The 72,089-nt window shown below is 40.9% G+C and overlaps 3 protein-coding genes and 1 pseudogene across 3 annotated transcripts; all 4 read right to left on the reverse strand.

Annotated features, from left to right (window-relative positions):
• Positions 1-1,730, reverse strand: part of LOC118940069 — a 22,698-nt pseudogene extending 20,968 nt beyond the window's left edge.
• Positions 1,731-13,415: 11,685 nt separating this feature from the next.
• On the reverse strand, positions 13,416-55,706 carry LOC118940070 (zinc finger protein 658B-like). Its single transcript, XM_036948294.1, has 8 exons — positions 55,218-55,706; positions 54,666-54,763; positions 54,363-54,510; positions 30,163-31,154; positions 22,051-22,282; positions 21,499-21,596; positions 21,196-21,343; positions 13,416-16,095 (listed from the first exon to the last, which is right to left on the reverse strand). The coding sequence occupies exons 1-8, from the start codon at positions 55,432-55,434 to the stop codon at positions 14,321-14,323; spliced, it is 3,708 nt and encodes a 1,235-aa protein (XP_036804189.1). The 5' UTR covers positions 55,435-55,706; the 3' UTR covers positions 13,416-14,320.
• Positions 43,944-50,367, reverse strand: LOC110519350 (zinc finger protein OZF-like). Its single transcript, XM_036948261.1, has 3 exons — positions 50,335-50,367; positions 47,387-47,453; positions 43,944-46,260 (listed from the first exon to the last, which is right to left on the reverse strand). Exons 1-3 carry the CDS (start codon positions 50,365-50,367, stop codon positions 44,990-44,992), a joined length of 1,371 nt encoding a protein of 456 aa, XP_036804156.1. The 3' UTR covers positions 43,944-44,989.
• A 13,173-nt stretch (positions 55,707-68,879) lies between the features above and the next one.
• On the reverse strand, positions 68,880-70,203 carry LOC118940239 (vicilin-like seed storage protein At2g18540). Its single transcript, XM_036948725.1, has 2 exons — positions 69,466-70,203; positions 68,880-69,103 (listed from the first exon to the last, which is right to left on the reverse strand). Exons 1-2 carry the CDS (start codon positions 69,929-69,931, stop codon positions 68,946-68,948), a joined length of 624 nt encoding a protein of 207 aa, XP_036804620.1. The 5' UTR covers positions 69,932-70,203; the 3' UTR covers positions 68,880-68,945.
• Between the last annotated feature and the right edge of the window lie 1,886 nt (positions 70,204-72,089).

The raw sequence follows: 72,089 nt of genomic DNA on the forward strand, positions 1-72,089 counted from the left end.
GGCTTCTCTCCTGTGTGTATTCTCTCATGTTGTTTCAGATTCCCCGACCGGTTGAAACACTTTCCACATTGGGAGCAGCGGTAGGGCTTCTCTCCTGTGTGTATTCTCTCATGTTTTTTCAGATTCCCCGACCGGTTGAAACACTTTCCACATTGGGAGCAGCGGTAGGGCTTCTCTCCTGTGTGTATTATCTCATGTTGTTTCAGCTTCCCCAACCGGTCGAAACGCGTTCCACATTGGGAGCAGTGGTAAGGCTTCTCTCCTGTGTGTACTCTCATGCCGTTTCAGCGTCCCCGACTGGTTGAAACTCTTTCCACATTGGGAGCAGTGGTAAGGCTTCTCTCCTGTGTGTATTCTCTCGTGTTGTTTCAGCGTCCCCGACTGGTTGAAACACCTCCCACATTGGGAGCAGTGGTAAGGCTTCTCTCCTGTGTGTATTCTCTCATGCTGATTCAGCTTCCCTGAATGGTTGAAACGCTTTCCACAATGGGAGCAGTGGTAAGGCTTCTCTCCGGTGTGTATTCTCTCGTGTTGTTTCAGCTTCCCTGAATGGTTGAAACGCTTTCCACACTGGGAGCAGTGGTAAGGCTTCTCTCCTGTGTGTATTCTCTCGTGTCGTTTCAGCTCCCAAGACTGGTTGAAACACTTTCCACATTGGGGGCAGTGGTAAGGCTTCTCTCCTGTGTGTATTCTCTCATGTAGTTTCAGCTCCCCCGAACGGACAAAGCACTTTCCACATTGGGAGCAGTGGTAAGGCTTCTCTCCTGTGTGTATTTTCTCGTGTTGTTTCAGCTCCCAAGACTGGTTGAAACACTTTCCACACTGGGGGCAGTGGTAAGGCTTCTCCCCTGTGTGTATTCTCTCGTGTTGGTTCAGGGATGCTTTCCGGTTGAAACACTTTCCACACTGGGAGCAGTGGTAAGGCTTCTCTCCTGTGTGTATTCTCTCGTGCCGTTTCAGCACCCCTGACTGGTTGAAACCCTTTCCACACTGGGAGCAGTGGTAAGGCTTCTCCCCTGTGTGTATCCTCTCGTGTTGTTTCAGGTGTGCTATCTGGTTACAACTCTTTCCACAGTGGGAGCACTGGTGTCGTCTTGCTGGTTTGGACGTCCCTGGCTCTGGTTCCTCTGAGTCTGTTCTTTCTCCTGCCAAAGATAGTGTTATTTTTAAATAGAGACATGAATGAAACCACATGATAAAACAACCTTGCTACGAGGGTAAATCCTAAATCAGATCTCTCAATAACCTGAGGCCAGTTTTAACAATCTTAGTGTGATTTTAAAACAAATGCAGAGCTTCCCGGTAATTACTGCTATGTTTACATTACTTATTTTATTCATCCTGTTTTACAAGTCAGAACACAAAAACCTAGACAGTTCTAGGACACTGAAGACACAGACGTCGCTGGATTCCAATTGAACAGTTGGTTCTAAATATATAACATTCATAGCTGTATGATACATAATGTGACCTACACACTTCCTTAAACATAAAATAACTAAAGAAGTCATTTTGTGTGGAAATCAAACTTGTTTTTACGTCGCAGATACAAAGCACATCAGTAACATCTCCCCGTTGTTGAAAGGGTTCGACACATTGCTGTTTAATTGGACCAATTTCTTATTTAGACATTCACAGATTTTCAACATTTTGAACTTGTAGGTTGCTTTTCCTTTACTCTGCGATCCAACTCATCCCAAACTATCTCGATTTGGTTGAGGACGGGGGATTGTGTAGGCCAGGTCATCTGATGCAGCACTCCATCACTCTCCTTCTTGGTCAAATAGCTCTTACACAACCTGGAGGTGTGTTGGGTCATTGTCCTGTTGAAAAACAAATGACAGTGGGACTAAGCCCAAACCAGATGGGATGGCATATCGCTGCAGAATGCTGTGGTAGTCATGCTGGTTAAGTGTGACTTGAATAAATAAATCACTGACATTGTCAATAGCAAAGCACCCACACACCATCACATCTCCTCCTCCATGCTTCACGGTGGGAACCACACATGCGGAGATAATCTGTTCATCTACTCCTCGTCTCACAAAGACATGACGCTCGGAACCAAAAATCTCACATTAAGACTCATCAGACCCAAGGACAGATATCCACCGGTCTAATGTCCCTTGCTCATGTTTCTTGGCCCAAGCAAGTCTCTTCTTCTTATTGGTGTCCTTTAGTAGTGGTTTCCTTGCAGCAATTCGACCATGAAGGCCTGATTCACGCAGTCTCCTCTGAACCGATGATGTTGAGATGTGTCTCTTGCTTGAACTTTGTGAAGCATTTATTTGGGCTGCAATTTCTAAGTCTGGTAACTCTAATGAACTTATGCATCAGAAGTAACTCTGGGTCTTCCATTCGTGTGGTGGTCCTTAAAGTAATGATGGACTGTTGCTTCTCTTTGCTTATTTGAGCTGTTCTTGACATAATATGGACTTCACCTTTTACCCAATAGGGCTATCTTCTGTATACCCCCATACCTTGTCACAACACAACTGATTGGCTCAAACACATTAAAACCTGTTATGGCACATTAACTCTTGAAACTAGGGGGCACTATTTTAATTTATGGAAAAATAACGTTCCCAAAGTAAACAGGCTATTTCTCAGGACCAGGTGCTAGAATATGCATATAATTGACAGCTTAGGATAGAAAACACTCTAAAGTTACCAAAACTGTAAAAATATTGTCTGTGAATATAACAGAACTGATATTGCAGGCGAAAGCCTGAGAAAAATCCAATCAGGAAGTGACTCTTATTTTGAAGCCTCTGCATTCCTATGCATCCCTATTTACCATTGAAAGGGATATCAACCAGATTCCTTTTTATATGGTTTCCCTAATGTGTCTTCAGTCACTAGACATAGTTTCAGGCTTTTATTTTGAAAAATGAGCGTGAACGACAACATTGCGTCAGTGGTCAGGTGGTGGCTCTCAGAGTGATTTGTGCGTAATAGACAAAGGCGGCCATTCATATATTATCGAATAGATATTTGAAAAACACCTTGAGGATTGATTATAAAAAACATTTGCCATGTTTCTGTCGATATTATGGATCTAATTTGGAGGTTTTTTTTCGGCGTTGTCGTGATCACAACTTCCGGTGGATTTCTCAACAAAACGTGAAGAATAAACGGACTCCATAATGTTTCAAAATTAGATGCTACAGTCCTCCTTAAGACTCCATAATGTTTCATCATTAGATGCTACAGGCCTCCTTTAAGAATCCATAATGTTTCATCATTAGATGCTACAGTCCTCCTTTAAGACTCCATAATGTTTCATCATTAGATGCTACAGGCCTCCTTTAAGAATCCATAATGTTTCATCATTAGATGCTACAGTCCTCCTTTAAGACTCCATAATGTTTCATCATTAGATGCTACAGGCCTCCTTTAAGAATCCATAATGTTTCATCATTAGATGCTACAGTCCTCCTTTAAGACTCCATAATGTTTCATCATTAGATGCTACAGGCCTCCTTTAAGACTCCATAATGTTTCATCATTAGATGCTACAGTCCTCCTTTAAGACTCCATAATGTTTCATCATTAGATGCTACAGTCCTCCTTTAAGACCCCATAATGTTTCATCATTAGATGGTACAGTCCTCCTTTAAGACTCCATAATGTTTCATCATTAGATGCTACAGTCCTCTAAGACTCCATAATGTTTCATCATTAGATGCTACAAGGCTCCTTTAAGACTCCATAATGTTTCATCATTAGATGCTACAAGGCTCCTTTAAGACCCCATAATGTTTCATCATTAGATGCTACAGTCCTCCTTTAAGACTCCATAATGTTTCATCATTAGATGCTACAGTCCTCCTTTAAGAATCCATAATGTTTCATCATTAGATGCTACAGTCCTCCTTTAAGACTCCATAATGTTTCATCATTAGATGCTACAGTCCTCCTTTAAGACCCCATAATGTTTCATCATTAGATGCTACAGTCCTCCTTTAAGACTCCATAATGTTTCATCATTAGATGCTACAGGCCTCCTTTAAGAATCCATAATGTTTCATCATTAGATGCTACAGTCCTCCTTTAAGACTCCATAATGTTTCATCATTAGCTGTTACAGTCCTCCTTTACGTCTCCATCATGTTTAGAATGTGTCTGGAAGCGCTACTCTATCTATTCTACTCTCATCCTTTCAGTTTTAATAATATTTAATAATAATAATAATGTTATAATAGGTAATAACTAACTTCAATAACTAGGGTTAATACCTGCCTGGCGCCCCAACAAAATCTTCATATTTACCCCCCTCTAACAATACCGCTACAGAATTAGCGTAGTAGGCCATGTAACTTAAGGTAATCAGAAATATGTATTCCTTGCCACCCATTCTGAAACTAACTGCAGCTCTATGTTAAGTGTTGCAGTCATTTCAGTCGCTGTAGTAGCTGACGTGTACAATGTTGAGTCATCCGCATACATAGACACACTGGCTTTACTTAAATGTCACTGGCATGTTGTTGGTAAAGATTGAAAAAAAGTGAGTGCCAAACAGCTGCCCTGGGGAATTCCTGATTCTACCTTGATTTTGTTGTACAGGCTTCCATTAAAGAACACTCTTTGTGTTCCGTTAGACAGGTAGCTCTGGGGCGGCAGGTAGCCTAGTGGTTAGAGCGGTAGGCCAGTAACCGAAAGATTGCTGGATCGAATCCCCGAGTTGACAAGGTAAAACTCTGTCGTTCTGCCCCTGAACAAGGCAGTCCTAGGCCATCATTGAAAAAAATAATTTGTTCTTAACTGACTTGCCTAGTTAAACAAAGGTTACATTTTCAAAGAAAAACTCTTTATCCACAATATAGCAGGGGGTGTAAAGCCATTTTTATCATCAATTTCGCTCAGCCAAACAGTCATTTGTAAGTGCTGTGCTTGTTGAATGAACTTCCCTATAAGCTAAAAGTCTATATTTGTTTAATGTAAAATAGCATTGTATCTGGTCAAACACCATTTTTTAGGGTCGGTAACAGGCTGATTGGTCGGCTATTTAAGCCAGTAAAGGGAGCTTTACTATTCTTGGGTAGTGGAATGACTTTAGCTTCCCTCCAGGCCTGAGGGTACACACTTTCTAGTAGACTTAAATTAAAGACAAGGCAAATAGGAATGGCAATATCGGCCGCTATTATCCTCAATTTTCCATCCACATTGTCAGACACCAGTGACTTGTCATTGTTGATTTTATTTGCGCAAAATTTCATTGAAGATGCTCCAAAGATTTTTACTATCATTCTTCATGTATTTTATCTTTGTTTCATTGTGTACTTTCTTCTTTTTATTCAGTTTAGTCAAATGATGTCTCAATTTGCAATAGGTTTGCCAATCAGTTATTCAGCCAGACCTATATGCCATCTCTTTTGCCTCCCTCTTCATCATACCATTTTTTAATTCCTCATCAATTCATGTGGATTCAACCGTTTTTGCAGTCATTTTCTTAATGGGCGCTGCTTATTAGTAACTGGGATAAGCAGTTTCAAATGTGTCAAGGGCAGTGTCTGGTTGCTCATCATTACACACCACGGACCAACAAATATTATTTACATCAACAACATAGGAATCACTACAAAAAAATGTATGACCTCTTATACACAATATTAGTCCCAGCCTTTGGAACGGTGGTTTTCCTAGACATGGCTCCTATATTGTTATCACTACATCTGGTGGATCTGGATACTGCTTTAAAACCCATTTCTGCAGCATTAGTAAAGATATGATCAAACCATGTTGATGATTTCATTCCTCTACTGTTTGTCACTACCCTGGTAGGTTGATTGATAACCTGAACCAGGTTGCCGGCACTGGTTACAGTTTGAAGCTTTCGTTTGAGTGGGCAGCCTGATCACAGCTTTTCTTCAGTACTAGTTAATTAATGACCAAAGTCTTGAGTTTAGTTTGCCTGTTCTACAGTCTTATAAAGATAGCCGCGTTGACTGGGACAGGCAATGTAACATCCATAATGTTTTAAGGAAAAGTTTTTGTAAAACAAGCACCTTACATTGGATCATCTTGAAACGTTCTCTCTAAAGCTAACTTTCATCAATATGGTCTATTGGTTCCTCTCTAAAGCTAACTTTCATCAAGGTTTTATATGGTCAATTGGTTTCTCTCTAAAGCTAACTTTCATCAAGGTTTTATATGGTCTATTGGTTTCTCTCTTTTCATTGGCAGAATCCTTTTTCAGTGTTATGATATTCATAACATCCATATCCACCAGTCTATCTTCCTGTCAACTAACAGAACTCTGCTGGTTATCCTGGTAACAGATACCGGTGGGCAGATCTATTGTATTTGTTCAAACTAAACTACAGCACTTACTTTGATGAGTCAAATCTGATCCTTTCTTCTCTTTTCCTCCTCTCACAGTTCCACTCAGCCCCATTTTTTTCCTGCAGTCCACCAGCAGCACAGACAACCTCTTCATACCCAGCAGTAAGGTGCTACCGGGAGAGGCACGACGCGGGGACTCCGGGAGGGAGGAAGGGCTAGCATTGTCCTAGTAACCATAAAGAGGGGACACAGACACATGTCATTATGTGCTTTACAGAAACCCAGCCCAGACCCAGATAGAGCAAGCTGTATGCTAGACCAGACCAAGCTGTATGCTAGACCAGATCAAGCTGTATGCTAGACCAAACCAAGCTGTATGCTAGACCAGACCAAGCTGTACCATCTGGTGTTCTGATCTGGAGAGACTCTTCTCTGCCTCGTCAGCATCAGGATGTTGTTGAGGCTCCCCAGAGGATCCACCATAGTCATGTCTCTCTCCTGTGTGAACGAGAACATCAAAATGAGTAGTAAACTCCCTTTGATATTTTAAGTAGAACATATGCTTCAATATTGAATTTTAACAGCCTGTTATATTAGATGAGGGGAACTTTAATATAGACAACATGGAGAATTCAATACATCTAATTGAAAAGTCCCTAAAATATATGAACCAATGGCAGATTGACACTAACAATTCCTACAGTACTGAACAACATATTCAAGTGTAGAACTTCAGTAGAATGCCACTTTAAAACCCCACATTAGTTCAACAACTGCATAGTTTGTGCCCCTGTTTTTAAGACAGTACTCACTGATGGTAATCGGATATTCTGTCTCCTCCTCTTTCACTCCCAAAACGTCTTCCTCCTTCACCTTTATTGAGACAGCATCCTCTTCCTCTCTAAAAGGTTCATTCTCTTCTATCACTATAACAGCCTCCTCTTCCTCCTTTTTCATTCTGAAATGTTCTTTCACTATAACAGCATCTTCTTCCTTCACTATAACAGTCTCCTCTTCCTCCTTTTTCATTCTAAAAGGTTCTTTCTCTTCTTTCACTGTAACCTCATCCTCTTCTTCAATGTTCATTGCCAGAGCTTCTTTCTGCAAACAGCAGACCTCCTCTTCTATAGCAGGGGATGAGTACTTTAATGAACTCATGGTCAGCGATGTTAGCTAGCTAGTTAGCATTAGCGACTAGCCTCGTGCTCGGCTCAGCATCAATCTTTAACAAGTTTGCAAATTAGGTTACAGTTAACCAGTTAATACGTCAACAGAACTGTGTTTAAAACACTGAGATTAGATAATGTACATTAAGATGGCCTAAATCGTCAATCTTTCACTTTTATGTTGGCTAGCAAGCTACCGAGGTGGTTGAAAGAGTAGCCGCGTCGTTGTTCCTGAAGAAGCGTCCGTCCAGTCCATTATACGTCACGGAAGAATCATCACCTGAAAGACGCTTATCGCCATCTGCTGTCTGGAGTGGGTAACGCAGTTTGGAAACAATACACTACACTACACTTTTGTATTGGAAAGAACGTACCGTAATTTCTAATATCTAAAAAGGATTAAACTTTTTTACATGTTTTATCATTTTTTTTATTTTTATGAAAATCACTGAGGAGGGTCCTCCCCTTCCTCCTCTCAGGAGCCTCCACTTCCTCCTCTGAGGAGCCTCCCCTTCCTCCTCTCAGGAGCGTCCCCTTCCTCCTCTGAGGAGCATCCCCTTCCTCCTCTGAGGAGCCTCCCCTGCACGCAAAGGACATCCAGCCAACTTGTGTGGGAAGCATTGGAGTCAACATGGGCCAGCATCCCTGTGGAAAGCTTTCGACACCTTGTAGAGTCCATGCCCCGACGAATTGAGGCTAATCTGAGGGAGAAAGAGGAGGGTCCAACTTCATATTAGGAAGGTGTTCGAAATGTTTGGTATAATCAGTGGATATATCTGCCATTTAGCAGACACTTTTATCTAAAGGGATTTGCAGTCATGTTTGCAAACAATTAACATATGGATGGTCCCAGGAATACTCCACCAACTGAGCAACAGGACCACAAGGAATGATCAAGGAATGACGCAGATAAACACACACAGCCTGAGTTTCAAAAATATAATTAAATCATTAGACCGTAACATTGAAACTGACATACTTCATATTAGACGTAGACCGATTAATTTGGGCGCATTTCAAGTTTGTATAAACATTTTTTTTACACCTTTATTTAATCTTTATTTAACTCGGCAAGTCAGTTAAGAACACATTCTTATTTTCAATGACGGCCTTGGAACGGTGGGTTAACTGCCTTGTCCAGGGGTAGAACGCTAGATTTGAACCTTGTCAGCTTGGGGGAATCAAACTTGCAACCTTACAGTTAACTCGTCCAACACTCTAACCACCTGCCTCTCATTACACTCCACGAGGATCCTGCCTGTTACACGAATGTAGTAGAAGTTGCTAGCTAGCATTAGACTTCTTATAAAAACAATCAATCAATCATAATCACTAGTTATAACTACACATGGGTGATGATATTACTAGTTTATCTAGCATGTCCTGTCGATGCGGTGCGTATCGTTGCTCCAATGTGTACCTAACCATAAACACCAATGCCTTTCTTAAAATCAATACACAGAACTATATATTTTTAAACCTGCATATTTAGCTAAAAGCAATCCAGGTTAGCAGGCAATATTAACCAGGTGAAATTGTGTCACTTCTCTTGTGTTCATTGCACGGAGAGTCAGTGTAGATGCAACAGTTTGGGCAGCCTGGCTCATTGCAAACTAATTTGCCAGGACATTAAGTAATTATGACATAACATTGAAGGTTGTGCAATGTAACAAGTATATTTAGATTTAGGGATGCCACCCTTTAGATAAAATACCGAACGGTTCCGTATTTCTGCCTCTGATTGAGAACCACTCCAGACAGCCATAGACTATACTAGATAACCCCACTAAGCCACAATCCCAATAACTACAAAAACCCCAAGACAAAACACACCACATAATAAACCCATGTCACACCCTGGCCTGACCAGAATAATAAAGAAAACACTAAATACTAAGACCAGGGTGTGACAGGAGGCTGTATACAGGAGGTACCAGTACAGAGTCAATGTGGAGGCTATATACAGGGGGTACCAGTACAGAGTCAATGTGGAGGCTATATACAGGGGGTACCAGTACAGAGTCAATGTGGAGGCTATATACAGGGGGTACCAGTACAGAGTCAATGTGGAGACTATATACAGGGGGTACCAGTACAGAGTCAATGTGGAGGCTATATACAGGGGTACCAGTACAGAGTCAATGTGGAGGCTATATACAGGGGGTACCAGTACAGAGTCAATGTGGAGGCTATATACAGGGGGTACCAGTACAGAGTGAATGTGGAGGCTATATACAGGGGGTACCAGTACAGAGTCAATGTGGAGGCTATATACAGGGGGTACCAGTACAGAGTCAATGTGGAGGCTATATACAGGGGGTACCAGTACAGAGTCAATGTGGAGGCTATATACAGGAGGTACCAGTACCGAGTCAATGTGGAGGCTATATACAGGGGGTACCAGTACAGAGTCAATGTGGAGGCTATATACAGGGGGTACCAGTACAGAGTCAATGTGGAGGCTGTATACAGGAGGTACCAGTACAGAGTCAATGTGGAGGCTGTATACAGGGGGTACCAGTACAGAGTCAATGTGGAGGCTATATACAGGGGGTACCAGTACAGAGTCAATGTGGAGGCTATATACAGGGGGTACCAGTACAGAGACAATGTGGAGGCTATATACAGGAGGTACCAGTACAGAGTCAATGTGGAGGCTATATACAGGGGGTACCAGTACAGAGTCAATGTGGAGGCTGTATACAGGGGGTACCAGTACAGAGTCAATGTGGAGGCTATATACAGGGGGTACCAGTACAGAGTCAATGTGGAGGCTATATACAGGGGGTACCAGTACCGAGTCAATGTGGAGGCTATATACAGGGGGTACCAGTACTGAGTCAATGTGGAGGCTATATACAGGGGGTACCAGTACAGAGTTAATGTGGAGGCTATATACAGGGGGTACCAGTACAGAGTCAATGTGGAGGCTATATACAGGGGGTACCAGTACAGAGTTAATGTGGAGGCTATATACAGGGGGTACCAGTAAAGAGTCAATGTGGAGGCTATATACAGGAGGTACCAGTACAGAGTCAATGTGGAGGCTATATACAGGGGGTACCAGTACAGAGTCAATGTGGAGGCTGTATACAGGGGGTACCAGTACAGAGTCAATGTGGAGGCTATATACAGGGGGTACCAGTACAGAGTCAATGTGGAGGCTATATACAGGGGGTACCAGTACAGAGACAATGTGGAGGCTATATACAGGAGGTACCAGTACAGAGTCAATGTGGAGGCTATATACAGGGGGTACCAGTACAGAGTCAATGTGGAGGCTGTATACAGGGGGTACCAGTACAGAGTCAATGTGGAGGCTATATACAGGGGGTACCAGTACAGAGTCAATGTGGAGGCTATATACAGGGGGTACCAGTACTGAGTCAATGTGGAGGCTATATACAGGGGGTACCAGTACAGAGTCAATGTGGAGGCTATATACAGGAGGTACCAGTACAGAGTTAATGTGGAGGCTATATACAGGAGGTACCAGTACAGAGTCAACATTATATTGGTTGCAAGAATTTTGTATAATAATTGAAGCTTTGAATCCGGCGTCATTTTGCGTGTCAATTCATAAACCATGTGCCATGGAATCAGTACAATGAAAATCTCAAAAAATAAACATATTCAGGTGTTAGAATGGCCAAGTCAAAGTCCAGACCTGAATCCAATCGAGAATCTGTGGAAAGAACTGAAAACTGCTGTTCACAAATGCTCTCCTTCCAACCTCACTGAGCTCGAGCTGTTTTGCATCTCTCGATGTGCAAAACTGATAGAGACATACCCCAAGCGACTTACAGCTGTAATCGCATCAAAAGGTGGCGCTACAAAGTATTAACTTAAGGGGGCTGAATAATTTTGCACGCCCAATTTTTCAGTTTTTGATTTGTTAAAAAAGTTTGAAATATCCAATAAATGTCGTTCCACTTCATGATTGTGTCCCACTTGTTGTTGATTCTTCACAAAAAAATACAGTTTTATATCTTTATGTTTGAAGCCTGAAATGTGGCAAAAGGTCGCAAAGTTCAAGGGGGCCGAATACTTTCGCAAGGCACTGTATGTATTTTTAAACAAAAATAACTGATTTACATAAGTATTCAGACCCTTTGCTATTTACATTTAGATTTAGAATTGAAATTGAGCTCAGGTGCATCTTGTTTCCATTGATCATCCTTGAGATGTTTCTACAACTTGATTGGAGTCCACCTGTGGTAAATTAAATTGATTGGACATGATTTGGAAAGGCACACACCTGTCTATATAAGGTCCCACAGTTTGCAGCGCAAGTCAGAACAAAAATGTAATGACTTCTTATGACATTGTTTGCCAGACTGAACATTGTAAATCATTTTTTTCCAAACTGCGTTACCCCCTCCAGTCAGCAGATGGCGATATGAGTTTTTCAGGTGATGCTTCTTGCGTGACGTATAATCTAGTGGACGTGACAGGAGGACTTCTTCAACAGCGACAAAAGGCTTCTGATTGAAACACGCTGTGCTTTGCGAGCAAACCTAAAACCAAAACATTGAAGCTCTTTAGACCAATCTTGTGTATTTACTCTTAGGTAAACATAATTATATTCAAAACGCTATCTACTGGTTCATTTAAACGTCATTTGCTTGTTAAATTAGCAAATGTGTTACATTGATACTGTGTAACAGTATGTATAACTTTAAACTGTCCCCTCGCCCATACCCGGGCGCGAACCAGGGACCCTCTGCACGCATCAACATCAGTCACCCACGAAGCATCGTTACCCATCGCTCCACAAAAGCGGGAACCACTACTTCAAGGTGTCAGAGCAAGTGGCGTCACCAATCGAAACGCCACTTAGCGCGCACTATCTACGGAAAGATATTCTCACTAATACCCAAGAACAAGGAGGTCTTTTAGATTTCAATACTCTAAATAATACTTTTAAAATAAATTGGAATCTGAAGTATATTATGAACCAGAACAGTATTTGGAATGTCATGCCCTTAGTATTTATTTGACTCTGGTAGTGGTTTAGAATTTTTTGCTTTGATGTCATTTCGATGTTGATAAAATCCTAGTAAAATTGGTCAAATTCTATAAGTCGATTTTAGCTTGGATGTTAGCGTATAAACACAATTTTCCCCCTCACAGATACTTTCTATGAAACAACTAAGATATACAATTTAAAAAGAAGTCAATTTTTTTTGTAACTGGTTTGAGAATAACTGGCTACTGATCAACCTAACCACAAATATTAGTCTCTTAGCTCTTATGGCAGGACTTTGACTGTGGTACATCACCTCCCCAGTCAACCTATTGTGTGTATTGAACATTCATATTCATATTCATATAGGGGTGTATTATGACATCAGATAGAACTACTCAGACATTCCAAATATCACTTGATTATCAGAGGGGTGAATTATGACATCATATAGAACTACTCAGACATTCCAAATCAGGCTTCATCCACATCATGAAGGTGGATATTGATCCAACCATTTCAAAAGTAATGACCGGGCTGATGGAAACAGGATATGCCTGAATATTTTTATAAATGGTGACATTTTGTTACTTCATTTGACAATTTGTTTGTATATTTGTGTCAGTAAAAATGTCTAAGCGAGAAATGGCTGTGGAAACTCCTTTATGCGCAAATATTTATATAACAACCATCACATCTTAGTTAACTTGGAGTCACGTGATGATATGTTGTGTGGTCCTCCCACTACGATTCGGAAACCCATGTAGTTTATTAGGCTACAGATGAAATAAGTTATGAACTTCACAGGGTGGTGAAACTACATGTGATGAGCTTGATGCTCCATTCCAATACACTTTGAGGGTCTTATTCTGGTGACATGATGACCGATGCTTGGTTGCCATTTGACAAAGAAAATAATTGCTCTCACCCATAATAATCTCATCATTCAGGTAACAACGTTTATTGAACCAGTGGGAGGTTTCTAAATGCCCCAAGGAAAGTCGAAAGAGGAACTCTTCATTGAGACAATGATAAACAGCAATCCTTGGGAGAGTTGTGGTGGATATTATAAACTAAGGATCTGCTGGAGTCCAAGTCAAACCAAGTCTCTTTATTTCTGAGCTCAGAGAGAATAACAGAGTTACACAGCGCAGTGTAGACCGTCTGAATTCCTGAAGCATTGGGTGATGAGCACATATCTTTATAGTTTCCTGTTCCTGGGAGGGACTTTATTCATACAAGGATGCAGGTGCAGCTGGTTTGCAACACAGAATGATCCTCCCAAGAACAGGAGATTATAATAGGACAGTTTCACAAGGTTAGTCACATACTCAGTTATGTGGACAGACAAACAACTAACGTTTTCCATTACAGAGTCTGAACATTTTCATTTCATTAAATCCTCAGTGGGCCAACAATGCAAACGTCAACAATGGAACAAATGCATCGCATCCAAATATCACTTGATTATCTGTAGTGCTGGAGGAATGACACACCCAGATAAACACAAAGAGTTTAAAAAAAGGACAGTTTAAAAGAAGGAACCTGATCTACTTTATATTCAAACTGACAGACTCCATATTCACTTCATGTTTTCTAATAAAAACAAACAAATATATGTTTGAGTATACCCTGTACCATTTAATTTCATCTGGTAAAGACAGGTAAACACATTGTCAGTCAACAATATAAGACAACGGGAGCACTGTGTATGTTCTCTGATGAATTTTAAGTCAATGTGATGTGAAATATCAACATACACGCTAAGAGAAGTAATTTCTCTCTCCTGTGTGGATTCTCTAATGACATTTAAATGACTGTTATGAGTAATATGTTTTCCCACAGTTTGAGCCTTTATAAGCCTTCTCCTCTGTGTGCAGTCTAATGTGTTCTTTCAGGCTTCCTAAATGGGCAAAAGCTTTGCACCCTGGGAGGAGTGGTAAGGCTTCTGCCCTGTGTGTATTCTCTCATGTCGTTTCAGCTCCCCTGACCGGTTGAAACACTTTCCACATTGGGAGCAGTGGTAAGGCTTCTCTCCTGTGTGTATTCTCTCATGTTGTTTCAGGTCCCCCGACTGGTTGAAGCACTTTCCACACTGGGAGCAGTGGTAAGGCTTCTCTCCTGTGTGTATTCTTTCATGTTGTTTCAGGTTTCCTCTCTGGTTGAAACACTTTCCACATTGGGAGCAGTGGTAAGGCTTCTCTCCTGTGTGTATTCTCTCATGAGCTTTCAGCATCCCCGACCGGGTGAAACACTTTCCACATTGGGAGCAGTGGTAAGGCTTCTCTCCTGTGTGTATTCTCTCGTGGGCTTTCAGGTTTGATTTCCAGTTGAAACGCTTTCCACACTGGGAGCAGTGGTAAGGCTTCTCTCCTGTGTGTATCCTTTCATGAGCTTTCAGCATCTCCGACCGGGTGAAACACTTTCCACATTGGGAGCAGTGGTAAGGCTTCTCTCCAGTGTGTATTCTCTCGTGGGCTTTCAGGTTTGATTTCCAGTTGAAACAATTTCCACACTGGGAGCAGTGGTAAGGCTTCTCTCCTGTGTGTATTCTTTCATGAGCTTTCAGCTTCCCTGGATGGTTGAAACTCTTTCCAAACTGGGAGCAGTGGTAAAGCTTCTCTCCTGTGTGCATTCTTTCATGTTGTTTCAGGTTTACTCTCTGGTTGAAACACTTTCCACATTGGGAGCAGTGGTAAGGCTTCTCTCCTGTGTGTATCCTTTCATGAGCTTTCAGCATCTCCGACCGGGTGAAACACTTTCCACATTGGGAGCAATGGTAAGGCTTCTCTCCAGTGTGTATTCTCTCGTGGGCTTTCAGGTTTGATTTCCAGTTGAAACAATTTCCACACTGGGAGCAGTGGTAAGGCTTCTCTCCTGTGTGTATTCTTTCATGAGCTTTCAGCTTCCCTGGATGGTTGAAACTCTTTCCAAACTGGGAGCAGTGGTAAAGCTTCTCTCCTGTGTGCATTCTTTCATGTTGTTTCAGGTTTACTCTCTGGTTGAAACACTTTCCACATTGGGAGCAGTGGTAAGGCTTCTCTCCTGTGTGTATTCTCTCATGGGCTTTCAGGTTTGATTTCCAGTTGAAACGCTCTCCACACTGGGAGCAGTGGTAAGGCTTCTCCCCTGTGTGTATTCTTTCATGTTGTTTCAGGTGTGCTTTCCGGCGAAAACTCTTTCCACACTGGGAGCAGTGGTAAGGCTTCTCTCCTGTGTGTATTCTTTCATGTTGTTTCAGGTGTGCTTTCCGGCGAAAACTCTTTCCACACTGGGAGCAGTGGTAAGGCTTCTCTCCTGTGTGTATTCTCTCATGTTGTTTCAGGTCCCCCGACTGGTTGAAGCACTTTCCACATTGGGAGCAGTGGTAAGGCTTCTCTCCTGTGTGTATTCTCTCATGGGCTTTCAGGTTTGATTTCCAGTTGAAACGCTCTCCACACTGGGAGCAGTGGTAAGGCTTCTCCCCTGTGTGTATTCTCTCATGTTGTTTCAGGTATACTCTCTGGTTGAAACACTTTCCACATTGGGAGCAGTGGTAAGGCTTCTCTCCTGTGTGTATTCTCTCATGTTGTTTCAGGTCCCATAACCGGTTACAACTCTTTCCATAGTGGTAGCAGTGGTGTCGTCTTGCTAGTTTGGACGTCCCTGGCTCTGGTTCCTCCGAGTCTGGCCTTTCTCCTGCCAAAGACAGTGTTATTTTTAAATAGAGACCCGAATGAAACCACGTGATAAAACAACCTTGCTACGAGGGTAAATCCTAAATCAGATCTCTCAATAACCCGAGGCCAGTTTTAACAATCTTAGTGTGATTTTAAAACAAATGTAGAGCTTCCTGGTAATTACTGCTATGTTTACATTACTTATTTTATTCATCCTGTTTTACAAGTCAGAACACAAAAACCTAGACAGTTCTAGGACACTGAAGACACAGACGTCGCTGGATTCCAATTGAACAGGTGGTTCTAAATATATAACATTCATAGCTGTATGATACAGAATGTGACCTACACACTTCCTTAAACATAAAATAACTAAAGAAGTAATTTTGTGTGGAAGTCCAAAACTTGTTTTTACGTCGAAGATACAAAGCACATCAGTAACATCTCCCCGTTGTTGAAAGGGTTCGACACATTGCTGTTTAATTGGACCAATTTCTTATTTAGACATTCACAGATTTTCAACATTTTGATTATCGCTGATGTCATATTTTGTGAAAAAGTCAAAAATAAGGTGAAATATTTGGGTAAAATGTTCCTAAAACTGATAGTAACTACAATAAACAAAAATATAAACGCAACATGTAAAGTGTTGGATGTTTCATGAGCTGAAAAAAAAAGATTGCAGAATTTTTTACATCCCTGTTAGTCAACATTTATTCTTTGCCAAAATAATCCATCCACCTGACAGGTGTGGCATATCAAGAAGCTGATTGAACAGCTTGGTTATTACACAGATGTACCTTGTCCTGGGGGTAATAAAAGGCTACTCGAAAATGTGCAGTTTGGTCACACAACAATGCCACAGATCTCTGAGGGAGCGGGCAATTGGCATGCTGACTGCAGGAATGTCCACTGGAGCTGTTGTCAGGGAATTTAATGTACAGTACCAGTCAAAAGGTTGGACTCACCTACTCATTCAAGGGTTTTTCTTTATTTTTACTATTTTCTACATAGCAAAATAATGGAGAAGACATCAAAATGATTAAAAAACACATGGAATCATGTAGTAACCACAAGTGTTAAAATAAAATATATATTTTATTCTTCAAAAGTTGCCACCCTTGCTTTCTCTCAACCAGCTTCACCTGGAATCCTTTTCCAACAGTCCTGTAGGAGTTCCCATATATGCTGAGAACTTGTAGGCTGCTTTTCCTTTTGGGTGAGGTCGAGGCCAGGTCATCTGATGCAGCACTCCATCTTGGTCAAATAGCTCTTACACAGCCTGGAGGTGTGTTGGGTCATTGTCCTGTTGAAAAACAAATGACAGTGGGACTAAGCCCAAACCAGATGGGATGGCATATCGCTGCAGAATGCTGTGGTAGTCATGCTGGTTAAGTGTGACTTCTGTTCATCTACTCCTCGTCTCACAAAGACATGACGCTCGGATCCAAAAATCTCAAATTTGGACTCATCAGACCCAAGGACAGATATCCACCGGTCTAATGTCCATTGTTCGTGTTTCTTGGCCCAAGCAAGTCTCTTCTTCTTCTTCTCATTTAGTAGTGGTTTCCTTGCAGCAATTCGAACATGAAGGCCTGATTCACGCAGTCTCCTTGTTAATCTCCTTGTTAATCTAGCCACCGTGTCAGATTTCAAAAAGGCTTTACGGCAAAAGCGAACTATGCGATTATCTGAGGACAGCACCCCATCAAACAAACACATGACAATCATATTTCAACCCATGACAATCATATTTCAACCCACCAGGCGCGACACAAACCTCAGAAATAATGATATAATTCGTGCCTTACCTTTGAAGAGCTTCTTCTTTTGGCACTCCAATATGTCCCATAAACATCACAAATGGTCCTTTTGTTCGATTAATTTCGTTGTTATATCTCCAAAATGTCCATTTATTTGGCGCGTTTGATTTAAAAAAAACACTGGTTCCAACTCTCCCAGCATGACTACAAAATATCTAATACGATACCTGTAAATGCTGTCCAAACATTTCAAACAACTTTCCTAATCCAACTTTAGGTATTTTAAAACGTAAATAATCGAGAAAATTTAAGATGGGATAAACTGTGTTCAATACCGGATAAAAACAACGTGAAGCGCGTGACCTGGAGTGCGCATCAAAACATTAGAGAGCACTAGGCTGGACCCTCGTTCTGAATAGCCGAACTTCTTCATTTCTCTAAAGAAAAACATCAACCAATTTCTAAAGACTGTTGACATCTAGTGGAAGCAATAGGAACTGCAACCAAGTGCCACACAAAACCATTTGAAAACAGAGTCACCTCAACAACAAAAAATTCCTCCTGGATGGTTTGTCCTCGGGGTTTCACCTGCCAAATAAGTTATGTTATACTCACAGACATTATTTTAACAGTTTTAGAAACTTTAGAGTGTTTTCTATCCAAACCTACCAATTATATGCATATCCTAGCTTCTGGGCAGGTAGCAGGTAGTTTACTTTGGGAACGCTTTTCATCCAGACGTGAAAATACTGCCCCCTATCCCAAACAGGTTAAGACTCCATAATGGTTCATCATTAGATGCTACAGTCCTCCTTTAAGACTCCATAATGCTTCATCATTAGATGCTACAGTCCTCTAAGTCTCCACCATGTTTAGAATGTGTCTGGAAGCATCACTCTATCTATTCTACTCTCATCCTTTCGGATGTAATAATATTTAATAATAATAATAACAATGTTATAATATGTAATAACTAACTTTAATAACTAGGGTTAATACCTGCCTGGCGCACCAACAAAATCTTCATATTTACCCCCCACCGCTACAGAATTAGCGTAGTAGGCCATGTAACTTAAGGTGATCAGAAATATTTAGGACTAACTTATTCCTTGCCACCCATTCTCAAACTAACTGCAGCTCTATGTTAAATGTTGCAGTCATTTCAGTCGCTGTAGTAGCTGACGTGTACAGTGTTGAGTCATCCGCATACATAGACACACTGGCTTTACTTAAATGTCACTGGCATGTTGTTGGTAAAGATTGAAAAAAGAAGGTGCCAAACAGCTGCCCTGGGGAATTCCTGATTCTACCTTGATTTTGTTGTACAGGCTTCCATTAAAGAACACTGTGTTCTGTTAGACAGGTGTTGGGGAATAATCAGAATTGGTTGGTAACATAGGTAAGATGTTTTATATTCATCATATGTTTGTAAGTTACTTCTCATCAGAATGTTATTTTTGTATAATACTGTGGCGGGGTTGCAGTATCTGTTCTATGTCAAGACTAAGTTGTTTGGGCCGGAGAGAGGGGAGAGGTCAAGAGTGTATCTCTTGGCTCCACAATGTCTGTGTGCCAGTCAGTGTGTCTCTGTGATCTTGTCAAGATAGGATGGATTTGATATATGCCTGGTGGATTGGTTTATGGTTCTGAGTTTGAGAAAATAACATGTTTTAGGAGACAAAGCTGAACGATGAATTATGCCGATAATGCTGTGTTATCCTATGCTGTCTCACTAGGGAACACACTTTCTAGTGGGCTTAAATTGAAGATAATGCGAATAGAACTGGCAATATCGGCCGCTATTATCCTCAATCATTTTCCATCCACGTTATCAGACACCATGCCATTGTTGATTTTTTGACCCAAAATTCAATTGAAGGTGTTCCAAAGCTTTTTACAATCATTCTTCATGTCATTTATCTTTGTTTCATAGTGTAGTTTCTTCTTTTTATTCAGTTTAGTCACATGATTTCTCAATTTGCAATAGGTTTGCCAATCAGTTATTCAGCCAGACCTATATGCCATCTCTTTTGCCTCCCTCTTCATCATAACATTTTTAAATTCCTCATCAATCCACGTGGATTTAACAGTTTTTAGTAATTTTGTTAATGGGTGCTTGCTTATTAGTAACTGGGATAAGCAATTTCATAAACGTGTCAAGGGCAGCGTCTGGTTGCTCGTCATTACACACCACGGACCAACAAATATTGTTTTCATTGTTGGAATCGGCCAAACTTTGAACATGGAGTCATTAAAGAAGTGATAGGAAGTGAAAGAGACTGGCTGTTATGTCAGAAGTTAATGGTTCTCTGAAGAAAGACAGGTGGCTTTGGAATGTGTTGGGTGGACAAGAGGAGAGCAAAGTGTGAAACAGGGGAGGCAGACAAACATCTGTGGATTAGATGAAGGAGAGGTTGAGGTCAGGACAGATTCTCATCAGGGAGATAAAGGTCTGGTATCCTGTTACCCTCTAGACTCTCTTCCTGTGGAACCATAAGATGTAAGGATTGGAGAGAAGGAGGAGTGTCTTAAGTGGGATATATATCTGGATGGAACAAATGTTGGGTTGTCTGAATTACAGATGTACAGAACCTTTGGGAATAATTTAACTTGGTTAAAGCTTCTCTAGTGTCCGTGAGTTAATTACTGTGAAAATAAACAACCTAATAACATCAACAACACAGGAATCACCACAAACAATTGTATGACCTCTTATATAGAACATTAGGCCCAGCCTTTTGGAACTTTGGTTGTCCTAGATATGACTACTATATTGTGATCACAACAGCCGATGAATTTGGATACTGCTTTCAAACACATTTCTGCAGTAATAGTAAAGATATGATCAAAATATGTTGATTCAATTTCTGTACTGTTTGTAACTACCCTGGTAGGTTGATTGATAACCTGAACCAGGTTGCAGGCACTGGTTACAGTTCGAAGCTTTCTCTTGAGTAGGCAGCCTGATCACAGCTTTCCTCCAGTATTAGTTTATTAATTAACAGTGTCTTGAGTTTAGTTTGCCTGTTCTACAGTCTAGTAAAGATAGGGGGGGTTGACTGGGACAGGCAATGTAACATCCATAATGTTTTGAGAAAAAGTTTTTGTAAAACAAGCACCTTACATTGGATCATCTTGAAACTTTCTCTCCAAAGCTGACTTTAATCAAGGTTTTATATGGTCTACTGATTTCTCTCTTTTCATTGGCAGAATCCTTTTTCAGTGTTATGATATTCATAACATCCATATCCATCAGTCTATCTTCCTGTCAACTAACAGAACTCTGCTGGTTGTCGTGGTAACAGATACCAATGAATATATCTATTTATTTGTTCAAACTAAACTACAGCACTTACTTTGAGTCAAATCTGATCCTTTCCTCTCTTCTCCTCCTCCCACAGTTCCACTCAGCCCCATTGTTTTCCTGCAGTCCACCAGCAGCAAGGTGCTAACAGGAGAGGCATGACACGGGGACTCCGAGAGGGTGGAAGGGCTAGCGTTGTCCTGGTAACCATAAAGAGGGGACACAGACGCACATCATTATGGATGCTGATGTCACTTGTCATGAAGTGCTCTACAGAAACCCAGCCCAGACCCCAATAGAGAAAGCTGTATGCTAGACCAGACCAAGCTGTATGCTAGACCAGACCAAGCTGTACCATCTGGTGTTCTGATCTGGAGAGACTCTTCTCTTCCTCGTCAGCATCAGGATGTTGTTGAGGCTTCCCAGAGGATCCACGATAGTCATGTGTCTCTCCTGTGTGAATGAGAACATCAAACAGATGGTAAACTTATGACCATCTATTGCAATCATAGAGCAATCATAGAGTCTTACAAGAGGCATGCATATGTCTAAAATGGCCACTTTCATCATGATTTCCTAAAATATTGTTTGTGATGCAAATGTAAAAGGGTCGTTCCACAAAATGGGTGGCCTTTGTTATTTTAAGTAGAAAATATGCACCAATATAGAATTTTAAAAGCCTGTTATATTAGATGAGGGGAACTTTAATATAGGCCACATGGAGAATTCAATACATCTAATTGAAAAGTCCCTAAAATATATGAACCAATGGCAGATTGACCCTTTAACAAATCCTACAGTACTGAACAACATATTCAAGTGTAGAACTTCAGTAGAATGCCACTTTAAAACCACACATTAGTTCAACAACGGCATAGTTTGTGACCCTGTTGAAGACAGTACTCACTGGTGTTAATCTGATATTCTGTCTCTTCCTCTTTCACTCCCAAAAAGTCTTCCTCCTTCACCTTTATTGAGATAGCATCATCTTCCTCTCTAAACGGTTCTTTCTCTTCTTTCACTATAACAGCCTCCTCTTCCTCCTTTTTCATTCTGAAAGATTCTTTCTCCATACAGCAGACCCCCTCTTCATTAGTAAGGGAGGAGTAGTTTAGTGAGCTCATGGTCAGGGATGTTAGCTAGCTAGCTAGCTAGCATTAGCGTCTAGCCTAGTGCTAGGCTCAGTATCAATCTTTAACACGTTTGCAAATTGAACCAGTTGATACGTTAACCGAAAATCGTTTAAAACACTGAGATTAGATAATGTACATTAGCATGGTCTAAAACGTCAATCTTTCAGTTTTATGTTGGCTAGCAAGCTACCGACGTGGTTGAAAGAGTTGGCGCCTTGTTGTTCCTGAAGAAGCGTCCGTCCAGTCCATTATACGTCACGAAAGAAGCATCACCTGAAAGACGCTCGTCGCCATCTGCTGGCTGGAGTTTTTCAGCTCAACAGTTTCCCATGTGTACCAAGAATGGTCCACCACACAAACAGTGGTGGTCAGTGCCGTTTAAGATGAGGCAGGACGATTTGTGTTTTCATGAGCATGGCCTTAATTCTATTACAGCATATTGGACGACTGTCATTCATATTTCACTCACCCTGTTCAATGTAACAGCAATAGGTTTAGGCTACTACATGATACTCTAATTGTCCCTATACCCATCATGAGGTAGCAACCTAGCCTATGAATGAAAGTTTAGAATGTAGGTTCACACAGGTCGAGAGAACATTTTGCGATGACAGACAGTGACACATAGACAGACAGTGACACATTCAATACTGCCTTGCACACTCTCGCCTGCATCTAGCTGAAATAGAGATATCACTGGACAAATTCAGGTATGTTTATCCCCGTTTTGTTCCATTTAAACGTTTGTCAACAGAATCGGCGGAATGAATACACCCCTGATCATGCATAAACACAGTTCACTTTCATTACAGACACGTTGTATTCCTTCTTGCATCTATGTGCTCTCCTCTTATCACCTTCTCCCTTCGTTTCTGTACTTCAATGCACAACACATCAGCTGTATGTCACCAGGAGAAAAAACCTTTCCAAGCCAAACCATTTCATAACTGCTACACACAGCTTACATTGTTGTCAACATATTAGCTAAAATAACATCATAGTCAACAGAGCTAATAGAACTAACTCGTGAGTAAACCTGCTACAATCATGCAGTAACGTTACAGTGTACAGTCAGTAAGCAGTTTAGCACTTACCTTGGCGGGTCCCAGTGGCAATAAATTAGTAAAACCAAAAGCTTGCCTTGACTTGGAAGAGTTCCAGTGTTGTGTTGGATAGTCATAGCCAGCTAGCTAACATAGCATCCCTCTGTTTGAGACAAGTGTTTGAGTAGACTAAACTAGATAGCTGCATTTGCTAGCTAAGTAAGTGAAACTGAAAGTGGAAAATAAATGACGAAATATCTCTCTCTCGCTTCTCCTTCATTTTGGAATAAAATAATTTGTTCAAAACTGTTCAACTATTGTATTTTTATCTCTTTTAGTCAACTACTCACCACATGTTATGCACTGCAGTGCTAGCTAGCTGTAGCTTATGCTTTCAGTACTAGATACATTCTCTGATCCTTTCATTGGTTGGACATCATGTCAGTTCATGCTGCAAGAGCTCTGATGTGTTGGAGGACGTCCTCCGGAAGTTGTCATAATAACAGTGTAAGTCTATGGAAGCCTTGAGAACCATAATCCTCCAAGGTTTTGTATTGAAGTCAATGTACCTAGAGGAGGATGCAAAATAGTATGTTTTAATAAATTATTTGGTGACGTGATTATATTTAGTATAGTTTTATCTAAAAAGGACCACTTTTAAATATTTTAATATATGGTCCTCCCCTTCCTCCTCTGAGGAGACCCCACTGCACCCAAAGGACACCCAGCCAACTTGACACAATTGTGGGAAGCATTGGAGTCAACATGGGCCAGCATCCCTGTGGAATGCTTTCGACACTTTGTAGAGTCCATGCCCCGACGAATTGAGGCGGTTTAGAGGGGAAAAGGGGAGGGTCCAACTCCATATTAGGAAGGTGTTCCAGATGTTTGGTAGAATCAGTGGATACATCTGCAATGTAGCAGACACTTTTATCTAAAGGGATTTGCAGTCATGTGTGCAAACACTTTACATATGGATGGTCCCAGGAATCAAACCCACTACCCTGGTTTAACAAGCACTATACTCCACCAACTGAGCTACAGGACCACAAGGAATGATCAAGGAATGACGCAGATAAACACACAGCCTGAGTTTCAGAAATATAATTGTATCAAAGACCGTAACATTGAAACTGCATATTTAGTTACAATCAAATATTATTTGTCACATGCGCTGAATACAACAGGTGTAGATCTTAACGTGAAATGCTTACTGACAAGCCCTTAACCAACAACGTAGATAAGAAAAATAAGGGTTGAGAATAAAAAACAATAACGAGGCAAAATACAGGAGGTACCAGTACAGAGTCAATGTGGAGGCTGTATACAGGGGGTACCACTACAGAGTCAATGGGGAGGCTATATACAGGGGGTACCAGTACAGAGTCAATGTGGAGGCTATATACAGGGGGTACCAGTACAGAGTCAATGTGGAGGCTATATACAGGGGGTACCAGTACAGAGTCAATGTGGAGGCTATATACAGGGGGTACCAGTACAGAGTCAATGTGGAGGCTATATACAGGGGGTACCAGTACAGAGTCAATGTGGAGGCTATATACAGGGGGTACCAGTACAGAGTCAATGTAGAGGCTATATACAGGGGGTACCAGTACAGAGTCAATGTGGAGGCTATATACAGGGGGTACCAGTACAGAGTCAATGTGGAGGCTATATACAGGGGGTACCAGTACAGAGTCAATGTGGAGGCTATATACAGGAGGTACCAGTACAGAGACAATGTGGAGGCTATATACAGGGGGTACCAGTACAGAGTCAATGTGGAGGCTATATACAGGAGGTACCAGTACAGAGTCAATGTGGAGGCTATATACAGGAGGTACCAGTACAGAGTCAATGTGGAGGCTATATACAGGAGGTACCAGTACAGAGTCAATGTGGAGGCTATGTACAGGGGGTACCAGTACAGAGTCAATGTGGAGGCTATATACAGGGGGTACCAGTACAGAGTCAATGTGGAGGCTATATACAGGGGGTACCAGTACAGAGACAATGTGGAGGCTGTATACAGGAGGTACCAGTACAGAGTCAATGTGGAGGCTATATACAGGAGGTACCAGTACAGAGGTACATATCAGGAGCAGGTGTTGAAATAAAATACATACAGCTTCATACAGTTTGATTTAATGAGGCTTAATGACCAAAAGCACAATTCTATTTTGTAAACATGAGACAAGTCTACGAGGAGATGCGTGTCTCATGAACTTTAAGTAGCCTTTATTTGTTGTGATATAATCCTTTTGAGACAGGATTGTGTCACGGATCTGGGGAAGTGGACCAACGCATTTCTGCAGCATTGAAGGTCCTAAAGAACACAGTGGCCGCCATCATTCTTAAATGGAAAGTTTGGAAGTTTGGAACCACCAAGACTTCCTAGTGCTGGCCGCCCAGCCAAACTGAACAATTAGGGGAGAAGGGCCTTGGTCAGGGACGTTACTGAGAACCCGATGGTCACTCTGACAGAGCTCAAGAGTTCCTCTGTGGAGATGGGAGAACCTTCCAGAAGGACAACCATCTCTGCAGCACTCCACCAATTTGGCCTTTTTGGTAGAGTGGCCAGACAGAAAGTCTGTTTGGAGTTTGCCAAAAGGCACCTAAAGGACTCTCAGACCATGAGAAACAAGATTCTCTGATCTGATGAAACCAAATGGTGAATCGTGGTGGTGGCAATATCATGGTGTTATTGGGGATATTTTTCAGTGGCAGGGACTGGGAGACTAGTCAGGATCGAGGGAAAGATGTACGGAGCAAAGTACAGAGAGATAATTGATGAAAACCTGCTCAAGAGCACTCAGGACCTCAGACTGGGGCAAAGGTTCACCTTTCCACAGGACAACGACCCTGAGCACACAGCAAAGACAACATAGAAGTGGCTTTGGGACAAGTCTCTGAATGTCCTTGAGAGGCCCAGCCAGAGCCCGGATTTGAATCTGATCAAACAACTCTGAAGAAATCCTGAAAATAGCTGCGCATTGACGCTCTCCATCCAACCTGACAGATCTTGAGAGGATCTGCAGAGAAGAATGGGAGAAAACACCACAAATACAGGGGTGCCAAGATTGTAGTGTTATACCCAAGGCGGCTTGAGGCTATAATCACTGCCAATAGTGCTTCAACAAAGCACTCTCTGCTCAACAACACTGACTGTGAATCAATCTGGTTGATTCTCTGGTTGATTCTCTGCTCAACAACACTGACTGTGAATCAATCTGGTTGATTCTCTGCTCAACAACACTGATGGCGTCAAACTTTGCTGTGTGTCCAGGCTGTCACTTCTGTCATCAGCTACTAACACCAGTGCTGCACCTTTGTCCTTGTCCCTGGATGACGGCTTCCTGCTCCCTCTTCCATAGTGAGAACACTGATGGCTCAACATGGTTTTCTGAGAGACTGGATGACGGCTGCCTGCTCCCTCTTCCATAGTGAGAACACTGATGGCTCAACATGGTTTTCTGAGAGACTGGATGACGGCTGCCTGCTCCCTCTTCCATAGTGGTAACACTGCTGGCTCAACATGGGCTTCCTGGTTATGAAAGAAAGTGTGATGGTCAATGGTAGCCTCTCCCATTGTTTGAAGCAGTTGTAGTCTTTGTTGGCATGTATCCAGACCCCAGAATGGTAGTAGAAAGGAGCCTGTTCCCCGCATGCTTCCTCACAATCATTGTCTGGATCGACCACTCCCCCACCTGACCACAGGACCAGTATTGCTGACTGATCTTCATTCCTACAGCCTTCATCACCGCCCCTGGAGTCTCTTCACTGTCTGATCTTCATTCCTACAGCCTTCATCACCATCCCTGGAGTCTCTTCACTGTCTGATCTTCATTCCTACAGCCTTCATCACCATCCCTGGAGTCTCTTCACTGTCTGATCTTCATTCCTACAGCCTTCATCACCATCCCTGGAGTCCCTTCACTGTCTGATCTTCATTCCTACAGCCTTCATCACCGCCCCTGGAGTCTCTTCACTGTCTGATCTTCATTCCTACAGCCTTCATCACCATCCCTGGAGTCTCTTCACTGAGTAAGTAAAGATAGTATAAGAAACCTCTCCCATTCTACTTGTCTATTATCTTTGTTTAGAAATAGTCATTTGTGTGACCTACTGATTTTCCCTACAATTCATTTTAAGGATTTAGAAATATAGAAATGGTAGAACGAGGAATGTCAGAGTCTGGAATATAAATATATACAATTTGTTTAAAATGTATATGATGGTGTGTCTAGACATTATGGACCGTATATGAATATAAAAGGTGTGTACAGCAGTAGTTATATAGGATGAGCCTTGACTAGAATACAGGGTGGAGTACTGGGTGGTAGACGGCTAGTAACAGTGACTAAGTTCAGGGCAGGATACTGGGCGGAGGCCGGCTAGAAGTGACTATTTGAACATTCATATTGGACGGCCTTACCTATAGAGTAGCACCACCACCCATCAGACCATTCTCATGTTGATGTCAAAGCTGCAGTGTATTGTTGCTATAGGAGTTTATGATTAATAATCCTATTTATTTCAAGCCCCACTAAGATGTCACCATACTATTCATTTAAAGCCCCTCTGTCAGATATAAACCATCAGAGTGGGAAACCAACTGACATGGAAACAATGGAGCAAATGTATCACTATCAGAGGGGTGTATTATGACATCATATAGAACTACTCAGACATTCCAAATCAGGCTTCATCCACATCATGAAGGTGGATATTGATCCAACCATTTCAAAAGTAATGACTGGGCTGATGGAAACAGGATATGCCTGTACACTTTTATAAATGGTGACATTTTGTTACTTCGTTTGACAATTTGTTTGTCTTTTTGTGTCAGTAAAAATGTTTAAGCGAGAAATGGCTGTGGAAACTCTTTGATGCGCAAATATTTATATAACAACCATCACATCTTAGTTAACTTGGAGTCACTTGATGATATCTTGTGTGGTTCCCCCACTACGATTCGGAAACCCATGTAGTTTATTAGGCTACAGATGAAATAAGTTATGAACTTCACAGGGTGGTGAAACTACATGTGATGAGCTTGATGCTCCATTCCAATACACTTTGAGGGTCTTATTCTGGTGACATGATGACCGATGCTTGGTTGCCATTTGACAAATAAAATAATTGCTCTCACCCATAATAATCTCATCAATCGGGTAACAATGTTTATTCAACCAGTGGGAGCGTTGTAAATGCCCCCAGGAAAGTCGAAAGAGGAACTCTTCATTGAGACAATGATAAACAGCAATCTGTGGGAGAGTTGTGGTGGATATTATAAAATAAGGATCTGCTGGAGTCCAAGTCAAACCAAGATTCTTTATTTCTGAGCTCAGAGAGAATAACAGAGTTACACAGCGCAGTGTAGACAGTCTGAATTCCTGAAGCATTGGGTGATGAGCACATATCTTTATAGTTTCCTATTCCTGGGCGGGACTTTATTCATACAAGGACACAGGTGCAAATTGGTTTGCAACACAGAATGATAGTCCCAAGAACAGGAGATTATAATAGGACAGTTTCACAAGGTTAGTCACATACTCAGTTATGTGGACACACAAACAACTAACATTTTCCATTACAGAGTCTGAACATTTTCATTTCATTAAATCATCAGTGGGCCAACAATGCAAATGTCAACAATGGAACAAATGCATCACATCCAAATATCACTTGATTATCTGTAGTGCTGGAGGAATGACACACCCAGATAAACACAGTCAGAGTTTAAAAAAGGACCATTTAAACACATGGAATCTGATCTACTCTGTATTCAAACTGACAGACTCCATATTCACTTCATGTTTTCTAATAGAAACAAACAACTATATGTTTAAGTATACTTTGTACAATTCACTTTCATCTGGTAAAAACAAGTAAACACATTCTTAGTCAACAATATAAGACAACAGGAGCACTGTGTATGTTCTCTGATTCATTTTAAGTCAATGTGATGTGAAATATCAATATTACAAGTAATTCTTCTCTTTTGTGTGGATTCTCTTATGACGTTGAAGTGACTGTGATGAGTAATATGTTTTCCCACAGTCTGAGTATTTTGTAAGCCTTCTCATGTATTCTTTCAGGCTTCCTAAATGGGCAAACGCTTTGCACACTGGGAGCAGTGGTAAAGCTTCTCCCCTGTGTGCAGTCTCATGTGTTTTAATTTTTAAAATGTTTAATTTTACCTCCCTTTTTCTCCCCAATATCGTGGTATCTAATTGTTAGTAGCTACAATCTTGTCTCATCGCTACAACTCCCGTACGGGCTCGGGAAAGACGAAAGTCAAAGTCATGCGTTCTCCGATACACAACCCAACCAAATCGCAGTGTTAAGCAGTGTTAAGGCTTCTCCCCTGTGTGTATTTTCCCCTGTTGGTTCAGGTGTCCTTTCTGGTTAAAACTCTTTCCAGGACCTCAACTCTTTTCTATTTTTACCAATGACCATACAGTTTTTAAATTCCTCATCAATCCATGGAGCCTTAACAGTTCTAACAGTCAGTTTCTTAACAGGTACATGTTTATCAATAATTGGAAGAAACAATTTAATATGGTAAAAACAGGTAAACACATTGTCAGTGTACAATATAAGACAACGGGAGCACTGTGTGTGTTCTCTGATGCATTTTAAGTCAATGTGATGTGAAATATCAATATACACGCTAAGAGAAGTCATTTCTCTCTCCTGTGTGGATTCTCTAAAGACGTTTAAGTGACTGTTATGAGTAACATGTTTTCCCACAGTCTGAGCTTTTTTAAGCCTTCTCCGCTGTGTGTAGTCTCATGTGTTCTTTCAGGCTTCCTAAATGGGCAAAAGCTTTGCACCCTGGGAGGAGTGGAAAGGCTTCTCCCCTGTGTGTATTCTCTCGTGTCGTTTCAGCCCCCCTGACCGGTTGAAACACTTTCCACACTGGGAGCAGTGGTAAGGCTTCTCACCTGTGTGTATTCGCTCATGATGTTTCAGGTACCCTAAATTGTTAAAACTCTTTCCACACTGGGAGCAGTGATAAGGCTTCTCTCCTATGTGTATTCTCTCATGTCGTTTCAGGTTCCCTAAATTGTTAAAACTCTTTCCACACTGGGAGCAGTGGTAAGGCTTCTCTCCTGTGTGTATTCTCTCATGTTTTTTTAGCTCCCCTGAACAGACAAAACACTTTCCACAGTGGGAGCAGTGGTAAGGCTTCTCTCCTGTGTGTATTCTCTCGTGTTGGTTCAGGCATGCTTTCCGGTTGAAACTCTTTCCACACTGGGAGCAGTGGTAAGGCTTCTCTCCTGTGTGTATTCTCTCATGTTGTTTCAGATCCCCTGGACAGACGAAACAACTTCCACATTGGGAGCAGTGGTAAGGCTTCTCTCCTGTGTGTATTCTCTCGTGTTGGTTCAGGTATGTTTTCCGGTTGAAACTCTTCCCGCAATGGGAGCAGTGGTAAGGCTTCTCTCCTGTGTGTATTCTCTCATGAGCTTTCAGGGTCTCTTTCCGGTTGAAACTCTTTCCACACTGGGAGCAGTGGTAAGGCTTCTTTCCTGTGTGTATTCTCTCATGCTGTTTCAGCGTCCCTGAATGGTTGAAACTATTTCCACACTGGGAGCAGCGGTAAGGCTTCTCTCTTGTGTGTATTCTCTCATGTTGTTTCAGCTCCCCCAAACGGACGAAACTCTTCCCGCACTGGGAGCAGTGGTAAGGTTTCTCCCCTGTGTGTATTATCTCGTGTTGTTTCAGGTGTGCTTTATGGTTAAAACTCTTTCCACAGTGGGAGCACTGGTGTCGTCTTGCTGGTTTGGACGTCCCTGGCTCTGGTTCCTCTGAGTCTGGTCTTTCTCCTGCCAAATACAGTGTTATTTTTACATTACTTATTTTATTCATCCTGTTTTACAAGTCAGAACACAAAAACCTAGACAGTTCTAGGACACTGAAGACACAGACGTCGCTGGATTCAAATTGAACAGGTGGTTCTAAATATATAACATTCATAGCTGTATGATACATAATGTGACCTACACACTTCCTTAAACATAAAATAACTAAAGAAGTAATTTTGTGTGGAAGTCCAAAATTTGTTTTTACATCGAAGATACAAAGCACATCAGTAACATCTCCCTGTTGTTGAAAGGGTTTGACACATTGCTGTTTAAATGGACCAATTTCTTATTTAGACGTTCACAGATTTTCAACATTTTGATTATCGCTGATGTCATATTTTGGGTAAAGTAAAAAATAAGGTGAAGTATTTGGGTAAATGTTCCTAAAACTGATAGTAACTACAATAAACAAAAATATAAACGCAACATGTAAAGTGTTGGATGTTTCATGAGATGAAAAAAAAGATATCAGAATTTTTTACATCCCTGTTAGTCAACATTTATTCTTTGCCAAGATAATCCATCCACCTGACAGGTGTGGCATATCAAGAAGCTGATTGAACAGAGTGATTGTTACACAGGTGCACCCTGTGCTGGGGGTAATAAAAGGCTACTCGAAAATGTGCAGTTTGGTCACACAACAATGCCACAGATCTCTGAGGGAGCGGGCAATTGGCATGCTGACTGCAGGAATGTCCACTGGAGCTGTTACGGAATTGAATGTACAGTACCAGTCAAAAGGTTGGACTCACCTACTCATTCAAGGGTTTTTCTTTATTTTTACTATTTTCTACATTGTAGAATAATAAAGACATCAAAATGATTAAAAAACACATGGAATCATGTAGTAACCACAAGTGCTAAATCAAAATATATATTTTATTCTTAAAAAGTTGCCACCCTTGCTTTCTCTCAACCAGCTTCACCTGGAATCCTTTTCCAACAGTCTTGTAGGAGTTCCATATATGCTGAGAACTTGTAGGCTGCTTTTCCTTCACTCTGCGATCCAACTAATCCCAAACCATCTCGATTTGGGTGAGGTCGAGGCCAGGTCATCTGATGCAGCACTCCATCTTGGTCAAATAGCTCTTACACAGCCTGGAGGTGTGTTGGGTCATTGTCCTGTTGAAAAACAATTGACAGTGGGACTAAGCCCAAACCAGATGGGATGGCATATCGCTGCAGAATGCTGTGGTAGTCATGCTGGTTAAGTGTGACTTGAATAAATAAATCACTGACATTGTCAATAGCAAAGCACCCGCACACCATCACGTCTCCTCCTCCATGCTTCACGGTGGGAACCACACATGCGGAGATAATCTGTTCATCTACTCCTCGTCTCACAAAGACATGACGCTCGGAACCAAAAATCTCACATTTGGACTCATCAGACCCAAGGACAGATATCCACCGGTCTAATGTCCATTGCTCATGTTTCTTGGCCCAAGCAAGTCTCTTCTTCTTATTGGTGTCCTTTAGTAGTGGTTTCCTTGCAGAAATTCGACCATGAAGGCCTGATTCACGCAGTCTCCTCTGAACCGATGATGTTGAGATGTGTCTCTTGCTTGAACTTTGTGAAGCATTTATTTGGGCTGCAATTTCTAAGTCTGGTAACTCTAATGAACTTATGCACCAGAAGTAACTCTGGGTCTTCCATTATTGTGGTGGTCCTTAACCTCTTGAACCTATAGGGGCGCTGTGTCATTATTGGATAAAAAGACGTGCCCGTTTTAAGCGCAATATTTTGTCACGAAAAGATGCTCGACTATGCATGGAATTGACAGCCTTGGAAAGACACAACTCTGACGTCTCCAAAACTGCAAAGATATTATCTGTGCGTGCCCCAGAACTAATGCAACAGGCGAAACCAAGATGATGTTTCATACAGGAAATGCCCCGGATTCTGAAGGCGCTGTGTTCCAATGTCTCCTTATATGGCTGTGAATGCGCCAGGAATGAGCCTGCGCTTTCTGTATATTCCCCGAGGTGTCTGCAGCATTGTGACGTGTTTGTAGGCATATCATTGGAAGATTGACCATAAGAAACTACATTTACCTGGTGTCCCGCCCGGTGTCCTGTGTGCGTAATCAGTAAGTCCCTGCGCGTTCCATTTCTTCAGAATTGAAAGTAAACTGCCACGATGGATTTTATTGTCGATAGATATGTGAAAAACACCTTGAGGATTGATTCTAAACATCGTTTGCCATGTTTCTGTCGATATTATGGAGTTAATTTGGAAAAAAAAGCGTTTAAATGACTTTTTTCTTTTTTCTTACCCAAACGTGATGAACAAAACGGAGTGAGTGATTAGTCGACACAAATAATATTTTTTGTAAAAACGGAACATTTGCTATCTAACAGAGTCTCCTCATTGGAAACATCTGAAGTTCTTCAAAGGTAAATTATTTTATTTGAATGCTTTTATGTTTTTTTGTGGAAAATGTTGCCTGCTGAATGCTAGGCTTAATGCAATGCTAGGCTATCAATACTCTTACACAAATGCTTGTTTAGCTATGGTTCAAAAGCATATTTTGAAAATCTGAGATGACAGTGTTGTTAACAAAAGGCTAAGCTTGAGAGCAAATAGATTCATTTCATTTCATTAGCCATTTTCATGAATAGTTAACGTTGTGTTATGCTAATGAGCTTGCTGATAGATTTACACAATCCTGGATACAGGGGTTTTTTCGTAGCTAAACGTGACGCAGAAAACGGAGCGATTTGTCCTAAACAAATAATCTTTCAGGAAAAACTGAACATTTGCTATCTGAGAGTCTCCTCATTGAAAACATCTGAAGTTCTTCAAAGGTAAATGATTTTATTTGAATGCTTTTCTGTTTTTTTGTGTAAATGTTGCCAGCTGAATGCTAATGCTAAATGCTACGCTAAATGCTACGTTAGCCATCAATACTGTTACACAAATGCTTGTTTTGCAATGGTTGAGAAGCATATTTTGAAAATCTGAGATGACAGTGTTGTTAACAAAAGGCTAAGCTTGAGAGCTAGCATATTTATTTCATTTCATTTGCGATTTTCATGAATAGTTAACGTTGCGTTATGGTAATGAGCTTGAGTCTGTATTCACGATCCCGGATCCGGGATGGGGAGATCAGAAAGGTTAAAGTAATGATGGACAGTTGCTTCTCTTTGCATATTTGAGCTGTTCTTGACATAATATGGACTTCGTCTTTAACCCAATAGGGCTATCTTCTGTATACCCCCCTACCTTGTCACAACACAACTGATTGACTCAAACACATTAAAACCGGTTATGGCACATTAACTCTTGAAACTAGGGGGCACCTTTAAGACTCCATAATGTTCATCATTAGATGGTACAGTCCTCCTTTAAGACTCCATAATGTTTCATCATTAGATGCTACAGTCCTCCTTTCAGACTCCATAATGTTTCATCATTAGATGCTACAGGCCTCCTTTAAGACTCCATAATGTTTCATCATTAGATGCTACAGTCCTCTAAGACTCCATAATGTTTCATCATTAGATGCTACAGTCCTCCTTTAAGACTCCATAATGTTTCATCATTAGATGCTACAGTCCTCCTTTAAGACTCCATAATGTTTCATCATTAGATGCTACAGTCCTCCTTTAAGTCTCCATCATGTTTAGAATGTGTCTGGAAGCGCTACTCTATCTATTCTACTCTCATCCTTTCGGTTTTAATAATATTTAATAATAATAATAATAATAATGTTATAATAGGTAATAACTAACTTTAATAACTAGGGTTAATACCTGCCTGGCGCCCCAACAAAATCTTCATATTTACCCCCCTCTAACAATACCGCTACAGAATTAGCGTAGTAGGCCATGTAACTTAATGTAATCAGAAATATGTATTCCTTGCCACCCATTCTGAAACTAACTGCAGCTCTATGTTAAGTGTTGCAGTCATTTCAGTCGCTGTAGTAGATGACGTGTACAGTGTTGAGTCATCCGCATACATAGACACACTGGCTTTACTCAAATGTCACTGGCATGTTGTTGGTAAAGATTGAAAAAAAGTGAATGCCAAACAGCTGCCCTGGGGAATTCCTGATTCTACCTGGATTTTGTTGTACAGGCTTCCATTAAAGAACACTCTTTGTGTTCCGTTAGACAGGTAGCTCTGGGGCGGCAGGTAGCCTAGTGGTTAGAGCGGTAGGCCAGTAACCGAGAGATTGCTGGATTGAATCCCCGAGTTGACAAGGTGAAACTCTGTCGTTCTGCCCCTGAACAAGGCAGTCCTAGGCCATCATTGAAAAAAATTAATTTGTTCTTAACTGACTTGCCTAGTTAAATAAAGGTTACATTTTAAAAGAAAAACTCTTTATCCACAATATAGCAGGGGGTGTAAAGCCATTTTTATCATCAATTTCGCTCAGCCAATCAGTCATTTGCAAGTGCTGTGCTTGTTGAATGAACTTCCCTATAAGCTAAAAGTCTATATTTGTTTACTGTAAAATAGCATTGTATCTGGTCAAATACTTTTTTTCCAAAATTGTAAGGGTCGGTAACAGGCTGATTGGTTGGCTATTTAAGCCAGTAAAGGGAGCTTTACTATTCTTGGGTAGTGGAATGACTTTAGCTTCCCTCCAGGCCTGAGGGCACACACTTTCTAGTAGGCTTAAATTAAAGACAAGGCAAATAAGAATGGCAATATCGGCCGCTATTATCCTCAATTTTCCATCCTCGTTGTCAGACACCAGTGACTTGTCATTGTTGATTTTATTTGCACAACATTTCATTGAAGATTCTCCAAAGATTTTTTACAATCATTCTTCATGTATTTTATCTTTGTTTCATTGTGTACTTTCTTCTTTTTACTCAGTTTAGTCAAATGATGTCTCAATTTGCAATAGGTTTGCCAATCAGTTATTCAGCCAGACCTATATGCCATCTCTTTTGCCTCCCTCTTCATCATACCATTTTTTAAATTCCTCATCAATTCATGTGGATTCAACCGTTTTTACAGTCATTTTCTTAATGGGTGCATGCTTATTAGTAACTGGGATAAGCAGTTTCAAATGTGTCAAGGGCAGTGTCTGGTTGCTCATCATTACACACCACGGACCAACAAATATTATTTACATCAACAACATAGGAATCACTACAAAAAAATGTATGACCTCTTATACACAATACTAGTCCCAGCCTTTGGAACGGTGGTTTTCCTAGACATGGCTACTATATTGTGATCACTACATCTGGTGGATCTGGATACTGCTTTAAAACCCATTTCTGCAGCATTAGTAAAGACATGATCAAAACATGTTGATGATTTCATTCCTCTACTGTTTGTCACTACCCTGGTAGGTTGATTGATAACCTGAACCAGGTTGCCGGCACTGGTTACAGTTTGAAGCTTTTGCTTGAGTGGGCAGCCTGATCACAGCTTTTCTTCAGTACTAGTTAATTAATGACCAAAGTCTTGAGTTTAGTTTGCCTGTTCTACAGTCTTGTAAAGATAGCCGCGTTGACTGGGACAGGCAATGTAACATCCATAATGTTTTAAGGAAAAGTTTTTGTAAAACAAGCACCTTACATTGGATCATCTAGAAACTTTCTCTCCAAAGCTACCTTTCATCAAGGTTTTATATGGTCTATTGGTTTCTCTCTTTTCATTGGCAGAATCCTTTTTCAGTGTTATGATATTCATTACATCCATATACACTACTCTAACTTCCTGTCAACTAACATAACTCTGCTGGTTATCCTGGTAACAGATACCAGTGGGCAGATCGATTGTATTTGTTCAAACTAAACTACAGCACTTACTTTGATGTGTCAAATCTGATCCTTTCTTCTCTTCTCCTCCTCTCACAGTTCCACTCAGCCCCGTTGTTTTCCTGCAGTCCACCAGCAGCACAGACAACCTCTTCATACCCAGCAGTAAGGTGCTACCGGGAGAGGCACGATACAGGGACTCCGGGAGGGAGGAAGGGCAAGTGTTGTCCTGCTAACCATAAAGAGGGGACACAGACGCACATCATTATGGATGCTGATGTCACTGTTGTCATAAAGTGCTTTACAGAAACCCAGCCCACAAGCGAGAGAAAGCTGTTTGCTCGTCCAGACCAAGCTGTACCATCTGGTGTTCTGATCTGGAGAGACTCTTCTCTGCCTCGTCAGCATCAGGATGTTGTTGAGGCTCCCCAGAGGATCCACCATAGTCATGTCTCTCTCCTGTGTGAACGAGAACATCAAAATGAGTAGTAAACTCCCTTTGATATTTTAAGTAGAACATATGCTTCAATATTGAATTTTAAAAGCCTGTTATACTAGATGAGGGGAACTTTAATATAGACAACATGGAGAATTCAATACATCTAATTGAAAAGTCCCTAAAATATATGAACCAATGGCAGATTGACCCTTTAACAATTCCTACAGTACTGAACAACATATTCAAGTGTAGAACTTCAGTAGAATGCCACTTTAAAACCACACATTAGTTCAACAACGGCATAGTTTGTGTCCCTGTTTAAGACAGTACTCACTGGTGTTAATCTGATATTCTGTCTCCTCTTTCACTCCAAAAACGTATTCCTCCTTCACCTTTATTGAGATAGCATCCTCTTCCTCTCTAAACGGTTCTTTCTCTTCTTTCACTATAACAGTCTCCTCTTCCTCCTTTTTCATTCTGAAATGTTCTTCCACTATAACAGCCTCATCTTCTTCCTTCACTATAACAGCCTCCTCTTCCTCCTTTTTCATTCTGAAATGTTCTTCCACTATAACAGCATCTTCTTCCTTCACTATAACAGTCTCCTCTTCCTCCTTTTTCATTCTGAAATGTTCTTCCACTATAACAGCATCTTCTTCCTTCACTATAACAGCCTCATCTTCCTCCTTTTTCATTCTAAAAGCTTATTTCTCTTCTTTCACTGTAACCTCATCCTCTTCTTCAATGTTCAGCGCCAGAACTTCTTTCTCCAAACAGCAGACCTCCTCTTCTTTAGCAGGGGATGAGTACTTTAATGAGCTCATGGTCAGGGATGTTAGCTAGCTAGTTAGCATTAGCGACTAGCCTTGTGCTAGGCTCAGCATCAATCTTTAACAAGTTTGCAAATTAGGTTACAGTTAACCAGTTAATACGTCAACAGAACTGTGTTTAAAACACTGAGATTAGATAATGTACATTAACATGGTCTAAAGCGTCAATCTTTCACTTTTATGTTGGCTAGCAAGCTACCGACGTGGTTGGAAGAGTTGGCGCCTTGTTGTTCCTGAAGAAGGGTCCCGTCCAGTCCATTATACGTCACGAAAGAAGAGTCAACTGAAAGACACACATCGCCATCTGCTGGCTGGAGTGGGTAACGCAGTTTGGAAACAATAGTTACTACACTTTTTGTATTGGAAAGAACGTCATAATAATTTAACAATAAGCTGATATATTTTCTCTTACGTCTTACAACTAATTATTTCCGGTACACAGACGTAGAAGTGTAATATGAATATGTAGATGATGCACAAATACTTCTATGAATAGGTAGAGTGTTAATACACATTTTCTCTGTTCATTTTTCACAATCGTTTTTGTCTAGATGTGACCATACTATTCCCTTAAAGCCACGCTCTATAAGATACAAATCATCCTGTAAACAACAGAACAAATGCATCACATGGAAATAGCACTTGAATATCTGTCGTGCTATACACTGGGTAGACAAAACATTAAGAACACCTGCTCCTTCCATGACTTAGACTGACCAGGTGAATCCAGGTGAAAGCTATGATCCCTTACTGATGTCACTAGTTAAATCCACTTCAATCCGTGTAGATGAAGGGAGGAGGCCGGTTAAAGGATTGTTAAGCCTTGAGACAAATGAGACATGGATTGTGTCTGAGTACCATTCAGAGGGTGAATTGGGAAGACTAAATATTTAAGTGCCTTTGAACGGGGTATGGTAGTAGGTGCCAGGCGCACCGATTTGTGATTTGTTTTTCCAACTCAACAGCTTCCCATGTGTACCAAGAATGGTCCACCACCGTAACAGTGGAGGTCAGTGCCGTTTAAGATGAGGTAGGACCATTTTGTTTTTCATGGGCATGGCCTTATTTCTACTACAGCATGTTGGATGACTGTCATTCATATTCCATTCACCCTGTTCAATGCAACAGCGATAGGTTTGGACTACTACATGATACTAATATTTTCCCTATACCCGTCATGAGGTAGCTACAACCTAGTCTATGAATGAAAGTTTACAACGTAGGTGCACACAGGTTGAGAGAAAAATTTGAGGTGACAGACAGTGACACATTCAATACCGCCTTGCACACTCTCATCTGCTGATCTAGGATGTAATCATTAGTCCAACAGTTGCAAACGAGAGTTTCTTTTGAACAAATTCAGGTATGTTTATCCCCGTTAAGTTCCGTTTAAGAAATGTTTTTCAACAGAATCGTCGGAATGAAAAACATTTCTGAAACAGAACTTTCATTACAGCCAACTGCTGGACTGTGTAAACACAGTTCACTTTCATTTCAGCCACGTTGTATTCCTTCTGTCCTCCTTTCACCTTTTCTCTTCGCTTCTGGACTTCAATGCACAACACATCAGCTGTATGTGACCAGGTGAAAAAAAACTTTTCCAAAACCTCGTAGGTTTGTATTGAAGTCAAAATACTCAGAGGAGAAACGGAAACTCGCTGTTCTCCAGGCTACACCATGGTGCTACCTTACAGAATGCTGCTGAGGCTACTGTAGACCTTCATGTTTTAATCAATTATTTGGTGACGTGATTATATTTAGTATAGTTTTATCTAAAATGGATATAACTTTTTTATATGTTTTATCATTTTTATTTTTCTGAAAATCACTCAGGAGGAGGGTCCTCCCCTTCATCCTCTCAGGAGCCTCCACTTCCACCTCTGAGGAGCCTCCCCTTCCTCCTCTCAGGAGCCTCCCCTTCCCCCTCTCAGGAGCCTCCACTTCTTCCTCTCAGGAGCCTCCCCTTCCTCCTCTGAGGAGCCTCCACTGCACCCAAAGGACATACAGCCAATTGTGATAAGCACTGGAGTCATCATAGGCCAGCATCCCTGTGGAACGCTTTCGACACCTTGTAGAGTCCATGCCCCGACGAATTGAGGCTATTCTGAGGGAGAAAGAGGAGGGTCCAACTCCATATTAGGAAAGTGTTCGAAATGTTTGGTATAATCAGTGGATATATCTGCCATTTAGCAGACACTTTTATCCAAAGCGATTTGCAGTCATGTGTGCAAACACTTTACATATGGGTGGTCCCAGGAATCAAACCCACTACCCTGGTTTAACAAGCACTATACTCCACCAACTGAGCTACAGGACCACAAGGAATGATCAAGGAATGACGCAGATAAACACACACAGCCTGAGTTTCAGAAATATAATTGTATCAAAGACCGTAACATTGATACTTCATATTTAGTTACAATCAAATATTAATTGTCACATGCGCTGAATACAACAGGTGTAGATCTTAACGTGAAATGCTTACTGACAAGCCCTTAACCAACAATGTAGTTAAGAAAAATAAGAGGTAAGAAAAAAAGTTACACAATAAAAAAATATACAGTGTTTACAGAGTCAATGAGGAGGCTGTATACAGGGGGTACCGGTACAGAGTCAATGTGGAGGCTATATACAGGAGGTACCAGTACAGAGTCAATGTGGAGGCTGTATACAGGGGGTACCAGTACAGAGTCAATGTGGAGGCTATATACAGGAGGTACCAGTACAGAGTCAATGTGGAGGCTATATACAGGAGGTACCAGTACAGAGTCAATGTGGAGGCTATATACAGGAGGTACCAGTACAGAGTCAATGTGGAGGCTGTATACAGGAGGTACCAGTACAGAGTCAATGTGGAGGCTATATACAGGAGGTACCAGTACAGAGTCAATGTGGAGGCTATATACAGGAGGTACCAGTACAGAGTCAATGTGGAGGCTATATACAGGAGGTACCAGTACAGAGTCAATGTGGAGGCTGTATACAGGAGGTACCAGTACAGAGTCAATGTGGAGGCTATATACAGGAGGTACCAGTACAGAGTCAATGTGGAGGCTATATACAGGAGGTACCAGTACAGAGACAATGTGGAGGCTATATACAGGGGGTACCAGTACAGAGTCAATGTGGAGGCTATATACAGGAGGTACCAGTACAGAGTTAATGTGGAGGCTATATAGAGGAGGTACCAGTACAGAGTCAATGTGGAGGCTATATACAGGGGGTACTAGTACAGAGACAATGTGGAGGCTATATACAGGGGGTACCAGTACAGAGTCAATGTGGAGGCTATATACAGGGGGTACCAGTATAGAGTCAATGTGGAGGCTATATACAGGAGGTACCAGTACAGAGTCAATGTGGAGGCTATATACAGGAGGTACCAGTACAGAGTCAATGTGGAGGCTATATACAGGAGGTACCAGTACAGAGTCAACATTATATTGGTTGCAAGAATTTTGTATAATAATTGAAGCTTTGAATCCGGCTTCATTTTGCGTGTCAATTCATAAACCATGTGCCATGGAATCAGTACAATGAAAATCTCCAAAAATAAACATATCCAGGTGTTAGAATGGCCAAGTCAAAGTCCAGACCTGAATCCAATCGAGAATCTGTGGAAAGAACTGAAAACTGCTGTTCACAAATGCTCTCCTTCCAACCTCACTGAGCTCGAGCTGTTTTGCATCTCTCGATGTGCAAAACTGATAGAGACATACCCCAAGCGACTTACAGCTGTAATCGCAGCAAAAGGTGGCGCTACAAAGTATTAACTTAAGGGGGCTGAATAATTTTGCACGCCCAATTTTTCAGTTTTTGATTTGTTAAAAAAGTTTGAAATATCCAATAAATGTCGTTCCACTTCATGATTGTGTCCCACTTGTTGTTGATTCTTCACAAAAAAATACAGTTTTATATCTTTATGTTTGAAGCCTGAAATGTGGCAAAAGGTCGCAAAGTTCAAGGGGGCCGAATACTTTCGCAAGGCACTGTATGTATTTTTAAACAAAAATAACTGATTTACATAAGTATTCAGACCCTTTGCTATTTAAATTTAGATTTAGAATTTAAATTGAGCTCAGGTGCATCTTGTTTCCATTGATCATCCTTGAGATGTTTCTACAACTTGATTGGAGTCCACCTGTGGTAAATTAAATTGATTGGACATGATTTGGAAAGGCACACACCTGTCTATATAAGGTCCCACAGTTTGCAGCGCAAGTCAGAACAAAAATGTAATGACTTCTTATGACATTGTTTGCCAGACTGAACATTGTAAATCATTTTTTTCCAAACTGCGTTACCCCCTCTAGTCAGCAGATGGCGATATGAGTTTGTCAGGTGATGCTTCTTGCGTGACGTATAATCTAGTGGACGTGACAGGAGGACTTCTTCAACAGCGACAAAAGGCTTCTGATTGAAACACGCTGTGCTTTGCGAGCAAACCTAAAACCAAAACATTGAAGCTCTTTAGACCAATCTTGTGTATTTACTCTTAGGTAAACATAATTATATTCAAAACGCTATCTACTGGTTCATTTAAACGTAATTTGCTTGTTAAATTAGCAAATGTGTTACATTGATACTGTGTAACAGTATGTATAACTTTAATCTGTCCCCTCGCCCATACCCGGGCGCGAACCAGGGACCCTCTGCACGCATCAACATCAGTCACCCACGAAACATCGTTACCCATCGCTCCACAAAAGCGGGAACCACTACTTCAAGGTGTCAGAGCAAGTGACGTCACCAATCGAAACGCCACTTAGCGCGCACTATCTACGGAAAGATATTCTCACTAATACCCAAGAACAAGGAGGTCTTTTAGATTTCAATACTCTAAATAATACTTTTAAAATAAATTGGAATCTGAAGTATATTATGAACCAGAACAGTATTTGGAATGTCATGCCCTTAGTATTTATTTGACTCTGGTAGTGGTTTAGAATTTTTTGCTTTGATGTCATTTCGATGTTGATAAAATCCTAGTAAAATTGGTCAAATTCTATAAGTCGATTTTAGCTTGGATGTTAGCGTATAAACACAATTTTCCCCCTCACAGATACTTTCTATGGAACAACTAAGATATACAATTTAAAAAGAAGTCAATTTTTTTTGTAACTGGTTTGAGAATAACTGGCTACTGATCAACCTAACCACAAATATTAGTCTCTTAGCTCTTATGGCAGGACTTTGACTGTGGTACATCACCTCCCCAGTCAACCTATTGTGTGTATTGAACATTCATATTCATATTCATATAGGGGTGTATTATGACATCAGATAGAACTACTCAGACATTCCAAATATCACTTGATTATCAGAGGGGTGAATTATGACATCATATAGAACTACTCAGACATTCCAAATCAGGCTTCATCCACATCATGAAGGTGGATATTGATCCAACCATTTCAAAAGTAATGACCGGGCTGATGGAAACAGGTTATGCCTGTACACTTTAATAAATGGCGACATTTTGTTACTTCATTTGACAATTTGTTTGTATATTTGTGTCAGTAAAAATGTCTAAGCGAGAAATGGCTGTGGAAACTCCTTTATGCGCAAATATTTATATAACAACCATCACATCTTAGTTAACTTGGAGTCACGTGATGATATGTTGTGTGGTCCTCCCACTACGATTCGGAAACCCATGTAGTTTATTAGGCTACAGATGAAATAAGTTATGAACTTCACAGGGTGGTGAAACTACATGTGATGAGCTTGATGCTCCATTCCAATACACTTTGAGGGTCTTATTCTGGTGACATGATGACCGATGCTTGGTTGCCATTTGACAAAGAAAATAATTGCTCTCACCCATAATAATCTCATCATTCAGGTAACAACGTTTATTGAACCAGTGGGAGGTTTGTAAATGCCCCAAGGAAAGTCGAAAGAGGAACTCTTCATTGAGACAATGATAAACAGCAATCCTTGGGAGAGTTGTGGTGGATATTATAAACTAAGGATCTGCTGGAGTCCAAGTCAAACCAAGTCTCTTTATTTCTGAGCTCAGAGAGAATAACAGAGTTACACAGCGCAGTGTAGACCGTCTGAATTCCTGAAGCATTGGGTGATGAGCACATATCTTTATAGTTTCCTGTTCCTGGGAGGGACTTTATTCATACAAGGATGCAGGTGCAGCTGGTTTGCAACACAGAATGATCCTCCCAAGAACAGGAGATTATAATAGGACAGTTTCACAAGGTTAGTCACATACTCAGTTATGTGGACAGACAAACAACTAACGTTTTCCATTACAGAGTCTGAACATTTTCATTTCATTAAATCCTCAGTGGGCCAACAATGCAAACGTCAACAATGGAACAAATGCATCGCATCCAAATATCACTTGATTATCTGTAGTGCTGGAGGAATGACACACCCAGACAAACACACAAAGAGTTTAAAAAAAGGACAATTTAAAAGAAGGAACCTGATCTTCTTTATATTCAAACTGACAGACTCCATATTCACTTCATGTTTTCTAATAAAAACAAACAAATATATGTTTGAGTATACCCTGTACCATTTAATTTCATCTGGTAAAGACAGGTAAACACATTGTCAGTCAACAATATAAGACAACGGGAGCACTGTGTATGTTCTCTGATGAATTTTAAGTCAATGTGATGTGAAATATCAACATACACGCTAAGAGAAGTAATTTCTCTCTCCTGTGTGGATTCTCTAATGACATTTAAATGACTGTTATGAGTAATATGTTTTCCCACAGTTTGAGCCTTTATAAGCCTTCTCCTCTGTGTGCAGTCTAATGTGTTCTTTCAGGCTTCCTAAATGGGCAAAAGCTTTGCACCCTGGGAGGAGTGGTAAGGCTTCTGCCCTGTGTGTATTCTCTCATGTCGTTTCAGCTCCCCTGACCGGTTGAAACACTTTCCACATTGGGAGCAGTGGTAAGGCTTCTCTCCTGTGTGTATTCTCTCATGTTGTTTCAGGTCCCCTGACTGGTTGAAGCACTTTCCACACTGGGAGCAGTGGTAAGGCTTCTCTCCTGTGTGTATTCTTTCATGTTGTTTCAGGTTTCCTCTCTGGTTGAAACACTTTCCACATTGGGAGCAGTGGTAAGGCTTCTCTCCTGTGTGTATTCTCTCATGAGCTTTCAGCATCCCCGACCGGGTGAAACACTTTCCACATTGGGAGCAGTGGTAAGGCTTCTCTCCTGTGTGTATTCTCTCGTGGGCTTTCAGGTTTGATTTCCAGTTGAAACGCTTTCCACACTGGGAGCAGTGGTAAGGCTTCTCTCCTGTGTGTATCCTTTCATGAGCTTTCAGCATCTCCGACCGGGTGAAACAATTTCCACACTGGGAGCAGTGGTAAGGCTTCTCTCCTGTGTGTATTCTTTCATGAGCTTTCAGCTTCCCTGGATGGTTGAAACTCTTTCCAAACTGGGAGCAGTGGTAAGGCTTCTCTCCTGTGTGCATTCTTTCATGTCGTTTCAGGTTTACTCTCTGGTTGAAACACTTTCCACATTGGGAGCAGTGGTAAGGCTTCTCTCCTGTGTGTATTCTCTCATGGGCTTTCAGGTTTGATTTCCAGTTGAAACGCTCTCCACACTGGGAGCAGTGGTAAGGCTTCTCCCCTGTGTGTATTCTTTCATGTTGTTTCAGGTGTGCTTTCCGGCGAAAACTCTTTCCACACTGGGAGCAGTGGTAAGGCTTCTCTCCTGTGTGTATTCTTTCATGTTGTTTCAGGTGTGCTTTCCGGCGAAAACTCTTTCCACACTGGGAGCAGTGGTAAGGCTTCTCTCCTGTGTGTATTCTCTCATGTTGTTTCAGGTCCCCCGACTGGTTGAAGCACTTTCCACATTGGGAGCAGTGGTAAGGCTTCTCTCCTGTGTGTATTCTCTCATGGGCTTTCAGGTTTGATTTCCAGTTGAAACGCTCTCCACACTGGGAGCAGTGGTAAGGCTTCTCCCCTGTGTGTATTCTCTCATGTTGTTTCAGGTCCCATAACCGGTTACAACTCTTTCCATAGTGGTAGCAGTGGTGTCGTCTTGCTAGTTTGGACGTCCCTGGCTCTGGTTCCTCCGAGTCTGGCCTTTCTCCTGCCAAAGACAGTGTTATTTTTAAATAGAGACCCGAATGAAACCACGTGATAAAACAACCTTGCTACGAGGGTAAATCCTAAATCAGATCTCTCAATAACCCGAGGCCAGTTTTAACAATCTTAGTGTGATTTTAAAACAAATGTAGAGCTTCCTGGTAATTACTGCTATGTTTACATTACTTATTTTATTCATCCTGTTTTACAAGTCAGAACACAAAAACCTAGACAGTTCTAGGACACTGAAGACACAGACGTCGCTGGATTCCAATTGAACAGGTGGTTCTAAATATATAACATTCATAGCTGTATGATACAGAATGTGACCTACACACTTCCTTAAACATAAAATAACTAAAGAAGTAATTTTGTGTGGAAGTCCAAAACTTGTTTTTACGTCGAAGATACAAAGCACATCAGTAACATCTCCCCGTTGTTGAAAGGGTTCGACACATTGCTGTTTAATTGGACCAATTTCTTATTTAGACATTCACAGATTTTCAACATTTTGATTATCGCTGATGTCATATTTTGTGAAAAAGTCAAAAATAAGGTGAAATATTTGGGTAAAATGTTCCTAAAACTGATAGTAACTACAATAAACAAAAATATAAACGCAACATGTAAAGTGTTGGATGTTTCATGAGCTGAAAAAAAAAGATTGCAGAATTTTTTACATCCCTGTTAGTCAACATTTATTCTTTGCCAAAATAATCCATCCACCTGACAGGTGTGGCATATCAAGAAGCTGATTGAACAGCTTGGTTATTACACAGATGTACCTTGTCCTGGGGGTAATAAAAGGCTACTCGAAAATGTGCAGTTTGGTCACACAACAATGCCACAGATCTCTGAGGGAGCGGGCAATTGGCATGCTGACTGCAGGAATGTCCACTGGAGCTGTTGTCAGGGAATTTAATGTACAGTACCAGTCAAAAGGTTGGACTCACCTACTCATTCAAGGGTTTTTCTTTATTTTTACTATTTTCTACATAGCAAAATAATGGAGAAGACATCAAAATGATTAAAAAACACATGGAATCATGTAGTAACCACAAGTGTTAAAATAAAATATATATTTTATTCTTCAAAAGTTGCCACCCTTGCTTTCTCTCAACCAGCTTCACCTGGAATCCTTTTCCAACAGTCCTGTAGGAGTTCCCATATATGCTGAGAACTTGTAGGCTGCTTTTCCTTTTGGGTGAGGTCGAGGCCAGGTCATCTGATGCAGCACTCCATCTTGGTCAAATAGCTCTTACACAGCCTGGAGGTGTGTTGGGTCATTGTCCTGTTGAAAAACAAATGACAGTGGGACTAAGCCCAAACCAGATGGGATGGCATATCGCTGCAGAATGCTGTGGTAGTCATGCTGGTTAAGTGTGACTTGAATAAATAAATCACTGACATTGTCAATAGCAAAGCACCCGCACACCATCACATCTCCTCCTCCATGCTTCACGGTGGGAACCACACATGCGGAGATAATCTGTTCATCTACTCCTCGTCTCACAAAGACATGACGCTCGGAACCAAATACTCAAATTTGGACTCATCAGACAGATATCCACCGGTCTCATGTCCATTGCTCGTGTTTCTTGGCCCAAGCAAGTCTCTTCTTCCTATTGGTGTCCTTTAGTAGTGGTTTCCTTGCAGCAATTCGACCATAAAAGCCTGATTCACGCAGTCTCCTCTGAACCGATGATGTTGAGATGTGTCTGTTGCTTGAACTTTGTGAAGTATTTATTTGGGCTGCAATTTCTAAGTCTGGTAACTCTAATGAACTTATGCATCAGAAGTAACTCTGGATCTTCCATTCTTGTGGTAGTCCTTAAAGTAATGATGGACTGTTGCTTCTCTTTGCTTATTTGAGCTGTTCTTGACATAATATGGACTTCACCTTTTACCCAATAGGGCTATCTTCTGTATACCCCCCTACCTTGTCACAACACAACTGATTGGCTCAAACACATTAAAAACCTGTTATGGCACATTAACTCTTGAAACTAGGGGGCACTATTTTCATTTTTGGAAAAATAACATTCCCAAAGTAAACGGGCTATTTCTCAGGACCAGGTGCTAGAATATGCATATAATTGACAGCTTAGGATAGAAAACACTATAGTTTCCAAAACTGTAAAAATATTGTCTGTGAATATAAAAGAACTGATATTGCAGGCGAATGCCTGAGAAAAATCCAATCAGGAAGTGACTCTTATTTTGAAGCCTCTGCGTTCCTATGCATCCCTATTGACCATTGAAAGGGATATCAACCAGATTCCTTTTTCTATGGCTTCCCTAATGTGTCTACAGTCACTAGACATGGTTTCAGGCTTTTGTTTTGAAAAATGAGCGTGAACGACAACATTGCGTCAGTGGTCAGGTGGTGGCTCTCAGATTGATTTGTGCGTAATAGACAAAGGCGGCCATTGTGCCTCTCGCTCTTAGTGAAAAGCCAATTGTCCCGGTTGATATGGCTATCGATAAACTTACACAAATGCTTGTCTTGCTTTGGCTGTAAAGCATAATTTCAAAATCTGAGATGACAGGGTGATTAACAAAAGGCTAAGCTGTGTTTCACTATATTTCACTTGTGATTTCATGAATATTTTCTAGTAAGATTTTTTGTCCGTTGCGTTATGCTAATTAGTGTAGTTGATGACAATTCTCCCGGATCCGGGAGGAGTAGTTCCAAAAGGTTCAAACACATTAAAACCTGCTAGCGGAACGTTGACAACATCCGGTGAAATTGCAGAGTGCAAAGTATTTTTTTATTTATTAGAAATATTTAACTTTCATACATTCACAAGTGCAAAGCTTAACTTCTTGTTAATCTAGTCACCGTGTCAGATTTCAAAAAGGCTTTACGGCAAAAGCAAACCATGCGATTATCTGAGGAAAGCACCCCATCAAACAAACACATGACAATCATATTTCAACCCGCCAGGCACGACACAAACCTCAGAAATAATGATATAATTCGTGCCTTACCTTTGAAGAGCTTCTTCTTTTGGCACTCCAATATGTCCCATAAACATCACAAATGGTCCTTTTGTTCAATTAATTTCGTTGTTATATCTCCAAAATGTCCATTTATTTGGCGCGTTTGATTTAAAAAAAACACTGGTTCCAACTCACCCAGCATGACTACAAAATATCTAATACGATACCTGTAAATGCTGTCCAAACATTTGAAACAACTTTCCTAAACCAAACTTTAGGTATTTTAAAAAGTAAATAATCGAGAAAATTTAAGATGGGATAAACTGTGTTCAATACCGGATAAAAACAACGTGAAGCGCGTGACCTGGAGCGCGCATCAAAACATTAGAGAGCACTAGGCTGGACCCTCGTTCTGAATAGCCGAACTTCTTCATTTCTCTAAAGAAAAACATCAACCAATTTCTAAAGACTGTTGACATCTAGTGGAAGCAATAGGAACTGCAACCAAGTGCCACACAAAACCATTTGAAAACAGAGTCACCTCAACAACAAAAAATTCCTCCTGGATGGTTTGTCCTCGGGGTTTCACCTGCCAAATAAGTTATGATATACACACAGACATTATTTTAACAGTTTTAGAAACTTTAGTGTTTTCTATCCAAACCCAAACCTGTATGATACAGAATGTGACCTACACACTTCCTTAAACATAAAATAACTAAAGAAGTAATTTTGTGTGGAAGTCCAAAACTTGTTTTTACGTCGCAGATACAAAGCACATCAGTAACATCTCCCCGTTGTTGAAAGGGTTCGACACATTGCTGTTTAAATGGACCAATTTCTTACTTAGACATTCACAGATGTTCAACATTTTGATTATCGCTGATGTCATATTTTGGGTAAATGTTCCTAAAACTGATAGTAACAACAAAAAAACAAAATATAAATGCAACATGTAAAGTGTTGGATGTTTCATGAGCATCACTGTTAGTCAACATTTATTCTTTGCCAAGATAATCCATCCACCTGACAGGTGTGGCATATCAAGAAGCTGATTGAACAGCTTGGTTATTACACAGGTGCACCTTGTGCTGGAGATAATTAAAGGCTACTCGAAAATGTGCAGTTTGTTCACACAACCTCTGCGATCCAACTCATCCCAAACCATCTTGATACAATACATTAGATTCAAAGGTACCAAAAAGTACAGTAAAAATTACTTCCATCTCTGGAAATGTGGGGGATTGTGTCGGGGGATTGTGTAGGCCAGGTCATCTGATGCAGCACTCCATCACTCTCCTACTTGATCAAATAGCTCTTACACAGCCAGGAGGTGTGTTGGGTCATTGTCCTGTTGAAAAACAAATGACAGTGGGACTAAGCCCAAACCAGATGGGATGGCATATAGCTGTAGAATGCTGTGGAAGCCATGCTGGTTAAGAGTGACTTCTGTTCATCTACTCCTCGTCTCACAAAGACATGACGCTCGGATCCAAAAATCTCAAATTTGGACTCATCAGACCCAAGGACAGATATCCACCGGTCTAATGTCCATTGTTCGTGTTTCTTGGCCCAAGCAAGTCTCTTCTTCTTCTTCTCCTTTAGTAGTGGTTTCCTTGCAGCAATTCGAACATGAAGGCCTGATTCACGCAGTCTCCTTGTTAATCTCCTTGTTAATCTAGCCACCGTGTCAGATTTCAAAAAGGCTTTACGGCAAAAGCGAACTATGCGATTATCTGAGGACAGCACCCCATCAAACAAACACATGACAATCATATTTCAACCCATGACAATCATATTTCAACCCACCAGGCGCGACACAAACCTCAGAAATAATGATATAATTCGTGCCTTACCTTTGAAGAGCTTCTTCTTTTGGCACTCCAATATGTCCCATAAACATCACAAATGGTCCTTTTGTTCGATTAATTTCGTTGTTATATCTCCAAAATGTCCATTTATTTGGCGCGTTTGATTTAAAAAAAACACTGGTTCCAACTCTCCCAGCATGACTACAAAATATCTAATACGATACCTGTAAATGCTGTCCAAACATTTCAAACAACTTTCCTAATCCAACTTTAGGTATTTTAAAACGTAAATAATCGAGAAAATTTAAGATGGGATAAACTGTGTTCAATACCGGATAAAAAACAACGTGAAGCGCGTGACCTGGAGTGCGCATCAAAACATTAGAGAGCACTAGGCTGGACCCTCGTTCTGAATAGCCGAACTTCTTCATTTCTCTAAAGAAAAACATCAACCAATTTCTAAAGACTGTTGACATCTAGTGGAAGCAATAGGAACTGCAACCAAGTGCCACACAAAACCATTTGAAAACAGAGTCACCTCAACAACAAAAAATTCCTCCTGGATGGTTTGTCCTCGGGGTTTCACCTGCCAAATAAGTTATGTTATACTCACAGACATTATTTTAACAGTTTTAGAAACTTTAGAGTGTTTTCTATCCAAACCTACCAATTATATGCATATCCTAGCTTCTGGGCAGGTAGCAGGTAGTTTACTTTGGGAACGCTTTTCATCCAGACGTGAAAATACTGCCCCCTATCCCAAACAGGTTAAGACTCCATAATGGTTCATCATTAGATGCTACAGTCCTCCTTTAAGACTCCATAATGCTTCATCATTAGATGCTACAGTCCTCTAAGTCTCCACCATGTTTAGAATGTGTCTGGAAGCATCACTCTATCTATTCTACTCTCATCCTTTCGGATTTAATAATATTTAATAATAATAATAACAATGTTATAATAGGTAATAACTAACTTTAATAACTAGGGTTAATACCTGCCTGGAGCACCAACAAAATCTTCATATTTACCCCCCACCGCTACAGAATTAGCGTAGTAGGCCATGTAACTTAAGGTGATCAGAAATATTTAGGACTAACATTCCTTGCCACCCATTCTCAAACTAACTGCAGCTCTATGTTAAATGTTGCAGTCATTTCAGTCGCTGTAGTAGATGACGTGTACAGTGTTGAGTCATCCGCATACATAGACACACTGGCTTTACTTAAATGTCACTGGCATGTTGTTGGTAAAGATTGAAAAAAGAAGGTGCCAAACAGCTGCCCTGGGGATTTCCTGATTCTACCTTGATTTTGTTGTACAGGCTTCCATTAAAGAACACTGTGTTCTGTTAGACAGGTGTTGGGGAATAATCAGAATTGGTTGGTAACATAGGTAAGATGTTTTATATTCATCATATGTTTGTAAGTTACTTCTCATCAGAATGTTATTTTTGTATAATACTGTGGCGGGGTTGCAGTATCTGTTCTATGTCAAGACTAAGTTGTTTGGGCCGGAGAGAGGGGAGAGGTCAAGAGTGTATCTCTTGGCTCCACAATGTCTGTGTGCCAGTCAGTGTGTCTCTGTGATCTTGTCAAGATAGGATGGATTTGATATATGCCTGGAGGATTGGTTTATGGTTCTGAGTTTGAGAAAATAACATGTTTTAGGAGACAAAGCTGAACGATGAATTATGCCGATAATGCTGTGTTATCCTATGCTGTCTCACTAGGGAACACACTTTCTAGTGGGCTTAAATTGAAGATAATGCGAATAGAACTGGCAATATCGGCCGCTATTATCCTCAATCATTTTCCATCCACGTTATCAGACACCATGCCATTGTTGATTTTTTGACCCAAAATTCAATTGAAGGTGTTCCAAAGCTTTTTACAATCATTCTTCATGTCATTTATCTTTGTTTCATAGTGTAGTTTCTTCTTTTTATTCAGTTTAGTCACATGATTTCTCAATTTGCAATAGGTTTGCCAATCAGTTATTCAGCCAGACCTATATGCCATCTCTTTTGCCTCCCTCTTCATCATAACATTTTTAAATTCCTCATCAATCCACGTGGATTTAACAGTTTTTAGTCATTTTGTTAATGGGTGCTTGCTTATTAGTAACTGGGATAAGCAATTTCATAAACGTGTCAAGGGCAGCGTCTGGTTGCTCGTCATTACACACCACGGACCAACAAATATTGTTTTCATTGTTGGAATCGGCCAAACTTTGAACATGGAGTCATTAAAGAAGTGATAGGAAGTGAAAGAGACTGGCTGTTATGTCAGAAGTTAATGGTTCTCTGAAGAAAGACAGGTGGCTTTGGAATGTGTTGGGTGGACAAGAGGAGAGCAAAGTGTGAAACAGGGGAGGCAGACAAACATCTGTGGATTAGATGAAGGAGAGGTTGAGGTCAGGACAGATTCTCAGCAGGGAGATAAAGGTCTGGTATCCTGTTACCCTCTAGACTCTCTTCCTGTGGAACCATAAGATGTAAGGATTGGAGAGAAGGAGGAGTGTCTTAAGTGGGATATATATCTGGATGGAACAAATGTTGGGTTGTCTGAATTACAGATGTACAGAACCTTTGGGAATAATTAAACTTGGTTAAAGCTTCTCTAGTGTCCGTGAGTTAATTACTGTGAAAATAAACAACCTAATAACATCAACAACACAGGAATCACCACAAACAATTGTATGACCTCTTATATAGAACATTAGGCCCAGCCTTTTGGAACTTTGGTTGTCCTAGATATGACTACTATATTGTGATCACAACAGCCGATGAATTTGGATACTGCTTTCAAACACATTTCTGCAGTAATAGTAAAGATATGATCAAAATATGTTGATTCAATTTCTGTACTGTTTGTAACTACCCTGGTAGGTTGATTGATAACCTGAACCAGGTTGCAGGCACTGGTTACAGTTCGAAGCTTTCTCTTGAGTAGGCAGCCTGATCACAGCTTTCCTCCAGTATTAGTTTATTAATTAACAGTGTCTTGAGTTTAGTTTGCCTGTTCTACAGTCTAGTAAAGATAGGGGGGGTTGACTGGGACAGGCAATGTAACATCCATAATGTTTTGAGAAAAAGTTTTTGTAAAACAAGCACCTTACATTGGATCATCTTGAAACTTTCTCTCCAAAGCTGACTTTAATCAAGGTTTTATATGGTCTACTGATTTCTCTCTTTTCATTGGCAGAATCCTTTTTCAGTGTTATGATATTCATAACATCCATATCCATCAGTCTATCTTCCTGACAACGAACAGAACTCTGCTGGTTGTCGTGGTAACAGATACCAATGAATATATCTATTTATTTGTTCAAACTAAACTACAGCACTTACTTTGAGTCAAATCTGATCCTTTCCTCTCTTCTCCTCCTCCCACAGTTCCACTCAGCCCCATTGTTTTCCTGCAGTCCACCAGCAGCAAGGTGCTAACAGGAGAGGCATGACACGGGGACTCCGAGAGGGTGGAAGGGCTAGCGTTGTCCTGGTAACCATAAAGAGGGGACACAGACGCACATCATTATGGATGCTGATGTCACTTGTCATGAAGTGCTCTACAGAAACCCAGCCCAGACCCCAATAGAGAAAGCTGTATGCTAGACCAGACCAAGCTGTATGCTAGACCAGACCAAGCTGTACCATCTGGTGTTCTGATCTGGAGAGACTCTTCTCTTCCTCGTCAGCATCAGGATGTTGTTGAGGCTTCCCAGAGGATCCACGATAGTCATGTGTCTCTCCTGTGTGAATGAGAACATCAAACAGATGGTAAACTTATGACCATCTATTGCAATCATAGAGCAATCATAGAGTCTTACAAGAGGCATGCATATGTCTAAAATGGCCACTTTCATCATGATTTCCTAAAATATTGTTTGTGATGCAAATGTAAAAGGGTCGTTCCACAAAATGGGTGGCCTTTGTTATTTTAAGTAGAAAATATGCACCAATATAGAATTTTAAAAGCCTGTTATATTAGATGAGGGGAACTTTAATATAGGCCACATGGAGAATTCAATACATCTAATTGAAAAGTCCCTAAAATATATGAACCAATGGCAGATTGACCCTTTAACAATTCCTACAGTACTGAACAACATATTCAAGTGTAGAACTTCAGTAGAATGCCACTTTAAAACCACACATTAGTTCAACAACGGCATAGTTTGTGTCCCTGTTGAAGACAGTACTCACTGGTGTTAATCTGATATTCTGTCTCCTCCTCTTTCACTCCCAAAAAGTCTTCCTCCTTCACCTTTATTGAGATAGCATCATCTTCCTCTCTAAACGGTTCTTTCTCTTCTTTCACTATAACAGCCTCCTCTTCCTCCTTTTTCATTCTGAAAGATTCTTTCTCCATACAGCAGACCCCCTCTTCATTAGTAAGGGAGGAGTAGTTTAGTGAGCTCATGGTCAGGGATGTTAGCTAGCTAGCTAGCATTAGCGTCTAGCCTAGTGCTAGGCTCAGTATCAATCTTTAACACGTTTGCAAATTGAACCAGTTGATACGTTAACCGAAAATCGTTTAAAACACTGAGATTAGATAATGTACATTAGCATGGTCTAAAACGTCAATCTTTCAGTTTTATGTTGGCTAGCAAGCTACCGACGTGGTTGAAAGAGTTGGCGCCTTGTTGTTCCTGAAGAAGCGTCCGTCCAGTCCATTATACGTCACGAAAGAAGCATCACCTGAAAGACGCTCGTCGCCATCTGCTGGCTGGAGTTTTTCAGCTCAACAGTTTCCCATGTGTACCAAGAATGGTCCACCACCCAAACAGTGGTGGTCAGTGCCGTTTAAGATGAGGCAGGACGATTTGTGTTTTCATGAGCATGGCCTTAATTCTATTACAGCATATTGGACGACTGTCATTCATATTTCACTCACCCTGTTCAATGTAACAGCAATAGGTTTAGGCTACTACATGATACTCTAATTCTCCCTATACCCATCATGAGGTAGCAACCTAGCCTATGAATGAAAGTTTAGAATGTAGGTTCACACAGGTCGAGAGAACATTTTGCGATGACAGACAGTGACACATAGACAGACAGTGACACATTCAATACTGCCTTGCACACTCTCGCCTGCATCTAGCTGAAATAGAGATATCACTGGACAAATTCAGGTATGTTTATCCCCGTTTTGTTCCATTTAAACGTTTGTCAACAGAATCGGCGGAATGAATACACCCCTGATCATGCATAAACACAGTTCACTTTCATTACAGACACGTTGTATTCCTTCTTGCATCTATGTGCTCTCCTCTTATCACCTTCTCCCTTCGTTTCTGTACTTCAATGCACAACACATCAGCTGTATGTCACCAGGAGAAAAAACCTTTCCAAGCCAAACCATTTCATAACTGCTACACACAGCTTACATTGTTGTCAACATATTAGCTAAAATAACATCATAGTCAACAGAGCTAATAGAACTAACTCGTGAGTAAACCTGCTACAATCATGCAGTAACGTTACAGTGTACAGTCAGTAAGCAGTTTAGCACTTACCTTGGCGGGTCCCAGTGGCAATAAATTAGTAAAACCAAAAGCTTGCCTTGACTTGGAAGAGTTCCAGTGTTGTGTTGGATAGTCATAGCCAGCTAGCTAACATAGCATCCCTCTGTTTGAGCCAAGTGTTTGAGTAGACTAAACTAGATAGCTGCATTTGCTAGCTAAGTAAGTGAAACTGAAAGTGGAAAATAAATGACGAAATATCTCTCTCTCGCTTCTCCTTCATTTTGGAATAAAATAATTTGTTCAAAACTGTTCAACTATTGTATTTTTCTCTCTTTTAGTCAACTACTCACCACATGTTATGCACTGCAGTGCTAGCTAGCTGTAGCTTATGCTTTCAGTACTAGATACATTCTCTGATCCTTTCATTGGTTGGACATCATGTCAGTTCATGCTGCAAGAGCTCTGATGTGTTGGAGGACGTCCTCCGGAAGTTGTCATAATAACAGTGTAAGTCTATGGAAGCCTTGACAACCATAATCCTCCAAGGTTTTGTATTGAAGTCAATGTACCTAGAGGAGGATGCAAAATAGTATGTTTTAATAAATTATTTGGTGACGTGATTATATTTAGTATAGTTTTATCTAAAAAGGACCACTTTTAAATATTTTAATATATGGTCCTCCCCTTCCTCCTCTGAGGAGACCCCACTGCACCCAAAGGACACCCAGCCAACTTGACACAATTGTGGGAAGCATTGGAGTCAACATGGGCCAGCATCCCTGTGGAATGCTTTCGACACTTTGTAGAGTCCATGCCCCGACGAATTGAGGCTGTTCTGAGGGGAAAAGGGGAGGGTCCAACTCCATATTAGGAAGGTGTTCCAGATGTTTGGTAGAATCAGTGGATACATCTGTCATTTAGCAGACACTTTTATCTAAAGGGATTTGCAGTCATGTGTGCAAACACTTTACATATGGGTGGTCCCAGGAATCAAACCCACTACCCTGGTTTAACAAGCACTATACTCCACCAACTGAGCTACAGGACCACAAGGAATGATCAAGGAATGACGCAGATAAACACACACAGCCTGAGTTTCAGAAATATAATTGTATCAAAGACCGTAACATTGAAACTGCATATTTAGAATACAACAGGTATAGATCTTAACGTGAAATGCTTACTGACAAGCCCTTAACCAACAACGTAGATAAGAAAAATAAGTGTTAAGAAAATATGTGGAGGCTGTATACAGGGGGTACCAGTACAGAGTCAATGTGGAGGCTATATACAGGGGGTACCAGTACAGAGTCAATGTGGAGGCTATATACAGGGGGTACCAGTACAGAGTCAATGTGGAGGCTATATACAGGGGGTACCAGTACAGAGTCAATGTGGAGGCTATATACAGGGGGTACCAGTACAGAGTCAATGTGGAGGCTATATACAGGGGGTACCAGTACAGAGTCAATGTGGAGGCTATATACAGGAGGTACCAGTACAGAGTCAATGTGGAGGCTATATACAGGGGGTACCAGTACAGAGTCAATGTGGAGGCTATATACAGGAGGTACCAGTACAGAGTCAATGTGGAGGCTATATACAGGAGGTACCAGTACAGAGTCAATGTGGAGGCTATATACAGGAGGTACCAGTACAGAGTCAATGTGGAGGCTATGTACAGGGGGTACCAGTACAGAGTCAATGTGGAGGCTATATACAGGGGGTACCAGTACAGAGTCAATGTGGAGGCTATATACAGGGGGTACCAGTACAGAGTCAATGTGGAGGCTATGTACAGGGGGTACCAGTACAGAGACAATGTGGAGGCTGTATACAGGAGGTACCAGTACAAAGTCAATGTGGAGGCTATATACAGGAGGTACCAGTACAGAGGTACATATCAGGAGCAGGTGTTGAAATAAAATACATACAGCTTCATACAGTTTGATTTAATGAGGCTTAATGACCAAAAGCACAATTCTATTTTGTAAACATGAGACAATTCTACGAGGAGATGCGTGTCTCATGAACTTTAAGTAGCCTTTATTTGTTGTGATATAATCCTTCTGAGACAGGATTGTGTCACGGATCTGGGGAAGTGGACCAACGCATTTCTGCAGCATTGAAGGTCCTAAAGAACACAGTGGCCGCCATCATTCTTAAATGGAAAGTTTGGAAGTTTGGAACCACCAAGACTTCCTAGTGCTGGCCGCCCAGCCAAACTGAACAATTAGGGGAGAAGGGCCTTGGTCAGGGACGTTACTGAGAACCCGATGGTCACTCTGACAGAGCTCAAGAGTTCCTCTGTGGAGATGGGAGAACCTTCCAGAAGGACAACCATCTCTGCAGCACTCCACCAATTTGGCCTTTTTGGTAGAGTGGCCAGACAGAAAGTCTGTTTGGAGTTTGCCAAAAGGCACCTAAAGGACTCTCAGACCATGAGAAACAAGATTCTCTGATCTGATGAAACCAAGATTGAACTCTTTGGCCTGAATGCCAAGCGTCAGGTCTGGAGGAAACCTGGCACCATCCCTACGGTGAATCGTGGTGGTGGCAATATCATGGTGTTATTGGGGATATTTTTCAGTGGCAGGGACTGGGAGACTAGTCAGGATCGAGGGAAAGATGTACGGAGCAAAGTACAGAGAGATAATTGATGAAAACCTGCTCAAGAGCACTCAGGACCTCAGACTGGGGCAAAGGTTCACCTTTCCACAGGACAACGACCCTGAGCACACAGCAAAGACAACATAGAAGTGGCTTTGGGACAAGTCTCTGAATGTCCTTGAGTGGCCCAGCCAGAGCCCGGATTTGAATCTGATCAAACAACTCTGAAGAAATCCTGAAAATAGCTGCGCATTGACGCTCTCCATCCAACCTGACAGATCTTGAGAGGATCTGCAGAGAAGAATGGGAGAAAACACCACAAATACAGGGGTGCCAAGATTGTAGTGTTATACCCAAGGCGGCTTGAGGCTATAATCACTGCCAATAGTGCTTCAACAAAGCACTCTCTGCTCAACAACACTGACTGTGAATCAATCTGGTTGATTCTCTGGTTGATTCTCTGCTCAACAACACTGACTGTGAATCAATCTGGTTGATTCTCTGGTTGATTCTCTGCTCAACAACACTGATGGCGTCAAACTTTGCTGTGTGTCCAGGCTGTCACTTCTGTCATCAGCTACTAACACCAGTGCTGCACCTTTGTCCTTGTCCCTGGATGACGGCTTCCTGCTCCCTCTTCCATAGTGAGAACACTGATGGCTCAACATGGTTTTCTGAGAGACTGGATGACGGCTGCCTGCTCCCTCTTCCATAGTGAGAACACTGATGGCTCAACATGGTTTTCTGAGAGACTGGATGACGGCTTCCTGCTCCCTCTTCCATAGTGACAACACTGATGGCTCAACATGGTTTTCTGAGAGACTGGATGACGGCTGCCTGCTCCCTCTTCCATAGTGGTAACACTGCTGGCTCAACATGGGCTTCCTGGTTATGAAAGAAAGTGTGATGGTCAATGGTAGCCTCTCCCATTGTTTGAAGCAGTTGTAGTCTTTGTTGGCATGTATCCAGACCCCAGAATGGTAGTAGAAAGGAGCCTGTTCCCCGCATGCTTCCTCACAATCATTGTCTGGATCGACCACTCCCCCACCTGACCACAGGACCAGTATTGCTGACTGATCTTCATTCCTACAGCCTTCATCACCGCCCCTGGAGTCTCTTCACTGTCTGATCTTCATTCCTACAGCCTTCATCACCATCCCTGGAGTCTCTTCACTGTCTGATCTTCATTCCTACAGCCTTCATCACCATCCCTGGAGTCTCTTCACTGTCTGATCTTCATTCCTACAGCCTTCATCACCATCCCTGGAGTCCCTTCACTGTCTGATCTTCATTCCTACAGCCTTCATCACCGCCCCTGGAGTCTCTTCACTGTCTGATCTTCATTCCTACAGCCTTCATCACCATCCCTGGAGTCTCTTCACTGAGTAAGTAAAGATAGTATAAGAAACCTCTCCCATTCTACTTGTCTATTATCTTTGTTTAGAAATAGTCATTTGTGTGACCTACTGATTTTCCCTACAATTCATTTTAAGGATTTAGAAATATAGAAATGGTAGAACGAGGAATGTCAGAGTCTGGAATATAAATATATACAATTTGTTTAAAATGTATATGATGGTGTGTCTAGACATTATGGACCGTATATGAATATAAAAGGTGTGTACAGCAGTAGTTATATAGGATGAGCCTTGACTAGAATACAGGGTGGAGTACTGGGTGGTAGACGGCTAGTAACAGTGACTAAGTTCAGGACAGGATACTGGGCGGAGGCCGGCTAGAAGTGACTATTTGAACATTCATATTGAACAGCCTTACCTATAGAGTAGCACCACCACCCATCAGACCATTCTCTTCTTGATGTCAAAGCTGCAGTGTATTGTTGCTATAGGAGTTTATGATTAATAATCCTATTTACTTCAAGACACACTAAGATGTCACCATACTATTCATTTAAAGCCCCTCTGTCAGATATAAACCATCAGAGTGGGAAACCAACTGACATGGAAACAATGGAGCAAATGTATCACTATCAGGGTGTATTATGACATCATATAGAACTACTCAGACATTCCAAATATCACTTGATTATCAGAGGGGTGAATTATGACATCATATAGAACTACTCAGACATTCCAAATCAGGCTTCATCCATATCATGAAGGTGGATATTGATCCAACCATTTCCAAAGTAATGACCGGGCTGATGGAAACAGGATATGCCTGTACACTTTTATAAATGCTGACAGACGATTTGTTACTTCGTTTGACAATTTTTCAACATTTTGATTATCGCTGATGTCATATTTTGGGTAAAGTAAAAAATAAGGTGAAATATTTGGGTAAATGTTCCTAAAACTGATAGTAACTACAATAAACAAAAAATATAAACGCAACATGTAAAGTGTTGGATGTTTCATGAGCTGAAAAAAAAGATTGCAGAATTTTTTACATCCCTGTTAGTCAACATTTATTCTTTGCCAATCCATCCACCTGACAGGTGTGGCATATCAAGAAGCTGATGGAATAGCTTGATTATTACACAGGTCCACCTTGTGCTGGGGATAATAAAAGGCTACTCGAAAATGTGCAGTTTGGTCACACAACAATGCCACAGATCTCTGAGGGAGCGGGCAATTGGCATGCTGACTGCAGGAATGTCCACTGGAGCTGTTGTCAGGGAATTTAATGTACAGTACCAGTCAAAAGTTTGGACTCACCTACTCATTCAAGGGTTTTTCTTTATTTTGACTATTTTCTACATAGTAGAATAATAGAGAAGACATCAAAGTTATTAAAAACACATGGAATCATGTAGTAACCACAAGTGTTGAATCAAAATATATATTTTATTATTCAAAAGTTGCCACCCTTGCTTTCTCTCAACCAGCTTCACCTGGAATCCTTTTCCAACAGTCTTGTAGGAGTTCCCACATATGCTGAGAACTTGTAGGCTGCTTTTCCTTTACTCTGCGATCCAACTCATCCCAAACTATCTCGATTTGGTTGAGGTCATGGGATTGTGTAGGCCAGGTCATCTGATGCAGCACTCCATCACTCTCCTTCTTGGTCAAATAGCTCTTATACGGCCTGGAAGTGTGTTGGGTCATTGTCCTGTTGAAAAACAAATGACAGTGGGACTAAGCCCAAACCAGATGGGATGGCATATAGCTGCAGAATGCTGTGGTAGTCATGCTGGTTAAGTGTGACTTGAATAAATAAATCACTGACATTGTCAATAGCAAAGCACCCGCACACCATCACCCAAGGACAGATATCCACCGGTCTAATGTCCATTGCTCATGTTTCTTGGCCCAAGCAAGTCTCTTCTTCTTATTGGTGTCCTTTAGTAGTGGTTTCCTTGCAGAAATTCGACCATGAAGGCCTGATTCACGCAGTCTCCTCTGAACCGATGATGTTGAGATGTGTCTCTTGCTTGAACTTTGTGAAGCATTTATTTAGGCTGCAATTTCTAAGTCTGGTAACTCTAATGAACTTATGCATCAGAAGTAACTCTGGGTCTTCCATTCTTGTGGTGGTCCTTAAAGTAATGATGGTCTGTTGCTTCTCTTTGCTTATTTGAGCTGTTCTTGACATAATATGGACTTCACCTTTTACCCAATAGGGCTATCTTCTGTATACCCCCATACCTTGTCACAACACAAGTGATTGGCTCAAACACATTAAAACCTGTTATGGCACATTAACTCTTGAAACTAGGGGGCACTATTTTAATTTATGGAAAAATAACGTTCCCAAAGTAAACAGGCTATTTCTCAGGACCAGGTGCTAGAATATGCATATAATTGACAGCTTAGGATAGAAAACACTCAATATTGTCTGTGAATATAACAGAACTGATATTGCAGGCGAAAGCCTGAGAAAAATCCAATCAGGAAGTGACTCTTATTTTGAAACCTTTGCGTTCCTATGCATCCCTATTTACCATTGAGAGGGATATCAACCAGCTTCCTTTTTCTTTGGCTTCCCTAATGTGTCTACAGTCACTAGACATAGTTTCAGGCTTTTATTTAGAAAAATTACCTTGAACGACAACATTGCGTCAGTGGTCAGGTGGTGGCTCTCAGAGTGATTTGTCCGTAATAGACAAAGGCGGCCATTGTGCCTCTCGCTCCTAGTGAAAAGCCAATTGTCCCGATTGATATATTATCGAATAGATATTTGAAAAACACCTCGAGGATTGATTATAAGAAAGGTTTGCCATGTTTCTGTCGATATTATGGATCAAATTTTGAGTTTTTTTCGGCGTTGTCGTGACCGCAACTTCCGGTGGATTTCTCAACAAAACGGAGGTATTTTGGCTATAAAAAATCATCTTTATGGAACAAAATTAACATTCGCTGTCTAACTGGGAGTCTCGTGGGTCAAAACATCCGAAGCTCATCAAAGGTAAACGATTTAATTTGATTGCTTTTCTGATTTTCGTGACCAAGCTCCCTGCTGCTAGCTGGACATAATGCTATGCTAGGCTATCGATAAACTTACACAAATGCTTGTCTTGCTTTGGCTGTAAAGCATAATTTCAAAATCTGAGATGACAGGGTGATTAACAAAAGACTAAGCTGTGTTTCACTATATTTCACTTGTGATTTCATGAATATGAATATTTTATATTAAGATTTTTTGTCCGTTGACACCTGTTATGGCTAGGGATTCCGCTAGAGGAACGTTGACAACATCCGGTGAAATTGCCGAGTGCAAAGTATTTTTTTATTTATTAGAAATATTTAACTTTCATACATTCACAAGTGCAAAGCTTAACTTCTTGTTAATCTAGCCACCGTGTCAGATTTCAAAAAGGCTTTACGGCAAAAGCGAACCATGCGATTATCTGAGGACAGCACCCCATCAAACAAACACACGACAATCATATTTCAACCCACGACAATCATATTTCAACCCGCCAGGCGCGACACAAACCTCAGAAATAATGATATAATTCGTGCCTTACCTTTGAAGAGCTTCTTCTGTTGGCACTCCAATATGTCCCATAAACATCACAAATGGTCCTTTTGTTCGATTAATTCCGTCATTATATCTCCAAAATGTCCATTTATTTGGCGCGTTTGATTTAAAAAAAAACACTGGTTCCAACTCGCCCAGCATGACTACAAAACATCTAATACGATACCTGAAAATGCTGTCCAAACATTTGAAACAACTTTCCTAATCCAACTTTAGGTATTTTAAAACGTAAATAATAGAGAAAATTTAAGATGGGATAAACTGTGTTCAATACCGGATAAAAACAACATGAAGCGCGTGACCTGGAGCGCGCATCAAAACATTAGAGAGCACTAGGCTGGACCCTCGTTCTGAATAATCGAACTTCTTAATTTCTCTAACGAAAAACATCAACCAATTTCTAAAGACTGTTGACATCTAGTGGAAGCAATAGGAACTGCAACCAAGTGCCACAGAAAACCATTTGAAAACAGAGTCACCTCAACAACAACAAATTCCTCCTGGATGGTTTGTCCTCTGGGTTTCACCTGCCAAATAAGTTATGTTATACGCACAGACATTATTTGAACAGTTTTAGAAACTTTAGAGTGTTTTCTATCCAAACCTACCAATTCTATGCATATCCTAGCTTCTGGGCAGGTAGCTGGTAGTTTACTTTGGGAACGCTTTTCATCCGGACGTGAAAATACTGCCCCCTATCCCAAACAGGTTATAAGGAATGAAATTCCACAACTTAACTTCTAAAAAGGCACACATGTTAACCTCTTGGATCTCTAGGGGCGCTATTTCATTTTTGGATAAAAAACGTTCCCGTTTTAAGCGCGATATTTTGTCACGAAAAGATGCTCGACTATGCATATTCTTGACAGTTTTGGAAAGAAAACACTCTGAAGTTTCAGAATCTGCAAAGATATTGTCTGTAAGTGCCCCAGAACTCATTCTACAGGCGAAACCAAGATGATGCGTCAACCAGGAAATTAGCAGAATTTCTGAAGCTCTGTTTTCCATTGTCTCCTTATATGGCTGTGATTGCGCAAGGAATGAGCCTACACTTTCTGTCGTTCCCCCAAGATCTTAGCAGCATTGTGACGTATTTGTAGGCATATCATTGGAAGATTGACCATAAGAGACTACATTTTCCAAGTGTCCGCCTGGTGTCCTGCGTGGAATTCGGTGCGCAATTGCCAGCTGCTTGTACTTTTCCATTTGATTCAGGGGAGAAACCATGCGTCCAAGAACGATATATCAATGAAGAGATATGTGAAAAACACCTTGAGGATTGATTCTAAACAACGTTTGCCATGTTTTCAGTCGATATTATGGAGTTAATTTAGAAAAAAGTTCGCGTTTTGAGGACTGAATTTTCGTTTTTTTTTGGTAGCCAAATGTGATGTATAAAACGGAGCTATTTCTAATACACAAAGAATCTTTTTGGAAAAACTGAGCATCTGCTATCTAACTGAGAGTATCCTCATTGAAAACATCAGAAGTTCTTCAAAGGTAAATGATTTTATTTGAAGGCTTTTATGTTTTTGTTGAAATGTTGCGTGCTGGATTTAGCTAACGCTAAATGCTACGCTAGCTAGCTACTTTTACACAAATGATTGTTTTCCTATGGTTGAGAAGCATATTTTGAAAATCTGAGATTACAGTGTTGTTTACAAAAGGCTAAGCTTGAGAGCTAGCATATTTATTTCATTTCATTTGCGATTTTCATGAATAGTTAACGTTGCGTTATGGTAATGAGCTTGAGTCTGTATTCACGATCCCGGATCCGGGATGGGGAGATCAGAAAGGTTAAAGTAATGATGGACAGTTGCTTCTCTTTGCATATTTGAGCTGTTCTTGACATAATATGGACTTCGTCTTTAACCCAATAGGGCTATCTTCTGTATACCCCCCTACCTTGTCACAACACAACTGATTGGCTCAAACACATTAAAACCGGTTATGGCACATTAACTCTTGAAACTAGGGGGCACCTTTAAGACTCCATAATGTTTCATCATTAGATGCTACAGTCCTCCTTTAAGACCCCATAATGTTTCATCATTAGATGCTACAGTCCTCCTTTAAGACCCCATAATGTTTCATCATTAGATGCTACAGTCCTCCTTTAAGACTCCATAATGTTTCATCATTAGATGCTACAGTCCTCCTTTAAGACTCTATAATGTTTCATCATTAGATGCTACAGTCCTCCTTTAAGACTCCATAATGTTTCATCATTAGATGCTACAGTCCTCCTTTAAGACTCCATAATGTTTCATCATTAGATGCTACAGTCCTCCTTTAAGACTCCATAATGTTTCATCATTAGATGCTACAGTCCTCCTTTAAGACTCCATAATGTTTCATCATTAGCTGTTACAGTCCTCCTTTACGTCTCCATCATGTTTAGAATGTGTCTGGAAGCGCTACTCTATCTATTCTACTCTCATCCTTTCAATTAAGACTCCATAATGTTTCATCATTAGATGCTACAGTCCTCCTTTAAGACTCCATAATGTTTCATCATTAGCTGTTACAGTCCTCCTTTACGTCTCCATCATGTTTAGAATGTGTCTGGAAGCGCTACTCTATCTATTCTACTCTCATCCTTTCAGTTTTAATAATATTTAATAATAATAATAATAATAATGTTATAATAGGTAATAACTAACTTTAATAACTAGGGTTAATACCTGCCTGGCGCCCCAACAAAATCTTCATATTTACCCCCCTCTAACAATACCGCTACAGAATTAGCGTAGTAGGCCATGTAACTTAAGGTAATCAGAAATATGTATTCCTTGCCACCCATTCTGAAACTAACTGCAGCTCTATGTTAAGTGTTGCAGTCATTTCAGTCGCTGTAGTAGCTGACGTGTATAGTGTTGAGTCATCCGCATACATAGACACACGGGCTTTACTCAAATGTCACTGGCATGTTGTTGGTAAAGATTGAAAAAAGTGAGTGCCAAACAGCTGCCCTGGGGAATTCCTGATTCTACCTTGATTTTGTTGTACAGGCTTCCATTAAAGAACACTCTTTGTGTTCCGTTAGACAGGTAGCTCTGGGGCGGCAGGTAGCCTAGTGGTTAGAGCGGTAGGCCAGTAACCGAAAGATTGCTGGATCGAATCCCCAAGGTAAAACTCTGTCGTTCTGCCCCTGAACAAGGCAGTCCTAGGCCATCATTGAAAAAAATAATTTGTTCTTAACTGACTTGCCTAGTTAAATAAAGGTTACATTTTCAAAGAAAAACTCTTTATCCACAATATAGCAGGGGGTGTAAAGCCATTTTTATCATCAATTTCGCTCAGCCAAACAGTCATTTGTAAGTGCTGTGCTTGTTGAATGAACTTCCCTATAAGCTAAAAGTCTATATTTGTTTAATGTAAAATAGCATTGTATCTGGTCAAACACCATTTTTTAGGGTTGGTAACAGGCTGATTGGTCGGCTATTTACGCCAGTAAAGGGAGCTTTACTATTCTTGGGTAGTGGAATGACTTTAGCTTCCCTCCAGGCCTGAGGGTACACACTTTCTAGTAGACTTAAATTAAAGACAAGGCAAATAGGAATGGCAATATCGGCCGCTATTATCCTCAATTTTCCATCCACATTGTCAGACACCAGTGACTTGTCATTGTTGATTTTATTTGCGCAAAATTTCATTGAAGATGCTCCAAAGATTTTTACTATCATTCTTCATGTATTTTATCTTTGTTTCATTGTGTACTTTCTTCTTTTTATTCAGTTTAGTCAAATGATGTCTCAATTTGCAATAGGTTTGCCAATCAGTTATTCAGCCAGACCTATATGCCATCTCTTTTGCCTCCCTCTTCATCATACCATTTTTTAAATTCCTCATCAATTCATGTGGATTCAACCGTTTTTACAGTCATTTTCTTAATGGGTGCATGCTTATTAGTAACTGGGATAAGCAGTTTCAAACGTGTCAAGGGCAGTGTCTGGTTGCTCATCATTACACACCACGGACCAACAAATATTATTTACATCAACAACATAGCAAAAATGTATGACCTCTTATACACAATATTAGTCCCAGCCTTTGGAACGGTGGTTTTCCTAGACATGGCTCCTATATTGTGATCACTACATCTGATGGATCTGGACACTGCGGATTTCATTCCTCTACTGTTTGTCACTACCCTGGTAGGTTGATTGATAACCTGAACAAGGTTGCCGGCACTGGTTACAGTTTGAAGCTTTCGTTTGAGTGGGCAGCCTGATCACAGCTTTTCTTCAGTACTAGTTAATTAATGACCAAAGTCTTGAGTTTAGTTTGCCTGTTCTACAGTCTTGTAAAGATAGCCGCGTTGACTGGGACAGGCAATGTAACATCCATAATGTTTTAAGGAAAAGTTTTTGTAAAACAAGCACCTTACATTGGATCATCTTGAAACGTTCTCTCTAAAGCTAACTTTCATCAATATGGTCTATTGGTTCCTCTCTAAAGCTAACTTTCATCAAGGTTTTATATGGTCAATTGGTTTCTCTCTTTTCATTGGCAGAATCCTTTTTCAGTGTTATGATATTCATTACATCCATATCCACCAGTCTATCTTCCTGTCAACTAACAGAACTCTGCTGGTTGTCCTGGTAACAGATACCAGTGGACAGATCTATTTATTTGTTCAAACTGAACTACAGCACTTACTTTGAGTCAAATCTGATCCGTTCCTCTCTTCTCCTCCTCCCACAGTTCCACTCAGCCCTGTTGTTTTCCTGCAGTCCACCAGCAGCACAGACAACCTCTTCATACCCAGCAGTAAGATGCTACCGGGAGAGGCACGATACAGGGACTCCGGGAGGGAGGAAGGGCAAGTGTTGTCCTGCTAACCATAAAGAGGGGACACAGACGCACATCATTATGGATGCTGATGTCACTGTTGTCATAAAGTGCTTTACAGAAACCCAGCCCACAAGCGAGAGAAAGCTGTTTGCTCATCCAGACCAAGCTGTACCATCTGGTGTTCTGATCTGGAGCGACTCTTCTCTGCCTCATCAGCATCAGGATGTTGTTGAGGCTCCCCAGAGGATCCACCATAGTCATGTCTCTCTCCTGTGTTAATGAGAACATCAAACAGATAGTGAACTTATAACCGTCTAATAAAATCATAGGGTCTTACAAGAGGCATGAATATGTCCCTTTGATATTTTAAGTAGAGATTATGCTTCAATGTTGAATTTTAAAAGCCTGTTATGCTAGACGAGGTGCACTTTAATACAGACCACATGGAGAATTCAATACATCTAATTGAAAAGTCCCTAAAATATATGAACCAATGGCAGATTGACCCTTTAACAATTCCTACAGCACTGAACAACATATTCAAGTGTAGAACTTCAGTAGAATGCCACTTTAAAACCACACATTAGTTCAACAACGGCATAGTTTGTGTCCCTGTTGAAGACAGTACTCACTGGTGTTAATCTGATATTCTGTCTCTTCCTCTTTCACTCCAAAAACGTCTTCCTCCTTCACCTTTATTGAGACAGCATCCTGTTCCTCTCTAAACGGTTCTTTCTCTTCTATCACTATAACAGCCTCCTCTTCCTCCTTTTTCATTCTGAAATGTTCTTTCACTATAACAGCATCTTCTTCCTTCACTATAACAGTCTCCTCTTCCTCCTTTTTCATTCTGAAATGTTCTTTCACTATAACAGCATCTTCTTCCTTCACTATAACAGTCTCCTCTTCCTCCTTTTTCATTCTGAAATGTTCTTCCACTATAACAGCCTCATCTTCCTCCTTTTTCATTCTAAAAGCTTCTTTCTCTTCTTTCACTGTAACCTCATCCTCTTCTTCAATGTTCAGCGCCAGAACTTCTTTCTCCAAACAGCAGACCTCCTCTTCTTTAGCAGGGGATGAGTACTTTAATGAGCTCATGGTCAGGGATGTTAGCTAGCTAGTTAGCATTAGCGACTAGCCTAGTGCTAGGCTCAGCATCAATCTTTAACAAGTTTGCAAATTAGGTTACAGTTAACCAGTTAATACGTCAACAGAACTGTGTTTAAAACACTGAGATTAGATAATGTACATTAACATGGTCTAAAGCGTCAATCTTTCACTTTTATGTTGGCTAGCAAGCTACCGACGTGGTTGGAAGAGTTGGCGCCTTGTTGTTCCTGAAGAAGGGTCCCGGCCAGTCAATTATACGTCACGGAAGAATCATCACCTGAAAGACGCTCATCGCCATCTGCTGACTGGAGTGGGTAACGCAGTTTGGAAACAATAGTTACAACACTTTTTGTATTGGAAAGAACGTCATAATTATTTAACAATAAGCTGATACATTTTCTCTTCCAAATAATACGTTCCTGTACACTGACGTAGAAGCTCAATATTAATATGTAGATGATGAATAAATACTTCTATGAATAGGTAGTGTGTTGATATACATTTTCTCTGTTCATTTTTCACATTCTTTTTTATCTACATGTGACCATAGTATTCCCTTAAAGCCACGCTCTATAAGATACAAATCATCCTGTAAACAACAGAACAAATGCATCACATGCAAATAGCACTTGATTATCTGTAGTGCTATACACTGGGTAGACAAAACATTAAGAACAGCTGCTCCTTCCATGACTTAGAAAGACTAGGTGAATCCAGGCTAAAGCTATGATCCCTTACTGATGTCACTAGTTAAATCCACTTCAATCCGTGTAGATGAAGGGGGGAGACAGGTTAACAGACAGTGACACATTCAATACTGCCTTGCACACTCTCGCCTGCATCTAGCTGAAATAGAGATATCACTGGACAAATTCAGGTATGTTTATTCAGGTATGTTTATCCCCGTTTTGTTCCATTTAAACGTTTGTCAACAGAATCGGCGGAATGAATACACCCCTGATCATGCAAAAACACAGTTCACTTTCATTACAGACACGTTGTATTCCTTCTTGCATCTATGTGCTCTCCTCTTATCACCTTCTCCCTTTGTTTCTGTACTTCAATGCACAACACATCAGCTGTATGTGACCAGGCAAAAAAACCTTTCCAAGCCAAACCATTTCATAACTGAAACACACAGCTTACATTGTTGTCACCATATTAGCTAAAGTAACATCATAGTCAACAGAGCTAATAGAACTAACTCGTTAGTAAACCTGCTACAATCATGCAGTAACATTACAGTGTACAGTCAGTAAGCAGTTTAGCACTTACCTTGGCGGGTCCCAGTGGCAATAAATTAGTAAAACCAAAAGCTTGCCTTGACTTGGAAAAGTTCCAGTGTTGTGTTGGATAGTCATAGCCAGCTAGCTAACATAGCATCGCTCTGTTTGAGCCAAGTGTTTGAGTAGACTAAACTAGATAGCTGCATTTGCTAAGTAAGTGAAACTGAAAGTGGAAAATAAATGACAAAATATCTCTCTCTCGCTTCTCCTTCATTTTGGAATAAAATAATTTGTTCAAAACTGTTCAACTATTGTATTTTTCTCTCTTTTAGTCAACTACTCACCACATGTTATGCACTGCAGTGCTAGCTAGCTGTAGCTTATGCTTTCAGTACTAGATACATTCTTTGATCCTTTCATTGGTTGGACATCATGTCAGTTCATGCTGCAAGAGCTCTGATAGGTTGGAGGACGTCCTCCGGAAGTTGTCATAATTACTGTGTAAGTCTATGGAAGGGCTTGAGAACCATGAGCCTCCTAGGTTTTGTATTGAAGTCAATGTACCCAGAGGAGGATGCAAAACAGTATGTTTTAATAAATTATTTGGTGACGTGATTATATTTAGTATAGTTTTATCTAAAAAGGACCACTTTTAAATATTTTACCATTTGAATTTTTCTGAAAATAACTGAGGACGATGGTTCTCCCCTTCCTCCTCTGAGGAGACCCCACTGCACCCAAAGGACACCCAGCCAACTTGACACAATTGTGGGAAGCATTGGAGTCAACATGGGCCAGCATCCCTGTGGAATGCTTTCGACACCTTGTAGAGTCCATGCCCCGACGAATTGAGGCGGTTTAGAGGGGAAAAGGGGAGGGTCCAACTCCATATTAGGAAGGTGTTCCAGATGTTTGGTATA

Source organism: Oncorhynchus mykiss, chromosome 17 (genome assembly GCF_013265735.2).
Source record: "Oncorhynchus mykiss isolate Arlee chromosome 17, USDA_OmykA_1.1, whole genome shotgun sequence".
Classification (NCBI taxonomy): Eukaryota; Metazoa; Chordata; class Actinopteri; order Salmoniformes; family Salmonidae; genus Oncorhynchus; species Oncorhynchus mykiss.

Coding starts and splice junctions, on each gene's coding strand:
- LOC110519350 (XM_036948261.1), bottom strand. CDS start 50,367: ATGGTTTGGGATGAGTTGGATCGCAGAGGTTGT. Junction 47,454..50,334: donor AGTTGGATCGCAGAGGTTGT/GTGAACAAACTG, acceptor CTCACCCAAAAG/GAAAAGCAGCCTACAAGTTC. Junction 46,261..47,386: donor CTGTTGGAAAAGGATTCCAG/GTGAAGCTGGTT, acceptor TGTCTTTGGCAG/GAGAAAGGCCAGACTCGGAG.
- LOC118940070 (XM_036948294.1), bottom strand. CDS start 55,434: ATGAGCTCACTAAACTACTCCTCCCTTACTAATGAAGAGGGGGTCTGC. Junction 22,283..30,162: donor AGAAGCCTTTCCACTCCTCC/CAGGGTGCAAAG, acceptor CTAGCTAGCTAG/CTAACATCCCTGACCATGAG. Junction 21,344..21,498: donor CCAGATCAGAACACCAGATG/GTACAGCTTGGT, acceptor TATGGTTACCAG/GACAACGCTAGCCCTTCCAC.
- LOC118940239 (XM_036948725.1), bottom strand. CDS start 69,931: ATGAGCTCATTAAAGTACTCATCCCCTGCTAAAGAAGAGGAGGTCTGC. Junction 69,104..69,465: donor AGAATATCAGATTAACACCA/GTGAGTACTGTC, acceptor TCATTAACACAG/GAGAGAGACATGACTATGGT.